The sequence below is a fragment of the Neofelis nebulosa genome, chromosome 5 (assembly GCF_028018385.1).
Source record: "Neofelis nebulosa isolate mNeoNeb1 chromosome 5, mNeoNeb1.pri, whole genome shotgun sequence".
NCBI classification, from domain to species: domain Eukaryota; kingdom Metazoa; phylum Chordata; class Mammalia; order Carnivora; family Felidae; genus Neofelis; species Neofelis nebulosa.
In genome coordinates this window covers 45,537,362-45,601,803 of record NC_080786.1, presented here as the reverse complement: position 1 = coordinate 45,601,803, position 64,442 = coordinate 45,537,362, and the positions used below count along the sequence as shown (strand labels likewise).

At 43.3% G+C, this 64,442-nt stretch overlaps 1 protein-coding gene across 1 annotated transcript; it reads left to right on the top strand.

Annotated features, from left to right (window-relative positions):
• Positions 1 to 23,417: 23,417 nt before the first annotated feature.
• Positions 23,418 to 60,548, top strand: MINDY4B (MINDY family member 4B). Its single transcript, XM_058730217.1, has 12 exons — positions 23,418 to 23,524; positions 23,756 to 23,783; positions 25,435 to 25,602; positions 34,007 to 34,126; positions 34,864 to 34,955; positions 37,986 to 38,151; positions 38,692 to 38,757; positions 43,141 to 43,211; positions 45,299 to 45,371; positions 45,973 to 46,134; positions 57,163 to 57,343; positions 60,093 to 60,548. The coding sequence occupies exons 1-12, from the start codon at positions 23,418 to 23,420 to the stop codon at positions 60,233 to 60,235; spliced, it is 1,377 nt and encodes a 458-aa protein (XP_058586200.1). The 3' UTR covers positions 60,236 to 60,548.
• Positions 60,549 to 64,442: the final 3,894 nt, after the last annotated feature.

Here is a 64,442-nt window from a genome sequence, read left to right as displayed (position 1 = left end):
ATAAAACAAGATACAACCTGGGCCCTCAGAAGAGTGCACTTACATTGTCCCTTTCTTCTCTCCGATGAAATGTGTGGTTCCAGTGGCCTGTGACCCTTAGAAGAGGGATCTGGCCAGGACTCCTTTTGTGGCTCCCTCTATGGGGATCAAAGGCGCCGAAGAGTGACACTCATTATGCTGTGTCCGACCTCCCTCCCCAGGTGGCAGCCAGCATCCTCACATTCTCTCAGGGATGCGGGGGCCCCCTGCTGGCTCTGGGGCTGCAAACACAGTTCCACGGTCTGTTGGTCGGTTTCCTTTCCACTTGTCTGCAGCCGCCCTCATCAGCTCGGAGAATACCCACGCTCATCAAGCCGGGGTGGGGGTGGGGGGAGGAATGGGGAGGAGCTATGACAGCCATCCCAAGTCGTTCGGGGTACCCCCTGCAGTGAACGTGCAAGACACGTTCACGGCCATAGGAGGAAGCTTCAGGACTAAACAAGTGCAGACAGGGCGGGCTACAGGAGGAGGAGGGCGCCTCACCTCTGTGCGCTTTCCACCAAGGTCTTTTGCTCTCATGGCCCCATCTGCTCCCTCAGAACAGCTGCTCTCAAGTCACTTCACAAGCATTCAGGGCGGATCAATCTGGCTGGTGGCTCACACATTACACAATCTTAGGGCGATTCTTCTCCTCTCCCTCTGCCCGTGTTTTTAGGGAGAGCCTGGTGGGGGGCTGCCCCCTCCCAACTCTGGTGGAGGGAGGATGGGTTCACCGGGGCAGTATCAGGGTGCACCAGCTTCGAGGGAAGCACGACTTGCCATTAGAACGGATATGGTCCGGACCATTTACTGATGGAGACCTGAGCAAGAGGCAAGGGAGAGACTCTGGGGGCCGGAAATCAGGGCGCTTTAACCTCTCTCTCAATTGTCCCCAACTTCTCCCCTTCCAGCAAGATCCAGTACAGGTAAAAGTGCGGTTGTTACAGAAATGCTTCGTCAAGGCCAGTCCCAAGACATCGGCCTGGTTTTTCTAACTCCCATGCTGTCCCCCATCCTTCTATTTAGATGTTTGGAGCCTGCACTGTGTGGGTGCTCAGTGTTTGATCTGGTGGCATACCGGTTCTCAACCCCTTTCAACATGGCAGTCGTTTCTGGATCAGGGGTGATTGCTGGTTCAGCAGATAAGCCGCCTCCTCCAAGTGGCAAGGGACAAAGCAATGCTGGTCAGTTTAGAGGAACCGGTACCTGCTCCTTGAAACTAGAGAGAGAAAGACTGGGCAGGCGTGGGGCCCTGGCTTCTGGGATGAAGTTCCCCCTCAGGAAACACCTTCTTGCCCCTAAAAGTGCTACTGTAAATTTAATAAATGTATGCTCTGATTTACAGACTTTGTGATCATCCCTCCCCACCCCCCCACCCCCACCCCCGCCGCCACTCTCCCTTAGATAACATCTAAGTGTACATCTACAGATAGTCTATCGTGTCCCGCCCAGAGCTGGGACTCACCAGCCTATTCGGAAAGGCTGAATGAGTCCGAGGCTGAGCAGACAACCTAATTTAGAAATCTCCAGAGAGCGTTGCCTACAGAGCCTATCCGACAGTATTTGGCAGTGGTTGTAGAGACCCCGTGGGAATAGCCGTGCTGTGGTGAAAACCACCCAACAATGAAAAGGCAAGTGTCTCAAAGGATTATGTCTCTTTGCTAGAATCTTGGTGTAAGGGGTCTCGATCTGCTCTGAAAGTGACCAGAACGGTAGATGTGTCCTTCCGCTGCGGGCCATGAGTCTAATGCTGGAGGAGAGTGAGACCCGGGGGGCTCCCACTAGCCTCTGTCCCCTCTGTCCTCCAGTTGGCGCAGTAAGCAGGTGCACCAAGCGGTGGCCTGGGCGTCTCAAGTAATTCGGGCACCAGCCCTATGGGAACATGCAGTCTCGGTGCCCACAGGCGGCTCACCCCACACTTGCCACGTCCCCGGGTTCCGATGTGTCACTAACTGTACCTATGCAAAAAAAGGTCTCCTATCTAATTCGCAGGTATGGATTCCAGGATGCCACAGCTCACTAATTTGCACTTAAGTCGCTATCCTTCCATTTAGCCGAGTAGAATGAAGGATGGTGTCTGTTGCACATCCCAGGCCAGAAGCCCCTAGAGAAGCGGGCATGTACACTTAGTTCCCATCCCACAGGTGCTCTTTTCGTCCCACTCCTTTACTGTCACTCTTTCCCCCTGATTCTCTGTGGCAGACAAATGCTACGTGTCCTCCCCACATTCTTCGTAGGCACACAGCCGAACCACATTTCCCAGCCCACTTTGCGGTTGCGGTCAAGTAAGTGAGTCTGGACGGATAGGGTATAGGCCGAAGTGACTCATGCCACTTTCAATCCTGGCACTGAAGAACATCCTACACCATCCTCCAGCTGTGTCCTTGCCTGGTGCTGTAGCCTCAGGGGTCATGGGATCCAGGCGGCGAGCCTACGAAACAGAGGCAGGCTTCAGGACCTGTACCGGAGTGTGACAAGACTGGTAAAGAAACTTCCTATAAAGCCACTGAGTTCGGATGGTTATTCGTTGCTGCAGCCTAGCTCACCTTGGCCAGGCCACCAAGGCTCTCTTTTCTAGCAAAGCTCTTCTGCTTCAAGCCAATGAAACATTCTCCAGGCCTCTTCATTGGTAGCCTGGGGTCAGGAGCACCCTCCACCACCACCACTAGGTCCTGTCTGGCCACTGTCCTTTGTGAAGCTATGACCCTGTGGCCATATTACCCACCACCAGCTGAAATGAAGACTTGAGAGTGAATTTTCTGCATAAATATCTAAAGAGGAAATGAACACTTTGCTTATGCCGATATCCTTCAGGATTCTTTCCAAACAATGATTAATAAACCCTTTTTCGATCATTCAAAACCATTTTTATCTCGCATCTACAATGGATCTAGCTGTCTATGAGGCACTGAGGATTGTGGGGAGGAAATGTAAAAAGAATGAGAAAAAAAGATTAAAAAAATCCTTTGTTGAGAGAAGAATATCCCTGAACACTCTCTATCCTTATTTTCTTTTTAAAGCTTCAATTTATTATTAAAGACAGAGTTTTAAGTTTGCCAGTAAAAAAAAAAAAAAAAAACCCAAGTAGTCCAATGATATCCCTTAACTACATTAATTACCAAAATTCAACAATTATCCTAGAGTTTCAATCTTCACAAAATGGTAAACAACTGCATACCTAATCAAAGAATGCCAGGGACCCTTGGGTGGCTCGGTCGGTTAAGCGTCCAACTTCAGCTCGGGTCATGATCTCACAGTTTGTGAGTTCGAGCCGCACATCGGGCTCTTCTCTGTCAGTGCAGAGCCTGCTTCAGATCCAATCTCTCCCTCTCTCTCTCTGCCTCCCCCCGCCCCCCACTAGTGTTCTCTTTCTCGTTCTCTCTTTCTCTCTCTCTCTCAAAAATAAACATTAAAAAAAACGAATGCCAAGCGAAGTTCTTTAATGTATCTGAAAGAGCTGAGAGGGCAGTTCTGTCACTGTGCGCATTTGGAGCTGTTATGTGGGTGATGGTTAGTCCGGCAGCCATTTTCCCTTCCACACCACTATTTCCCCTCGCTCTCCCCCTCCTGAGGGGTCAGGGTATTTGGAGGAAGGATAGTCCACAGTTCTGGGTCAGACAAAGCCTTAGTGAAGTCTTGGAGCCCAGAATAGTGTCCGTCCTGCAGGTCGGTTGGCAGGAGACCTCCTCCTGGCTGTCATCTTGGGCTTCACCTGAGCAGCAACGAGGATGACAAGTAGGCACCAACTCAGTTTCCCCAATGTTCTCTGGTGCTGGAAGAAGACGGTATGTGCTCCAGCACAGATTCTAGATTTAATCTAGGAGGATCTCCTCTCTCCCTCCCACCCATTCCCAACCCTAGGAACTTTCTAGCTAGTTTGGAGACAAAAGCAGACATATTCCACAAGAATGTCTCAGACTCTATTTCCCATCTGAACTAGTGACTCTTGAACTTAGCATCACCCTTGAAGTTCACCATAGTCACCCCCTTTCCCCAAAGCTTATGTGCTTAGATTGGGCAGAGGTCTCTGGAGTACAGATGAAGAAATGAAGTGAGCACAGGGGAGCAGAAAAACACAGCAGACAGAAACAAGTGAAATATCCCTCCACACATTATCAGCACTAAACCGGAAGCTCTTTGCTTCAGATTTTTTTTTTTTTTTACTTTGTATCAAACTTCATGGCTGCCCCCCCAATATTTCCTTGGGGCATGGCTGCCCCTCCAATATTGCTATTTCCTTTTTCAAATACATATATAAAATATAAAATATATTTATGCTATATCCCCTAATCCTCTATCCTGTACATCAAAGGAAAGAAAATCTTCCTAGTTTACTTAGTATCTTGATCAGGGAGCATTTAATATGAGAAACAAAAATCACCTAAAACATCTTTTTTTTCCTAATGTTTTATTTATTTTTGAAAGAGAGAGAAAGAGAGAGAGACAGAGTGTGAATGGGGGAGGAGCAGAGAGAGAGGAAGACACAGAATCTGAAGCAGCTCCAGGCTCTGAGCTGTCAACAGAGCCCGATGCAGGACTCGAACTCATGAACTGTGAGATCATGACCTGAGCCGAAGTTGGATGCTTAACTGTCTGAGTACCACCCCCCCCCCCAGGTGCCCTGCCACTTAAAACATCTTAAGCAAAAAGCAAGAGAGTGAGAGCAAGAGTGCATGGGGTGGGGTGGGGGGGAAAGAGAGAGAGAGACAGAGTCAGAATGGTGCAGTCCAGCCTCTCGATCCCCTTTCTCGGTCAGATGCCCACCCATGCTCTGCACAGCTGAAATGAGGGAGGGATGAGTCACAGCCGCCATGGACACGTATGTGTGCACACGTGCGTGTATCAGGGGAGTTCTAACAGAAGAACGTGTGAGTTTGGCTGGTACCCGAAAACTACCCGCCATGATTGGTTATGTGATTCTGTATCCTATATATTAATCTTTACTCCTACGAGTCCTTTACTCTAGTTTCTTGCTTTATGAGTGACCATCATTTCTAACCCATTTTACCGTTTTCTAAAATCAGACACTGAGATACATTGAAAGAAACACACGGAGGCCCAGCTTAACTTTTTCTGTGTATTTCATGCACAGACATCCAGTTGACTGAACAATACTTCCTTAAAAACAAACAAACAAAAAAAACACTTGATGATTTTTACTGACGAGGTAAAGTAGTTTCATTTCTAGATTTAGTCATCCTATTCAAACACAACAGAATGTTTCCATCCTTCCTCCCTTCACGGATGCCTAAGGCCAAGCCCATACACATATAAGGAGCCGTATAAGCAAAATGGCTTGAGCTGAGATATTCTGATTATGTTTACAAACACACATGTCTCTGCAAGGAGCTAAAGTCAAACATTCTTATCTCCATCCCACCTTGCTTCCAGCTATTGTGGGAATCACATTAAAGTTCTTTATCTCATGAAACACGTGCAAGATCGATAGCCACACCTTTCCCGCGTGTCTAATATCTGCTGAACAAAACTGCGGGGACTGACTTACCGCGGGCATCCTTGCCCCTAGCTATTGCCTGGAGATGGAATATGAACTCACAAAGACTCAGCCATTCAATCCAAGGTGGCAGCTCTCCCAGTCTCCTCTGAGTGGTGTTTTGCTTGTTACCTTAGTCCCATAGCTCAGCCACAGAGTACCCTGTTTGGGAAAGATTCTTAGAGAGAAGTTTCTTTCTGGTCTTTATTAGGATTCATGATGCTTCCTCCAAAGAACTGAGGATGTTTACTTGTTTCAGTGGTATCATCACCCACTGCAGGTTAGTCACTGGAAAGCCTAAAGCTACATCTGTGGCTCATTTGGTGCTGTTTCTGGGATTTCAAGGGTGCATGCCTCATAACTAGCCTTGTTCCTGCTGGGTTTGGGGTTCCAATGCTTTTTAAATTTTCTAAAGTTATTTACCGATCTCTTCCACTTCCATTTGAATCTTGATGAGTTTCATACTACTTTATAAGTTGCTTTAAGTTTTTAGAACAAGGCACATACATTTTACAAATTCAAGACTTTTTATCATCCTAGGACTACAAGGCTATGAAGGAGAGATGTAAATAAATATAATCCCATCCTCAACATGCTTTCACCTTAAATCAATTCTGTGTTGTCCACTGCTAAATCCTTGGTCCCTAGAATAACCACCGTTGACATGCACTAAGCAATTGATAAATATTTGTTGAATGACTGTGGCCAATTTTCAATCCCTCTTTCTGCTCCAGAAAGCTGACTGCTTCTAATCTTTGCTGATGTCCCTAAACTGAGTCCCCCTTCCTACCATCATGCATATACGCTTCTTGGTTTCGGTCTAATCATAAATCTAACAGGGTCTTCACTCCTTCATGTTGAAGGGGGTGATGCTTTTGAGACATAAGGTCTATTGTACTGCCATACCTTCCCCATCTCTTGCCAGCAACTGCCCACAACACGCAAGAGAAGAAGCTGATGTCCGTTCTAACGAGTGAATCAAATGATTCATAAGCTAATGATTACGTTTTGGCCCTGTGCCCCATAGGAAAGAGAAGCACAGGGCATGGTCCCTGTGCTTAGAACTTAAACCCGTTTTCAATAATCGCAGAAGGTATGCTGCTGCTAAAATACAGATCATTTTCTGAGTAAGTGAATGCAAGTTGAACCAGTTACTGAAGGTGAAGAGAGACTTGGTTCAAGCCCAAACTTCTGTTCTCACCAGTTCTGCCACAGCAGAGCATGCCTAATTTTCCTGACCTTTGTGGGCTTATCTGAAACTAATCTAAACGTCCTTGGACTTCCCCCAGTAGATTAACATAAATATAATCATACTAGATTTAATTTCCAAATCTTGATGGCTTTTTTTAAATGTTTATTTATTTTCGAGAGAGTGCAAGTGGGGGAGGGGCAGAGAGCAGGGGACAGAAGAGCTGAAGTGGACTCTGTGCTGACAGCAGTGAGCCCGATAAGGGGCTCGAACTCACAAACCACCCCCCCCCCCCGCCCCCCGAGCCGAAGTTGAACGCTCAACTAACTGAGCCATGCAGGTGTTCCTTTGATGGCTGTTAATAGTCAGCCCCCTGCCAAATAAAGAACCAAGGCCCTCTCTCTCACATCCCGTTTCATTCTAGGGGTGTCTAAGTCCTACTGTTTCCTCAGAAACAAGTCTGTCTACACCAAGACAGCTCACAGCCTAGCTGCCTCCAAGGCCTCCAAGCAAAGGGATTGTTCCATGAAGGGTACTCTGCAACCCTAAGGATCCAGAGTGCACTCAGGTTTGTAACAGACTGGGGGTGGGGGGGGAGAAGAGCCCCTCGTCAACTCTGTGACACACTTCGTCATCTGTTCCCCCGACCAGCCTTTTTTTGTGTCTGGGAGCTCACATATCTTCCAAAAAATCTTAAAGCCAGACCCACAGGCTGAGTATGACACAAAAATGCCACACACATGGCTGCATCCTTTCCTGTCGCAACCCCTTTTTCTCTCCTCTCCAGACACCTCGCTATAAAGTTTTCTTCTCCAACCCAAAAGGAGAAGCCTCGTGCGCATCAGCTCTCGTTCAAGTCATACCCATGCATCCAGAACACGCCTGCACCCCTCCCCCCCATGTGCTATAGAGTCAGGATTCAATCCACAGCTGGAGTATTTGCTACATGAAAGATGATCCCCCTGAAACATCTCTAGGATCCCTCACAACTAAATCAGCTGAAGACTCAAGGGAATCTGGCTGTTCTTGAGGGCACAGTACTGCCAGGCCGGGCAGCGCACATCATTGCAAGCACCACTTGGGGGGCACAAGGGTGAGCGGAGGGTACCAGGGCCTGCCATAACCCGGTGGCCCCACCTCGTGGTCATTTGAGAGTCTGTTCTGTGCGGGGTTCCTCCACACAGACCACAGAGACAAGCAGGTGGACAGTCAGTGATTTAAGCCGTTGGTATTCCTTGCTCATCCAGTCTTTGAGGTTTCTTCTTCCCTTGTGTTTCTTCTTCCTTTCTGTTAGTACTTCCTGCCATTTTTCTTTAAAAGGCTCACTTTGGAGACCGGAAGTTTCTGTGTAGGGCACCTTGGGGGCTTTCCAAATCTGTTCCCTGTTCAGAAAGTTTAAAGGTGTCTCTTCAGCACCTTGTGAACTGTAAACACCCCAGATTCCCAGTCAAATTAATCACTGCCTTGAGCCGAGGTTTCATTCACCCGCTGAAGGGAGGGAGGATCGTGTCGGTTTAGCAAGCTGAGGTAAGAGCGCGAGAAGGCAACCACAATACTGATTAGATGCACCCTGTGGCTGTGGTTTGGGGGTACGCGGTGTCCCTCGGAGGCCAGCTGCACAGGGGCGGCGTGGAGGAAGCAAGCCCTGACCCTGGTGAAGGGCCACGCGTGCTGGCAGTTTCACCGGCCGGTCACCGAAGGGAAAGGACAAGGTTGGATTTCTACGACAGAAGAACCACCTGCAGGGGCCGTTGAGGAGGGATAGACACAGAGATCGGTCGACTTGCAACAAGACCATTTTGCAGAAACTCACCCAGGAGGAGAGAGGCTGACACAGATAGTGGAGGATGCAGAACTGTTTATGAGGCAAAGTAGTTGGGATTCAGCATTTGGCCAAATGTGAGGAGTGGGGAACTTGCCGTGTTCAGAGTTGAGTTCAGTCTCTTTCCCTTTGTGCAATAGCTTGAAGAAACTCTCCTGTCATTGGGTGAAAGTCTGTTCTATTGTACCTCAGACAAGCCACCTGAATGTCAGGAGGTGGGTGAGGGGTGAGAGGCCAGAATGCAGGACTAGAGCCTCAGAGGTGGGGCCCACAGGTCAGTGGGGGCAGTGGGAGAAGCCACAAGGAGGTCTAGATGCCTGAGGGGTGCCTCAAAGGGAAGCCGAAATCACCCAGTAAATACATGAGGAGTCAGGTCACCTGTCTTCAAACGCGGGATAGCTGATCTTGCTTGTGGTCACACGGTGTGGCACGGATGTGTGCAAGTGTGGGGGTGCACACATGTGCACATGCACTCACAGTCTGATCTTAAGGAGAAGTGGAGAGGGTTCAAAGATCTTCCCTTTCTCCAGAAAGTTCCACCCTCTTCTCTTTTCTGAGACATAAAATCCCTTTATTGGGGTGTGTGTATGTGTGTGTGTGTGTGTGTGTGTGTGCATGTATATGTGCGTGTGTGTGTATAATATACTTAATAAATAAATAAATGAACTTAAATATATATATATATATATATATATGTTTATTTATCTATTATTTGGAGAGAGAGAAAGAGTATGCACAGCAGGGGAAGGACAGAGATAAGGAGACAGAGAATCCCAAGCAGGGTCCTGACCATCAGCATAGAGCCAGATGTGGGGCTCGAACTCATGAATGGTGAGGTCCTGACCTGAGCCGAAATCAAGAGTCGGACGCTTCACCTACTGAGCCACCCGGGAGCCTCAGGGAAAAATATATTTTACTATGTAATTAGAATTAAGGATGACATGGTCCCTCTAGGGGAGGTGTATATCCAAAACCTCTTCATGTTTGTACAGCATCAGTGATTGCTGTTGGAGCCTTTTCTAAATGGCTGATTTTGACTGGGGGAAAAGCATGACCCCAGGAAGAACCACAACTGACCTTTGACTTTGTGAGAGGGTGAAAGGGCACAGATTTTTAAGATGAGCGTGCCAAATGTTAAATTTTGCCAGATTTCCCAATAATCAAAATGCTTAGTTAAGAAGAGACACCACTGTAACAAATTTAAGCAAAGAAGTGAAATGTATTGAAGAAATGAGGTATCTCCCAGAGTACAAAGGCTTGCTGACTTCCAGGGCTCAGAGAAGACTCCAGGACCTGAGGGACTGTGGAAAGTTCCTACACACCTCGACCACTAACTATCACCATCACCTGACCCTTGAGTCCAAATGCATGTTTCCAAAGGAAACAATCAAGCCTCTTCAGGACAAGATTCTGCGTCAGGATCACCCAGCTGTGACTGGGATGTGTCATGTGCGACATATGGCCCCTAGAGGCTCCCTCTGTGAGAAGGTCAGTGAGATCAGATTCAGGGAAAGTACAGTGCACAAGGGTTCCCTCCATCCATTACTTTCCAGTAATGTGGCTTTTTCTTTATTAAAGCCCAGGCACTTCTTGGGGCGCCTGGGTGGCTCAGTCAGTTGAGCATCCGACTTCAGCTCAGGTCACAATCTCACGGTTTGTGAGTTCGAGCCCCGCGTCAGGCTCTGGGCTGATGGGTCAGAGCCTGGAGCCTGCTTCCGATTCTGTGTCTCCCTCTCTCTCTGCCCCTCCCCCATTCATGCTCTGTCTCTCTCTGTCTCAAAAATAAATAAACATTAAAAAAAAATTTTTTTTAAAAATTTAAAGCCCAGGCACTTCCTCATGACGCTTCACACCCTCAGTCATCACAGAAGGGAGGCTAGGCAAGGGTTCTTTCTTGTGACGCAATGATGCTTTCTTCCATGTGAGGAAGATGAGGCTCACAAAGCTGAGGAGACCTACCCAAGGTTACATACAGACTAAATAACGGAGGCAGGACTAAAAACCCATGCCTCCTGAACTACAACACCAAATATGTGCCTGTGGGCGTGGGTGTGGGTGTTGGGGGGTGGCGGCAGGGGAGATGAGTGACTGCACGGATAGGAATGCATGAACAACGGGAGGGTGGGTGTCTGGATCAGAACCACCAGACCTGAAGGAATGTGGTCACATGGATTCCCACACCAAGCTGTTTCCAAGAAGATAGGGAGGAAAAGGGAAGAGAAGCCAGAATGCAGATGGAGGTGAGGGAAAGGCAAAACATTAAACTCAGATCCGGAGGGAGACTCCTGGAGTCTGCATACAAACATAAATGTAAAACATAAACAGCCATGGCAGAAGCTAGTCACTGTGCCCCAACATCTAATCTGCCCTAACCGTGTAGTAAAAACATTCCTAGGAGAATGAATGGCTGCCCAGCTAAGGACTGTATTTCCAAACTCCCTTCCAATTAATGGCCACATGATTCTGGCCTGTGGAAGAGAAGCAGAAGTGACACAGGGCAAAATCTGTGTCATCCCCTTAAAGGGCATGTCCTTTGCCTTTCTCCCTCTCCTACACCCTGGAATGCAGAGTCGACGGCAGGAGGCGAAGCAGCCATCTTGAACTATGAGGCGCAAGCCAAGCATGAGAATGGCAGAGCCACACAACAGAAGTAACGGTGGCCTGAGGCCCAGGTGCCTGATGACTGAGAAGCCACTAGACTAATCACGGAGAACCCAGATTTATTTTCAGGTCCAAGAAATAATTTTACAACAATTATACTGAAGAAATAATAAAATGCCATGTATCATGCATAGTATCATAGTCGGCACCTGGTACATGGTAAATGTTTCCATGATGGATGCATAGGCTTAAAAAAAAAAAAAGTTGATTTGACTAGGGAATTAGTGGTAATTTCTCTGTCTTCTTTATTTATCTAGTTTAAATTTTCAAATGATCATATATCAATAAAACGTTTATTAATAAAATGTATTCCATTAATTGAAATTTTTAAATGCTTGGAACCTTTAACACAACCATTTCTCCCCAAGGAGTGTTTTTCTCATAGGAAAGTTTGCTTCCAAGTATTTCTATTACAAATTACAGCTACAATGGCTGTAATTATATACTTTTGGCACTTGTATGAGATTTTTCATAAACGAAATTCCTTTTAGGTACAAATTTTTGATCACTGGTTACAAACATTAAATATTTTAAACTTTTATTATAGAAAATTTCAAATAGATCCATGATTAGAGAATGTAATATAATGAATCCCTATGAACCTATTATACATTTTCAGCTACTGACTCCTGACAATTTTTTTTTTAAATCTATCTGTCCTCACCCACTTTTAACCCTCCCCAACTGGATTAATTTGAGGCAAATTTCAGACATCACATCATTTCATTCATAAACATTTTGGTACAGATCTCAGGATAAGGACTCTTCAAAAAAAATGATCATAATACCATTATCACACCTAAAAAAATCAATAATTCTTTATTATTTTTAAACATGCAGTGTTTAATTTCCCCAATATCTCATAAGTGTTTTTTGCAGGGTCCAGATAAAATCCATAGATTGCAATCAGTTGATGTCTTTAACGTATCGGTTACCTGGAGTTTTATGGAAAAGACCCTTGAGCTTCCGGTTCGTTTAAGCCACAATTATTTGGGTTCTCTGTCATATCAGGGACATCCTAGAAGCCCATCTCTTCACTAGGCCTGTAGGAGTCTTTGAATCCAGAACCACTATAGGTCTCAACTCCCAGGACAAACCTGTGACTCCTTACCCTGGTCCCAGACCTGGACCAATGCCGAGTGAGGGCAGGGCCAGAGGCCAGCGTCCCATCCTGTCTTGGGCCAAGACGTTTCTAGTTTTTTCAGGGCACCCATTATCTAGGGCAGTAATCAGGATTCATTGAAAGTGCCAGATTTCCTGTAAGAGCAGCCCAGGCGTGGTTCACCTGAAGCCTGGAGTTCCCTTCCCAGGATAAGAGGGAGCTGTGCTAAGAATTAGTCAATTTGTAAAATGGAGTTACAGGGACCTAGGAGACAACCTAGCTCAGGGGTCAGCAAACTTCTTCTGTAAAAAAACAGATAGTAATTACTTTAGGCTTTGCAGTCTTCATGGCCTCTGCCGAAACCATTCAATTCTGCTACTGAGTGTGAAAGCAATCACAGAGGGCAGGTAAACAAGTAAGTGTGTTTGTGTTCTGATAAAACTTTATTTGTGGCTACAAATTTGAAAATCATTGTTTTCATGAAATAGTTTTGTATATCATTACATATTACATCTTACAACTATATATTGTTATATTATACTATGATACCATATGTTTTGTGTCATGAAATATTATTCTGTTCATTTGTTTTCACCCATTTAAAAATGTAAAACCACACTCTTGGCTTACAAGCCACACATAAACAGACAGCAGACCAGATTTGTTGGCCAGTGGGCCATAATTTGCCAATCCCTGACCCAGCCGACCTTCTCATCTCTTTTACTGGGACTTCAACTGAAGACCAGAGAGATGAATGGATTCACCCAAGTCACACAGCATGCTAATGACAAAGGCCAAATTAGAACCCAAGCTTTCGTCTCTTAAAAGGCACAAAAGAGTTGAATAATACGCACGAAGAGTATCCTCAAGAACCATTTGAAAGGCCAAAGACAGGGAACCAGAGCTTACATTCAATGCCATATGGATACGTAATGACAACAGCTAGCCTGACAGCAGTGCCCGTCTCCTAGTAACCACAGCCTCTCTGATGAAAGATTGCTCTGACTTGTTATTTATAACTTATTTCCCAATAGGGAGGGTGAGTGATTTGTTTATATTTAGTTACAAGAGCCAAGGAAATCCTGATCTGCCATCTTCGGAGAGACACAAACCTTATAGCCACAGCTGCCAGGAGATGGGTGAAAGCAAAGAAAACTGCAATGCACAGTGTTGTCCCTGTTACCAACAACAAGGGTCACATATAGCAATTACTGACTGCCTGACACAAATAACAGATGGTGTGAGGGGAGACGGGGAGGGAAGGGATGCGTTCCTATTTATACTCTACGGAGGCAGTCATTATGAAAAACCTTTCTGCACCTTGCTCATTACTCGGAGCATCTGTTAATTTTGCCTGGCTTTTGATTTCGCTAGCATTGCTTTGCTTCTGGTTCCTGGAATCACATTCCTGAGAATCAATTCTGCTGTCTCTGACGGGGTTTTCTTGGTTCCATAGAAAACTGAATCATCCCAAGTCCAGGGAAAGAGTACAAAGTATCACCAAACCCCAAATAGCCTATAAATAAAGAGGGCTCAAGGACCTGAGTCAAGAGATTCTGGGTGGCATTGTGTAGAATTGACAAATCAGAGATGGTAAGCACTGAAGGGGTTATCAGGCGATTATCTAGTGTTGTCCAACATCTTATTTTGCCTCCTCAGGCCCAGGGAGGGGTAGTGACTTCCATAAGATCACACAGCAGATTCAGCAAAGCCATATATATCATTATTTGCTGTTCCATGACCTTTCTGACCCTGAGCAGCCTCTAAAACAAGACAGAAAATATCTCAAAGCAGGCAAGTGTGAAACACCAACAAGATCAATTGATGTGGAACCTCTACTTCCACAAATATAAACAGACGATTATGTGTCATTGCACAATCGTAGGAAAGTAGGTGAAAAGTTATGTTTGTTAAAGAATGAGGAAAACAAGGGGCACCCGAGTGGCTTAGTCGGTTAGTCATTCAACTTGGGCTCAGGTCATGATACCATGGTTCATGAGTTTGAGCCCTGCATTGGGCTCTGTGCTGATAACTTGGAGCCTGCTTCAGATTCTGTGTCTCCCTCTCTCTCTGCCATTCGCCTGCTCGCACTCTGTTCTCTCTTTCTCTCGAAACTAAATAAACATTAAAAAATAAATTAAAAAAAAAAGAATGAGGAAAACAATAATCCATCTCATTTGTATGGTGTTTTTCAGTTTAAAGAGATCTCTCCTCCCCCTGAGTTTTGTAACAACCCTAGCCAGGTGGCCAGAGGTACTAGAAATTGGCAGCAGTCGTCCCCATGGGAAGAGAAATGGCCCAAAGTATTAAGTACTTGCTATGTGGTGCTATTCGAAATGCTTCTTAGGTATTAATTAATGAATCCTCATCATGAATCAGTGAGATAGTTAATATTGTACCTATTTCACAAGAGTAGAAACTGAGCACAAAGGTGAAATGATTGACCCAAGATCACTGCCAGCATGTACATGTAGTGGACATACCCTAGCATGACCCTCTCCCCCCTTACAGGTGTATTGTCCCTCCCTTGGGTGTTGGTGGGAACTATGACTTATTTATCAATGGGACATGGGATAAAAAAGGCCATAACATAATGATATAGGGATCAGTTCTCCAAGACAACAAAAATAGTTCTTATGCACCTAACAACAGAACATCAAACTATGCAAAGCAAAAACTAATAGAACTGTAAGGAGAAATAGATGAATCCACTATCATAGTTGGGAATTTCAATACCTCTTTCTCAGAAATGAAAAGATCTAGTAAGCATAAAATCAGTGAGGACATAGTTGAACTCAACAGCACCATCAATGAACTGGGTATAATTAATATCTATAGACTGCTTCATCCAACAATAGCAGAACGCACATTCTTCTCGAGTTCATATGGAACATTCACCAAGATAGGCCACATTCTGGGCAATAAAACACTCCTGCCCAGTTAACTGGCTGACCTGTCAGAGTTGTTACAAAACTTACCAAATTTAAAAGAATAAAAATCAGGGGCACCTGGTTAGTTCAGTCAGTTAAGCATCCGATTTTCTCTCAGGTCATGATCTCATGGCTCATGAGCTCGAGCCCCACATCAGGCTCTCAGCTCTCAGCGCAGAGCCTGCTTTGGGTCCTCTGTCTCCCTTTCTCTCTGCCCCTCCCCGCCCCCCCCCAATACATAAACATTTGAAAAAGAAAGATTATACAATGTCTGCTCACAGACCACAATGAAATTAAACTAGAAATCAGTAACAGAAAGATAGCTGGAAAATCCCCAAATATGTGGAGATTAAACAATGCACTTCTAAATAACACATGAATCAAAGAAGAGTTTTCAGGGATGCCAGTGGGTTGAGTGTCCAACATCAGCTCAGGTCCTGATCTCACGTTCATGGGTTTGAGCCCCCATCAGGCTCTCTGCTGACAGCTCAGAGCGTTGAGCCTCTTCATATTCTGTGTTTCCCTCTCTCCCTCCCCCCCCCCGATCAGACTCTGTCTCTCTCTGTCTCTCAAAAAATAAAATAAAATGTTTTAAATTTTTTTTTAAAAAAGAAGAAATCTCAAGAGAAAGAAAAATATTTTGAGCTAAATGAAAATGAAATGTAACTTACATGTGGGATGCGGCAAAAGCAATGCTTAGAGGGAAATTTATAGCACTAAATATACATATATCAGAAAACAAGGAAGATCTAAAATCAATAATCCAAGTTTCCACCTTAGGGAATTAGAAGAAGAAGAGCAAGTTAAATTTAAAGTAAGGAGAAAAAACTAAATAATAAGAATTAGAGCAGTTGAAAACAGGAAATCAATAAGGGAAAAAAAATCAATGAAACCAAAAACTGGTCCTTTGAAAAGATCAATAAAAGCAATAAATCTCTAGCCAGGCTAACTAAGAAAAAGGGAGGACACAATGGCTGATACTAGAAATAAAAGAGGCGTCATTACTACAGATGTCATGGACATTAAGAGGATAACAAAGGAAGACTATGAACAACTCTATGCTCACAAATTTGATAATCTAGATGAAATGGACCAATTCCTTGAAAGATACAACCTGCCAAAACTCACAAGAAGAAAGACAATCTGAATAAGCCAACAGAATATGGCAAAGGTGATGGGCTATCATCTCCATGATTATGTTACCCCTTATACAGCAAAGGTGAAAGGATTTTGCAGATGTAATTAATGTCCCTAATCAGTTTGACTTTGAGTTAACCAAAAGGGAGATTATCCTGGGTGGGCTGAACCTAGTCAAGTGAGTTCTTTCTAAGGAAGCTGGGGCTTTCCCCAGAATCAGAGACTTGAAGCAGCAGAGACTCCCTTTTTCTGCTTGTCTGGAAGAAACTAGTTCTATAATCACAAGGAAATGGGTTCTGCCACAACTATATGAACTTAGAAGAGGAACCTGAACCTCATGGGAACTGGAGGTCACCTTGATTGCACCTTTGTGAGACCCTGAGTAGAGCACCCGTTTATGCCATGATGGGGCTCCTGATGCATAGAAGCTATGAAATAATAAATGAGTGTTGTTTTAAGCTGCTAAATCTATGCTCATCTGTTAGTCAGTAATAGAAAACTAATATAGTAAAGAAGGAAAAATTCCTACCCAAGCAGCCTGACTCCAGGATATGTGCTTTAAATGCTGGTTGCCAAGTTGTTTTTGACACCAAGTGAAAGGTTTTTTTCCCCGACACCAACCAGTTCTCCAATTCTCCAACTAGGTGAACTAGGTGTCCAATTATAATTAACTCAATTCTGATATTAACTAACTAGAGTTCAAATCTGTGGGTTGAAGGGCTCAGTTCCACAAAAATGTTTCCAGTTCAGGCTCCAGTCACAAGTATCAGATCATTCTGATTAACTGGCTATAACCAGGGCTTCTCATGACTCCCTCAACAGAATCAGTGATTTGCTAGAACATCTCAAAGGACTCAGAAAGCATTTTACTTACATTACTAGTTTATTATAAAGAATATAAATTAGGGGCGCCTGGGTGGCGCAGTCGGTTAAGCGTCTGACTTCAGCCAGGTCACGATCTCGCGGTACGTGAGTTCGAGCCCTGCATCAGGCTCTGGGCTGATGGCTCGGAGCCTGGAGCCTGTTTCCGATTCTGTGTCTCCCTCTCTCTCTGCCCCTCCCCCGTTCATGCTCTGTCTCTCTCTGTCCCAAAAATAAATTTAAAAAAACGTTGAGAAGAAGAAAAAAAAAAAATTAAAAAAAAAAGAATATAAATTAACATGTAGGTGAAGAGGTACACAAGGTGGGGTTCAGAAGGGTCTCAAGCACAGGAATCTCTGTCCCTAGTGGAATTGGGGTATGCCACCTTCATGGCAAATGGATGCTTAGGAGTTTTACAGAAGTTTCATTACACAGGCATGATTGATCATGTCCTCGGCCATTGGTGATCAATTTGATCTCTGGCCCATATCCCCTCCATGGAGGTTGGAGGCTAAGGTTGAAAGTCCTAGACTTCTCATTAAGGCTTGGTCTTTCTGGTGACAAGTCTCCATCCCAGAGCTATCTAGAAGCCCAGCCAAGCCTCATTAGAACAAAAGATGGTCCTATCACTCTTGTTACTCAGGAAATTCCAAGGACTTTAAAGAGCTCTGTGCCAGTAACTGGGGACAATGACCAAATGTGTATTTCCCATTACACTACACTGGTCTTTAAGGTCTTTCAGATGAGGAATGGGGCTCACACCAGTGACTAAATGACCAATCAAAGGCCACACGGACTGAGGGACTGTTTGCGACCAATATCTATATTTTCTCACTTTCGGACTTTGACTTCTGGCTCTATGATGCCCATGATGCCACTGTTAAAATATATAAAGCCATGAAAAAAGAAAATGTTTAAAGGAGAATTCGTTTTCAATTTTTTATTTAAATTCTAGTTAGTTAATATATAGTATAATATTGGTTTCAGGAGTAGAATTTAGTGATTCATCACTTGCATATAATACCCAGTGCTCATCCCAACAAGTGCCTTCCTTAATACCCATCATGCATCTAGTTCATCCCCCTACCCACCTCCCTTGATCAACCCTCGGTTTGTTCTCTTATTGTTAAGAGTCTCTTATGGTTTGTTTTCCTCTCTCTCTCTTTTCCCTTCCCATGTGTTCATCTGTTTTGCTTCTTAAACTACACATATGAGTGAAGTCATACAGTATTTGTCTTTCTCTGACTTGTTTCGCTTAGCATAATCAATGCTGTTAGCCTCATCCATGTTGTTGCAAATGGCGAGATTTCATTCTTTTTGATGGCTGAGTAATATTACCTTGTGTGTGTGTGTGTGTGTGTGTGTGTGTGTGTGTATCACACCACATCTTCTTTATCCATTCATCAGTTGATGGACATTTGGGCTCTTTCCTTAGTTTGACTATTGTTGATAGTGCTGCTATAAACATCGGAGCTGTACGTACCCCTTCGAGCCTGTATTTTTATATCCTTTGGGTAAATACCTAGTAGTGCAATTGCTGAGTCATAGGGTAGTTCTATTTTTAATTTTTTTTTTAAAGAACGTAATTTTATTTATAACATATGATGGTTGTGGTGGTGGTTTTTTTGTTTTGTTTTGTTTTGTCTCCCTTTCTCTATTTTTAACTTTTTGAGGAACCTCCATACTGTTTCCCAGAGTGGCTGCACCAGTTTGCATTCCCACCAACAGCATAAGAGGGTTTCCCCCTTTCTTTGCATCCTTGCCAACATCTGTTGTTTCCTGTGTTGTTAATTTTAGCCATTCTGACAGGTGTGAGGTGGTACCTCAATGTGGTTTTGATTTGTATTTCCCTGATGGTGAGTGATGTTGAGCATCTTTTCATGTGTCTATTAGCCATCTGGATGTTTTCTTTGGAAAAAATGTCTATTCATGTCTTCTGCTCATTTCTTAACTGGATTATTTGTTTTGGGGGTGTTGAGTTTGGTAAGTTTTTTTATAGATTTTGGAGACTAATTCTTTATCAGGTATGTCATTTGCAAATATCTTCTCCCATTCTGTAGGCTGTAAGGAGAATTTTTAACATATAGGAAGTAAGAAAACATTGGTTAAAGATTAGGAGTTTTCACATAAGTCATATTCATTATGATTCCATGAAGTGAGTCAAAGGAGCCACAGCACATGAAGCTCAGAGAGACTGACTAACTTTTCCAAAGTTATGAAGTCATGGGGGAGGCCTTAGAACTTGACCCTGAGCCTGACACCCTCTTCTCCTCACTACACTACCAAAGAACAAAAAGAGAATATATCAGCCATCTTCTAGTTTCTATGGAGTGGCAGAGTTCTTTTAGGAAGGAATGCAATCAGGAAATTTCCATCTTCACAGAAAGTAGAACTAAAGAGAATGAATGATAATTAAAGCATAAAGGATTTAACTTAATCCTAAGGAAGAGCTTTTCAGGGGTAAGGTTAATTAAACACTAAAGAGATTTTGCTTTAAAAAAAAATCAAAAGGTTCTAAATGTTTATTTCTAGATTTCTGTCTATGAATCATCATAAGAAAACAGCAAGAAGAAAGTCTGGGAATAATTTTGCCAGCTAGTCAAAACCTTTGCAAGCCCAGCATTTTCAAATTTGACTATAAGGCTGATTGATCAGTCATAGCTTTCTGGGAAACTACAGCAAATGTTAATAACACTAAATTTTTACATACTGATGTCTATGTTTGGAAGAGATACTAGCCTCTCTCATGAAATCATTGGTATTATTTTTTTAAATTATCCACAAAGAATACAAATGGATTCAGACCACAGGTTTCTGCATTTATGTAGTATACTTCCTTCACAGATGAGTGATTTTGGACCCTCCACCATCACCCATTGCCCCCACCACATGGCTGCAAAACCCTCCTTCTCCCCAACTATCCTTGCTTTGCTCTTACTCCTTCCTTTTGCTGCTGCAGACCTCTTGCTGCCTGAGACTCTGTATTCAGCCCCAATCCTTTGCTGCAGTGGGGAAAGTCTTGGAACAGGAGTTTTGGGTGATTTCACATGCCATGAGGTAGGGAAAAAGGCATAAGACTGTAGAAAAGGACAATCCCAGATCCCTCATATTTCTGTAACCCTCCCCTGCCCTGTCCCTCCAGCCTGGCCCAGGATCCCCCAGTCCCATTTTTTCTTTGTACTTCATTTCTTACACCCAGGCCTCCTGCTCTAAGTCTTGATACAATGCCCAAGAGAGTGGTGGCTTCCTCTGGATGTGGTTGAATCACATTCTTGACTCTTGGTATATTCCAGAGGCCAGCCCTTTCTATCCATAGAGCCCTAATCAGTATCCAACTGAAAATGGAGAGAATGGTAAGGAAGTAAAGGCAGCACTTTCTTTATTAAAAAGAGTAGAACCATGAATTCCAACTTGAGAATTAAAGGAATAAGAGAGGTTGAGCAAGGGACGCTTACAAACAACGATGAAAGTTGGAATATGTATCTAAAGTCTTTAAAATGACCATGCCATTTGGGGTGCCCGAGTGGCTCAGTGGGTTAAGTGTCTGACCCTTGATTTCAGCTCATGTCATGATCTCATGTTTCATGGGATCAAGCCTCATGTCAAGCCTCTGTAGCACAGAGCCTGCTTGGGATTCTCTCTCTCTCTCTCTCTCTCTCCCTCCCTCCCTCCCTCCCTCTCTCTCTCTCTCTCTCTCTCTGCCACTCCCCTGTTCATGCACGCATGCTTTCTCTCTCTCTCAAAAAAAATAAACTTATAAATCAATCAATCAATCAATCAATCAATCAAATGATCATAGCATTGGATTCAGGCATTCCACTTTTGGGAATTAAACAATGGGAAGAGAAATAAGGTCTAAATGAGTGGAGTAGTATACTATTTTCATAGATTAGAAGTCTTAATATGGTAAAGATATGAAAGTATCCCGACTTCACAGATGAATAAACTGAGGTACAGCAAAGTTAAATAACTTGTCTAAAGTCATACAGATAGCAAGAGGTGAAACCATGACTCAAAACTAAGCAGTTGGGGCCCAGAGGCCATGCTCGTAACCACTCCACTGTCTTGTCCATCTCCTGTGAATGTACTGCCCGCTGAACCTCTGTTCTCATAGCATTTTCCTCTCTCAATATGTCTGTTTCCACCACTGGAGAGAGCAGGAACCTCATGTTATTTACCTTGGCCTTTCCAAGTGCCTGGCACATAGGAAATACCCAATATATGTTTATGAAACCCAACAGAACAGTTTATTGGTAAGCTGTCTATTCACCGACAGAATTTTCTGTAAAGTAGGACATAGCCACAGACAAAAATACACAGATTTAATAATGATTCTTAAGAAAAAGGCAGCTACTCTCCTTTCTTGGTTTGGGGTTATTAAACAATTTAAATGGCAGATCCAGAATTTACTTTTTAATGTGACTTTCTAAATAAAAAATTCCAAGACATTTTTCATCATTATTTGAGAGCAAGGATCACATAATTTCTTTTTTTTTTTCTATACTGGGAGTGCCTAATAAATATTAAATACTGATGCTACCACTAAAACTATAAAATTATAAAGAAGGGAACAGTAAGGCTTAAAAAAAAAGCATTTATGGCTAGAGAAGGGAAATAAGAAAGGAATTATTTATGCCTCTTATGTTTACAATAAAAATACGAAATCCAATGGAAGCTTATGGGACTTGGGAATATGAAATGGTTAAGCAACCACCAAAAGTTGAAACCAGAGGCAGAGACTTCCAAAGCAAAGCAAAACAGTGGACACCTAAATCCACCTCTGGTTTCGTTAGTGACTTGCTATGTTTCGAGGTCTTTGCAATATTTTATATATATATATTATTATATATATATATAATAATATATATATATTATTATATATATTTATAAATATATATATATATATCCCCTCAGCCCTGACTACTCAAATCATAATAAATCCAAATAGCCTCTTTGCCTTGACCCCTTCACATTCTCGGGATTTTACAAAACTCGTGGTCAGAAATGTTCAGAGAGAAAAATGACCTCCTGAGATTCAATTTTGATATTCAACCAAATCAGAGGAGCCAAAAACACTTTTACTGGTAACCAGTGTTTGTTTTTGATAAACACTATTACTCAGGGTTCTCCAGAGAGAGAGAGAGAGAGAGAGAGAGAGAGAGAGGAGAGACCATCCTTTTAGGGAACTGGCTCACAAAAGACTGGCAAGTCTAAAACGTGCAAGGCAGGCCAGCGGGATGGAGACCCAGAGAAGAGTTGATGCTTCAGTCTTGAGTCTGAAGGCTTTTTAGAGGCAGAATTCCTTCTTCCTCCGGAGACCTCACAGTCTTTTCTCTTCAGGCCTTGCAGCTGATTGGTTGAGGTTCAACCACATTTTGGAGGATAATCCACTTGACTCAAAATCTACCATGTAAATGTTAATCACATCGAAAAAAACAAAAAAAATAACTTCACAGCAACACCTAGATTGGTGTTGGACCAGATTGATGTTAGGCTGGGTTCCATAGCCCAACAAGATGACACAAAAGATTCACCATCACAACAATGGACATTCTCTATTATTTATTGCAGCTACATTTCATACAGCCAATAGCACGTGACATAATTTTAGACTTGTCCCTGCAACGAAGCAGACCGGCCCTTTTTCAAACTGTGTGCAAGACTTCTGCGTACTAAGCCCTATGCCAAACATCTGTTGGACAGTTTCTTCCTTGGCCTGCATATTATCCAACAGTAGTTAATATGGTTTTTAGATAATCAGCAGAACGGCTCTTACCCAGCCCTTGGCTAAGTATTTCTGTACCACAAACACTTCCACAGAAGCACGACAGCACAAAGTACTATCACATTTCACCAGGATGGTATCCTTCGTCAACTAAATTATCCCAATTGCTTTGATACAGAAAAAGTAATTGCAATCCTTTTGTTTATAAGCGTGTGTCTCAGATTAAACGTTCATAGCATCTGTACAGAGAGCAATACACAAAGTATTCCACCTCTAATGAAAGTTTAATCGGGATCTGATGGCAGGGGCTTACAGAGAGCCCAGAGCAGCATCCGTGTGGTGTGACCTCGATGGTCTGAAGAGGCAGAGCTTTTCAGCTCGCCGTCCGCAGAACCAGCGTCTTTCATCCCCTCTGCCAGACCTCTGTCTCCCAAGGAAACAACTCCCTTCTTCAGTTCCCCGCATTACCCAAGGGACTATGCAAGTCTCGGACCAGGAACAAAGCTCCCGGGAGCTGGATTTAGAGGAGATAACTAGGAAAATTTCATTTCTTGACAAATGGCGGGAGATCTTTAGTTATCGCGGGTAAGATGTTCTTGTTTTCTCGTTTCTCTAGAACCAGAGGGATTTCTGGTGTGTAAGCAAGCAATCAGCTTTTATGTTGTGCTACATGAGAAGTCTCCATTATGGGTTTACATTTAAGATGCTTCGGGTATAACCATTTGTAGAGAGACGCTGCCCTAGCAAGGTTGGGTTTAAGGAGGTTTGTGGGTTGAGTAAGAGTAATTTCCTTGATGTTTTCTCTTTCATTTACAGGTTGGGAACCAATAATGCAACTCCTCAGGTAATTACTTTTCTCAAAGCCAGTGTGTTTTCCTCTCGTTGCTTCTTCAAACAATCACATTAACAGCATAATCTGCATTTATTTTACTCACAGAATGTCACTCAGGCACCCAGCATTTAATGTGTGAACACATAAAACTAGAAAGCCCTTTGAAATCTTTTCTCATGCTTTCTTTTTTCATGAAAATCCCTTCCTACTTTTAAGAGTACTTTTCATCACTAAGAGCACCATATGGTTATTATTTTAGAAAAAAGTAATATTAGAATCTAGAGTTCTTAAACTTGTGAAATAACACTAGGTTCTGATAGCCAGATGCTTCAGTGTTCGCAAAGAAAAGTGATTTTGAAAGTAGCCATCATCTTTATTCCGCTTCTGAAAAACTGTTTTCCTTCATCATTTTCAAATAAGGGAAAGGTGACCGAATTCAGGTGTTACAAGGTATTTTAAAATCTGTTATACATTATAAGATGAAAGATATCTCATGTAACCTGAAAAGGTTAGAAGGTAATGAACTTGGTATTTCAGATATTAATTCAGTCTCTGAACAAACACGGCACAAAATATTAGGGTGATTTTCGCATCACTAATATATGATATGATCAAACAACTGAATTATTAATATTTTAACGGTAACGCTAAAGCATCTTCCTACAAGTGACCTGTAATCAAAAGCCTTATTTGTGCTAAAACTTTCTTAACCATAGTCTAAATTAGAATCAGGGAGATAATGCTTCCATTTTAGTCCTGGAAGCATTAAAGGGAAATAGCTACCATTTGGGAGAATAGAATATTCAAAAGATAAAACAATCTTTGAAGGGAAAAAAAATTATAAATGTCAAGTTACGCTTTATACAGGGTGAGGGAAACCCATTGCCACAAATGTAAAGATTTTCTGTTTGATTTACAAAATGCATCATATCCCAATAGTAGTCTGCCATTGGGATGCTGTGTTTCTGAGATAAGAGAGCATCTTTGCCTCTAGGAATCCAGAAAACTAAGAAGGCAGTTTCCTTCATGTTTTAGCTACCAACAGGGCAGATTTGTTTCATGACATCAGTATAGAAGTTAAGTAAACTGGAAGAAGGGTTGATTCTAACATATTTAAATGCCATAAGAATCAGTCAAGAAAAGAAAAAGTAGATTTTTTTTTTTCCTTAAAGGGAGGGGATGGATTTTTTTAAAGAAAAAAAAAAAAGATTATACTCACTTCTTAGGGAGCAGGAATCTGAGAGAATTATCAGGAGGTAGCCTGACTTCCTTTATCCGCCAGTTAAAAACACAATGAGAAACATCGCGTATAGACTGGAAAGACTCAATGTTTATAAAATGTTGTCTTCTCGAAATAAGAGACAGTGACATTTACATTTTTCTCTAAACATAATTTCAAGTCAAGGTCTTGATAGCATTAATTATGTTTCCATAGTTACATTTAACCTCTCCCAGCCACATAAAACTTGTGAGAAACCCCTTTGACACAGACACTGGATTTTCCTTCCTCTTTTATTGCTATTTATCACCATTTTCAGATGTCTTTCAAAGGGACACAATATTTTCTGAACACTGATTTTTCAGAGAGAAAGAGAGAAGAGAGGGAAAACAGGTCGTCACCAGCTCTGTTTGCTTTGTTTTTTGGTGGTGGCATTTTACACAGAATCATGACGGCAACCATGTATCAGGTGATGAAACTGAAAATGCAACAGGGATACCTCAGCCCAGGGGACAAGGACATTTGCCATCCAGTAGCCTTTGTTCTATCCCCAAACCCTCTATCATCTCTTCAAAATCAGGCGGCTCTCCTATCTCCCTGGCAATGGCCACGGTAAGTATAGCTTGTCAATTAAACATGAAAGGAAACGTAATCTTCCCCCAACAACAAGGCTGGGGAATCTTATCTCCTGTCATGTGACAGTATTATTGAAGATAAGACTACACACGGTTGTTATTGGTAAAGGGAGAATATAATTAAAATGACTTATTTATGGTGTTTTTCAAGGACACTGGTGATGTTACAGTCTTTTCCTCCCCAACTCTGAGAGTCTCTCTATTCACTTCCTTTGTGTGACAATTAAATTTGAGGTAGTGAGGGAGTTAATTTCAAATAAGTCACTCTATAGTGTGGGGTAGGGCAGGTGACAAGTGGTATAAACAACCATGCATAAAGCCATGCAGCTGTGTAAGGCAGGACCCTGTCTGTGCATGGGCAGGAGGGAGGGAGGTGAAGCCCTGTGCTGGGCCTGGGCCTGGGCAAGGAGCTGATCTCAGGAAAGAAATGTTTTCTGGGGCTGCCGAATAACATCCAGGTTTGAAAAGAACCTAAGGATCTGGAAGCTACCGATCCCAGGGACCATTTGCTTAGTTCCAAACCTGATGAGTCGGAGCAAAGACCCCCACCAGCCGAGGCACAGACCCAGCTAGGAGGCAAACTAGCAGCATCTCATTGGGTCAAACAGGACAAGGCTGGAGGCAATGCCTTGGCAAATGTCCGAAGGCCCAGCTGTCAAGGTCAAAGAGGCGTGATTTGGCACTGGGAAAGCTAAGGCATGTATCAAGCCAGGGGAAAAGTACCAGCTAGGGTGAGAGATTCCTTCAGTTAGATTGCACCCAAGATAATTCTTTCAGTCGTAGTGAAACTCACAGCTTCTCAGGACCGTTTTCCCACATTTACCCTGTCCCTTCAAACTCCACACTACATTCTGGAGCCTCACGCAGAGACTTTTCCTGGGGACCCTAAGAACAAGAATTGGAAGAAGCACTTCCTTCCTGAGGACATGCCACCCTACACCGGGGCAACCTTGCAGAAACCACCGAAGACTAGCTTGGTCACATGGGCGAGGACCAACAACACTTGTCCTACAGTTAGGCCCGTCCTGTACATCCGGTTCCACAGTCTGTGCACTGCACACAGGGTCCCTGAGAGGGATGAGTGGGGACTGGAACCCCTTCTGGGAAAACCACATGGTCTCCATCTGCTTTCTTTCTTTTTTTTTTTTAATGTTTATTTATTTTTGACAGAGAGACAGAGCATGAGTGGGGGAGGGGCAGAAAGAAAGAGGGAGACACAGAATCTGAAGCAGCCTCCAGACTCAGCTGTCAGCACAGAACCCGACGCAGGGCTCGAACTCACAGACCGCGAGATCATGACCTGAGCTGAAGTCGGATGCTCAACCAACTGAGCCACCCAGGCGCCCCTCCGTCTGCTTTTTAAGTTGGCTCTGGCTGTAGTATTTCCAACGCTGAATATAGCCTTCCCTTAAGGTCCTCAGATGGGACATCATCCAATACAGGGTCCCGCGTTCTTTTTTATCATGCATTTCCTCACAGGCTTCATAGAGCGACTCTCTTTCCTGTCATATTTGCAGTATAAATGTACTTAGGGGCCCACTGTTCTTTCTCATCACAAATCTCTCTGCCTCAATCCACCTTCCCTCTTTTGCTCAAATGCCAGATGTCACAGGAAGATAGGTCAGCAGGGCTCTCATGAGATGCTGCACCAGGTCATTGGCCTCACAGCCCCTGGACAGTGCCTTAACTTGTGTCTCATGTATCTAGTGAATGGCTCACATTTCAGGGAATGAAGACAGGTAATGAATACGTAATCCTGTTAGAGTCTCCAGCCTCCGTGGTGATTCTGCCTAGAGTGGACTATAGCACCAGACGTTAGAGTGACTACCTGTATTTTAATGGATGAGATAATGTTTTTAACAAACAATCTTTAATAAAAATGTATTACTGGCTCTGTAATGAATTTCTACAGTCATTTTAGAATTTATACACAGTGGGACAGTAGGCCAACCTTGTCTATGAATACAAGACAAAACTATGATGGCATATTGGCATTTGCCCATATAGGCTTACAGAAATTCTAGAAGGCTTCAGATAATGTAACAGAGCCAGGAAAGAGTAGGGCAGGAGACACGGTGGGAGGGAGTTTTCCCTCAGCATACCTTTTTGTACTCTCTGGATTTTGAACCATGTGAATGTGCAATCTATTTTTAAAAACTCACATAGAAATTTTAAAAACAGGGAAAAAAAAAAAAGCATTCGCAGATGTTTCCAAAATCTTCTGGTTTCTCTTTATACTGTGGAAGCAAGAGAGTCTCGGTCTGAGACTTCTCTACCAACACAAACGTGGTGTGATTGCAGACCTCCCCCGTAACTTTTCCAAGGTAATTCTCTCCCTCTGGAAGAGCCTGGGGGACAAAAGAATCAGACCACTGTAGCCTGAACCCGAGTCGATGGAGTGTTAAGGAAGTCCCAGAAGTGGAGATAATCGATTTTCTTCTTAAAAAAAAAATTTTTTTTGAATTTATTCCCATTATGTGGGCCAGATGATAGTGTGTCCTTTAAATAGCAGTAGCATTAATTAAACACACCCTGGGATTTCGAGATGCTGAGCCTTGGGATTCTGAACACGTGGATTCCAGGGGGGCGATTTGGAAGCCTGACCAATTCTAATGGAGGACGTTTCAGCCGTGCAGCTGCTGGCAAATTATCAGAGCTACTGAATCCTAATACGCACTTGAGAATGCCTTTTGTTGTCATTCTGCCATTCTCCTTTCCCTCCCTGTTGAGGGTAGGGATGCATGGGATTTCCTGACTTGAGCACACTCACTCCTTGCTGGGATTCTGCTGAGAAAGGAGGGGGTGGGTGGAGCACCCTACGAACCTTCTCCCTCCCCAGCTCTTTTGTTTCTCACCCTTTGTTGCCCCATTTCTGACACTGCAGCCTTATGCCTTCTTCCCCCAACCTAACATCTTACCGTGAGCGAATGCCGGCCAAGGCTCCCGGCCCAGGTAAGGTTGTGGAGAAGGTAAGCATCCTCCTCCCCTCTGCTCTTCCCCCAGCACCTCCCCGCCCTTACCCCAAACTACCTGCCTTCCCTCCAGGGCAGTTTCCCACCCTCCTGCCCAACCAGGCCCTTCTCCAGAACCCAGCCTGGAACACAATCCCATTGCCTCTTTTATCCGCAGTCAATAAACAAACCCCTGGTGTCTTTGCAATACCAGCCAGCAGGATGGTATTAAACAATGCAATGCCGGGAGATCAAAATATTCTGGCGGAGCCCCAGAGGAATGAAGCTCCAATGGAGGATGATAGGTAGTGGGGTGGCTTTTTGGAAGCCGGAAGCACAGCCTGGTGCCCCAGCCTAAGGCCTGGCCAACAGTCAGACCTCAGGAGATGTTTGCTTAATTAATTCACTGCTCTGGACAATCCCCTAGAGCCACATCTCAGTGCAGGGCAATGGGTATCATCCAGGTGCTCCTTCAGAGGCACTCCACCCTTCCCCAACCTGCTTTCTGCCAAGACTGACCTGTAGGGACTCCATCACCAGGGCTCCCTCCTCCTCCGGCTTCCTATTGAGTTTGAACAATGGGAGCCTTAGAGGGGGCCTGGAGGGAGGAAAGGGAAAGAAGACAGGCTGTGCACAGCTGGCGGAATCCCTCTCCTCTTCTGGAAGCTCTTTCCCCAGGACTCTGTCCTTTCTGCTTCAGGTCACCCCTCCTCCCTCCTAGCCCCTCCAGGTCTACGGGAGATACTGTTGCTAGCTGTGGGACCCTGCGCTGGCCACTGTGGTTTCCCCACATGCCGTCCATATCTTTGTAAATAGTCCGTTTTAAACTTTCCTCAAGTTAATTATCCTGACTTGAGCGTGCCATCTGTTTCCTGCTGGGACTCTTACCATACAAGTCGAAAGGCTTGCATTTGGGTGCTGGAGCTGCCATTTACATACACGTAACGGCTCTGTGTCCCAAAGCTTTTCATTGTAAAATGAAAGAGCTGAATTAGATTGTTTTAAAATTCAGCAACTACTTCTGGCCAGCCTGTTGTGCACCCGGCACTGTACCAGATGCTGAGGAATCCATGGTGAACATGATCAAGCCAAGAATCTACCACTCTATTTGACAGGCTAGGAGAGAAACGTTTCTTAGGTTTTGCTAACTCGAAAGTCTGATTCCATGATGAGCCAGTAATTTCTAAGGAAAGAAATGATGTAGAGAAGAAGCTTCAGAAAATTATTCTATCTCAGGTTGGGGGTGCGGACAGGTGCAGAGGTGGGAGAGGACAGGATGGGCAAGGTTGTCACAGGGAAAATAGAAGCCCAGGGACCAGAGAAAAGGCAGTCAAGGCAAGGAAATTAAACACATCAGGAAGAATGATCCAGGACCTCTGTCTTCGGGGGTGTATGTGTGTGTGAGTGTGCGTGTGTATGTGTGCGTGCGTGTGTGTGAGCATGTGCATGTGCATGTGTGTGTGTGAGTGCATGAGTGTGTGTGTGTGTATGTGTGGGCATGCGAGATAATGATCATCATTATCATCATCATAGCAATCAGGAAAGAGTTATTCATTATAAATCCTGGAAAACTAACAAAGTGAAAAGAGAAAAACTATAAACCGTGCTTGTGTTAAATAATAATGATCATTTCAGTCATTTATTAGGACCATTTACCATTTGTGTCCAGTTACCAGGCAGCACAATGACATATGCATATTACTGAATATAAGCCAGGCTAATCACATATATCATTTATACTTTACGATGAATCCTGCTGAGTGTGCCCGGGTCACAGTGGGCAGTTTAACTCACATAGTCATTTGTGACCCAGGGTCAGATATTCAGTCTCTATTGGGAACCTCAGGCAGTCCAGGACCGGCTTTTCAAGTGAAAATAGTTGTCAGCAGTTGACTTCACTTGGGTCTTAGTGGGTCTTGACAGGGGCTCCCTACAGCATCCCTGCTCGCCACAGATTCTTCCATGCTATTGGGTGTGCGGGTCAGACTGCTTGTAAGGAAGCCTGGACTTGTTGCAGAACCTCTTCATACCCTGTGCCCACTCACAACTGGTGGCGTTGTAAGCTACCCAATAATTAGGTCAGAGCAGCACATCAAACTCTGGTTTAAGTTGCCTCTAAAATCCAAAGAAAGCCAAGAAGCATTGTATCTCCTGTGTAGTATTTGGAACACGGTGCGACAATTGTGCCTCACTTGTGGAACAACGTGGTACCCCAGTGCTCCCCTACGAACCTCACTGATTCAGCAGCCCCTGGACTTCTGGGGGTTTATCTCCCAACTCCCTGGCATGCATGTGTTTTATCAATGTGCCTAAGGTGCTTATCGCCTCCCACTTCTTGGATCCAATTAGTATAATGCCGTCTCTCTGTTCTAAGTCGGACACAGGTGCATCTGGATGGTGACACTCCCTAAGTTGGAAGTGACATCCAGCAACCAAAACAGGAGCTTGGTTTGGCTGGCAGAGTTGTTTTCATTGAATTTGCATTCTAAGCCTTCTTAGTCTCAACAGTTTTAATCTCTCACATTTATACACGGCTTCCCCTCCCCTCCTCCTGCCAGGCTCTGGTCTTTTTTCATCTGTGGTGGGGCTCTGTTCCCTACAGCATTCCAGGGCAGACAGGTTGTGTGTTCATAAAGGGAGAACACCTTGCATTTAATCAGCACTTAACGGTTCCCAAAGCCCTTTTCCATATGTCTTCCCATTCAATAATAGCCGTGATGTGGGCCGAGCAAGGGTTGACCCCATTTCAGGATAAGCAAATAAAGTCTTACAGAGGATGGGCAATCAGTCCAAGTTCATGCGGTCAGTGAGGAGCAGAACTGGGCTTCTCAACACAGGAGTGGGGAGTGCTCGGTCTTTCTTCTGTGCTGTGCAGCCTTGATGTCATTTTCAGTCCTCTGCTGGGGATGGCCTGGGTTGGTGGCTCGTTGGCCATGATACACATCGAGTCTGTGTCTTCCGGGAACCGACTCTATGCCCTTCTACTCCCTCTCCTTCTCTTGCTGTTGCCCTGAGCCACCAGACAAACCATTTGTCTTCAAGTGCACTTCTGGGCTCACACTGAAATGCACCTGCCTCTCTTTCTTTGTAGAGACAATCTTTTCTTTCAAGGAAGGAGCAGAGGTGGCCAGGAAATAAACTCCAGCCATGGAACCAGACCCTGGTCTGACAAGGGGAGAACTTTCCAGATGCTCACTCTCCTGCATCTGTCCTTATTAGAAACCATTAGGCTCTGGATAAATTGGGCTGATCGTTCCTTTTTGCCACAGAGTCTCCTCGTTCCTTTGAACCACTCCCTGTCCTTGGACACTCTGGGTGCTCTCTGTGTGTGCATGCATGAGTGTGTGTGTGTGTGTGTGTGTGTGTGTGTGTATGTGTGTGTGTTTGCAGGTCTTCTCTGTCCAGCCTCCCCTCCATTATAGGAAATAGGTCATTATGTGTTCTGTCCCAGAGTGTGGGATGTGTGCCTCTGCTAGAGCATGGCTGCTTTTAGGGATACGTTATTAAGTGACATTAAATAGACTGAGTCACCTTCTTCACTGAGCCCTTCTTCATGCTGGCAGGCCCTGAAGAACAACTCTGTAAGTGGTGCACATGTTCACACCTCTTTAACACTTCCTACTTCCTTTCTTAATTAAATAGAATGTGAGCTCAGGCAAAGCTTTCATAGGTGATAGTTTCTAGCATAAGTCAATAACATTGTTTTATTTCCATTATTTTTTTAAATATGGTGATTTATTTTTTTTAAATAAGTGATTTTGATTCCCACTTAAAGATGTGACAAGAAGTGTCCCTATTAAATAAGTATTTTTTAATTTATACAAGAGTAGCTCAAGCTAATGAAAAATATTAATTAAATAATGATTGGCCCACAAAAAGGACAGCAATTACAGGATGACACATACTTGTTTTTAAATGTTTATGTATTTTTGAGAGAGAGAGAGAGAGAGAGAGAGAGAGTGGGAGCAGGGGAGGGGGAGAGGGGAGAAAGAGGATCTGAGAGCCTGACGCGGGGCTTGAACTCACAAACTGTGAAATCATGATTAGAGCCTGTGAGATCATGACCTGAGCAGAATTCAGACACTTAACCAACTGAGCCACCCAGACACCCCAAGGATGCCGCATACTTAAAGCTGGGGAGGCAGAGAAGTAGTGTTGGAATTTGGATGCAAATTCCAGCAGTTTCTACCACTGGGTACTTCCCTGTGGAAGGAGGATAATAAGAGTACCTACCTCAAATAATTAAATTAACATAATGAATGTAAAGCACTTAGACCAGTGTGTGGTACACAGAAAACACTCAATAAATGCTAGATGCCATTGGCCAGCCTAGTTCAAGTGTATCTCTTCCATGAAGCATTCCTGAGCTCTTTAGTCAGAAATTCTCCTCCCTCTGTTCTCTCAAGGTACTTTTTACTTTGGAACTTCACACATTCTATCTCGTACAGTTGCGGGGTATTAGACTTTTTACATATCTATACCCCACATAGGTAGGACCAAGCACATGCTAAGCAATTACTATGCCCCTGATTGTGGATGGATTCCCCTTTCTTCACGTATTTGATTTATAAAGGCTTGTTTCTTCTGGGAAGCCTTAGAAGACCCTCTCCAATCTCAATGTGTTATAGGATATCCAGCAAAACCTTAAAAATTTGGGGGCAAGAGGACAGAGAATGATTGTTTAGTATCATTTAAAAAAAATCTTTTTAACGTTTATTTTTTAAGGAGAGAGAGAGAGACACAGCGTGAGCAGGGGAGGGGCAGAGAGAGAGGGAGACACACAATCTGAAGCAGGCTGCAGGCTCTGAGCCATCAGCACAGAGCCCGATGCGGGGCTTGAACCCATGAACTGTGAGATCATGACATGGGCTGAAGTCGGACAGCTAACTGACTGAGCCACCCAGGCGCCCCTGTTTAGTATCATTTAAATCAATATTATACTCAAGCTAGAAACAGAGTCCTGTCTGTTTCTCTTTCCTAGAGCAAGAGAGAAGGACTCAAAGCTGGGGGAGGCGAGCACTGCAGAGTCATGGCTGCTGATGGGTATCCCGGATATCCGTGACATGGATCGTCAGTGACAGGAGGCAGAGGGGCAGAGCAGTGGCCCAGGCCGGACTGCAAAGCATAAAGGAGAGATGGCTGGCAATGGAAGGGGAGACAGACACAAGGGACAAAAATCAGATGGGGACAACAGGGCACAAGGTTAACACACTGAGCCTTCGGGATACAATAGTCTAAGGGAACCTGGTGTGAACCTTTCACACAAGACTTTACAATTACAAATAGAGGAGTAAGGTAAATGTAAACCAGGATGTAGGGAGGGGACAGGCCCACCTCCACAATCCCACCACCTTACTTAAGGCTGTTAGATGAAGAATGTGTCTAAGAAGAATCATCTTTGTTTGAATCATTTCTTTCCCCTCTTCTCAGAAGTTACGGCAGAGCCTCTTCGGAAATACTATCCATGTCTTCAGCTATGACTGGAAAAAGGCCTATTTCAGGTTCCATGATCCTTTTTCTGACCTGGCTTTCACTTTGGAAGTGGGAAAGGTAATAGTAAGTAAAAATTTTTTTTAAAAATCCTAATCCCATATTCCCTAGCCATGTTTCCTTCCATCTTTATCCATATGAATGTATGTTTTCATTACAATCATTTGTCAAAGCATATTTAATATAATTTAACATTTAGCCTTAAATGATACGAGACTATTTAAAATTACAATTTACTGTCAGGGTTATAGCAAAGTCTCACACTCCTTCCCTGCTGTCGCACACCCTGCCCTCCCAAATTCGAGGTTTCCTGGCTCTTCTCTCCAAGTTCTAAGTATCCCTGAGGATTTAGAAGGCAGGAGGAGATCCAGGAGCTTCTTTCTGGCTTGTTTAAAATCTCAGTAATTCAGGTCATCAATTACTAGTCACACAGAGATTTCAAAGACCAGCCAACAAGTTCCGTACATCCTACAAATCCAAAAGTTTGCTATGAAGCAGGAGCATAGCGAAGGTAGGGTGGAAGAGGACAGATGTCCCCAGGTGCTGGTCTACTGAAGCTGGTCAGTGAAGATTCCGGCCCAGCCATGGCATCTGACCACAACCCACGTATGGAGTACAGTGTCCCTTCACTAAGCTAAGGGGATGCTGTATATACCAGGAGGGACAGGTCAGTAAAGGATAGGCCACATCCATTTCCCAGAGTTCTTCTTTGTCATATTGGCCCCAAGAGGTTCCATTACGGTTGTACAGTCTGCCCCCAGCCTCACACACCTCACTATTTATCTTCCCCGTTTCAGGGAGGTGCCCGAAGCATTCAGATGGCAGTTCAAGGATTCATCATCAAAGACTTGTTGTTTACCAGGAAGGGAAAGGACTGTAACTTTCACAGGTAAGAGGCCTAGAAGCACTTCTCAGACACATTCCTCATGTCACAAGAACTGTTATGTGCCAAACGGTCATTATGGAAAATCCCCTGGGTGACCTCAGGAAGTAGACTTGCCTCACGAGACGAAAACGGCTCTGGTTCTCCCAGACAGACGGGATTTTGTGATTGGGGAGGACTTTCCTGGAGTCACTTTCAATGTTTGGTTGCAGGAATAACGTTGACAGTTTTAGTGCTCCACTGCAGACCTTCCTGTCAGCTAAAATGATGCCCCTGGTCTCAGGTGGGCTCACTTGAAAATATTTGGTGGGAAGCCCCAAACTGACAATTTCAAGGAGGAACAAAAGGGGTGATTTTTAAAAGCCCTGATAAAGCCCCGATAATTCTCCTATTTAACTAGGCTAACAAAGTACTGTGTTTGGTAGTTGCCTATTCAAGAAAATCGGTTCAGATTACTTTACTTAGAAGTCAAGCCCCTATCATGGGCAAAGCTCTATGCTTGATATTAGAAAAAATATACATAAGTAAAGGTATATATCTGCCCTCAGCAGGGTAAGTTATCACTCAAAACAGGAACTAAATGTATAATTTATTCTAAGGTCATGAATTGCCAGTTTCCTGAAAAGCAGAGCAAGAGATGAGAATTCTTTATGCAAGTGATTTATGAAGGGAAGGCCTTGTTGGAGAGAAAAAAAAAAAATTTTTTTTTTTACCCCTCTAGCTTCTTTGGCTAGTCTAATAATTAACTTTACATAAGACAGATTAATAGGAGGAAAACAAACACGAGCTTAATAACATGTATACCTCGGGGCACCCAGGTGGCTCAGTCGGTTGAGCGTCCGACTTCGGCTCAGGTCATGATCTCGCAGTCTGTGAGTTCGAGCCCCGCGTTGGGCTCTGTGCTGACAGCTCAGAGCCTGGGCCCTCCTTTGGGTTCTGTGTCTCCCTCTCACTCTGCTCCTGCCCCACTCACGCTCTGTCTCTCTCTCTCTCTCTCTCTCTCTTTCTCTCTCTCAAAAATAAACATTAAAAAATTAAAAAAAAAAATAACATGTATACCTCTTGTATACATGGGAGAGACCTAGGAAATCTCTGTAATTCCCCCAAATAGCCAAAGGCATCACGTAAAATACCATCTTTAGCTAAAGACAAAAGAAGATATTGGGGGTGGAGAGTCAGTTATGGGAGGTTACAGGGGAAAGCGCAGTGAACAAGCATAGGGTTGTTTTGCACATTACGTCTGTGCCTTCTCCACTGATAGGAGTTTCTAGAGATTTAGAGCCATCCCCCTCTTCCCATGAGGACATCCCCTTACAAACGGAGATTTCTCCTATAATGTCTTTTACAAAAGGGCAACTTCTATTGAGTTTTCGGACTTTCTCTTGAGTCTGTAATTTTTTAAAAATAACCAGTTTAAAATAGTCCACATGCCAAAGTGGCATCTTGGGCTGGCAAGATTTGCTCCCCTTCGGGCCTCAGGAGAAACCTGGAAGAGTGAAGGAAAAGGAGAGGGAAGGAGAAGCTGAGGAAGAATGTGGTCTCCAGTGACGCCGAGCCTCAGTCTGATCCCACGAGAGCTCTAAAGCCCCATTTTCAAAGAACAGTGGCCCCATTTTCAAAGAACAAAGTGGGGGCCTTTGTACTTCCCACTTCAGCTGGGCACTGGCTTTGACCTGCTCCATGAAACCTTCCAGAACCTTCTCGGTCCCAAGTTCTGTCTCCTCCTTCACTCTCAGAGCATTTTGTTTTATTCCCATCCACCTCCTCAAATTAGGCTTTTAGACTATGGAGCACTCCTTGTTTCTCATTTCTGTGTTGCCACGGAGGTAGTGGGATTATAGAAATCATCGCTGAGTCCGTTAATAAACCCCATCACGTGTTTCTCCATCGGGACAACAGTTGTCAGTGTTAAATATTTAGAAAACAAGCAGAGCAAAGGTGTACCGCATAAAGATGGGCTCCCATTCCCTGGGGAATCCTGACAGCCCAGGATCGTTCCAGAGAGTATAATGCTTGAGAGCAGGGAGTCAGGAACCAGCCTGGCTGGTGTAAAATCACCACTCTACCACTTTCAAGGTGAACGACTGGGGACCAATTCCTCAACCCCTCTTTCTTTCTTCACCTCTGAATCAGCAGTAATAGTAGTATCTACTTCGCAGGGTTGTTGTGAGGATTAGATGAGGGGAAGGGTGTGAAGTGCTTAGAGCAATGCTGGGGACAGTGAGTGTGCCTGCTATACAAGTCAGGATGGGCAACATGAAGCGGGCCTCCAGTGCCGCGTGGGACAGACATGATGGGGGAGCACAGACACGGTGAGCACATTAAAGGCAAACAAGGGCATGAGAAAAGGCATGGAGGGGTGATACAGAAAATACGTTCAGGGGACTGGTCCATGCAGGGCAGCAGGTTTGCAGAATGGAAACCTGGGAGATAGGGGCGCCTGGGTGGCGCAGTCGGTTAAGCGTCCGACTTCAGCCAGGTCACGATCTCACGGTCCGTGAGTTCGAGCCCCGCGTCGGGCTCTGGGCCGACGGCTCGGAGCCTGGAGCCTGTTTCCAATTCTGTGTCTCCCTCTCTCTCTGCCCCTCCCCCGTTCATGCTCTGTCTCTCTCTGTCCCAAAAATAAATAAAAAACGTTGAAAAAAAAAAATTTAAAAAAAAAAAAAGAAACCTGGGAGATAACACTGGACGGGGCTGCACTTGCAAAGGGCCTGTGTTCCTGGGTTAAAACGTTTGGATCATTCTCTGCTGGCGTTTGGCGAGAGGACAGCGGTGGGGACTCCAGGGGGGAGGGGGTAACTCACAGGGTGGGACTGGCTAAGATCACCAAGAGAAATAGTACGCTGCTGTGAGGATGCCACTGCCAGTGACAGAGTGTAGACAAGGCCCTCTGCGACCGTCTCACGGGGTGGGTTGATGAAGGAAGCGAAGAGACCCATCTGGTATGCAGCAGGGGACTTAAAAGTGGAGGCACCTCACATTCAGCCAGGTGACTGTCCATGCCAGTGTTTTCATACCCAACCTCCCATATTGCAGTTTGTGTGCAGTCAGCAAACAGGAGCAAGAGCAGGCCCTGGCCGTGGCACTGGCTGGCATCCTGTGGGCAGCAGGAGCAGCTGAGAAGGCCACCGTCTGTCTTGTCACCGAGCACACTTATGTCACCTCCAATCCTGACTACTCGGGCGATGATTTCACCGAGCGGGTGAGTGCACCCCTGCCCGTCCTGCCAGATAAAGGGCCAATGAAACCTGAGAGTATTCTAGACTCAACATGGAAATGAAGGCGGAGTCCCATCGATGCTCCTAGAAGGGTCAGATGTGGCCAAAGGCATCTTCCAAAGAGGTAAGAACCAAGGGTTGGAAGTGCCTGCTGTGAATTTTTCCTTCCAGAATTCACCAGGATCAAGAATATCCCAGACCCGAAATCATCACAAAATGCATTTCCATATCCACTGTCTTCAACATTGCTGAATTTTACCTATTAAGAAAAAATATGTTTATGGCTTTACTGCTCAAGATATCACACTGGTTTAAAACTAAGGACTGTAAAAGGGAGGCCGGTAGCCATCCACTTTCACCATGTATGTTTCACATGGCCTTGTGTAAAATAATCTGTCAGGTTTCAGCAAAGTGATTTTGCAATGAAACAAAAAGCTCCCTTGAGGAAATAACAGTAAGTTGACATCTTATAGATGTAGCTTTCATCTTCCTTTTCATTTTTATCTTCTATTCTTGATTTATAGCTCCAGCTGTTTGAACTTTTAGAGAAAGAAGCCACTGAGAAATTCATCTATGATCATTTACAATGTGTAAGTGTTTAAGTGTTGAGATAATCCCTTTATGTTGAACCGATCTTACAGGAAATCTTCTTTCTTTTACAAAGTGTATTTCTAATGATGCTTATTAAGAAAACCAGGTCATTTTGAGAGCTAAGAAAGGGCCGAATGAGAGAAAGAAAAGCCCGCCTCTCCCTCCCCACAGCCTAAAAAGAGGCCAGATCACACACAGGCCATTCACAATTGCCTCTTTGTCCTTGGCTAATCAAACCCAGAGAATAATACTATAGAGGGCATATGCCAAGATTTCTTTTGTGGGAAGAGAATATGTCAAAGCAGTCTTGCCTCATCTAATGGGTAAAACACAAAAATGCTAGACAACTGAGGCCCTAGTCTAAATTGCCAAAATGACCACTCACATTGGCTCCAAGGAAATGACTTCTCGTCTGAAAAAGGTGGCCCTGTTTTACCTCTTCTATCAGCACCTTCCACACAATGTCGTCCTGGCAATAATTCTTCCCAACCTCCCATGTGGGGACAGTGTCGGTGGAATATCTAAGGTGCTTTTTTAAGATGCCTTTGCAGAGAAAGGAATGAAAGCTGATTTCTAAAGAATTAGAACCCTACAGGGTAAAAGAAGAAGACAGTTAGCAGGGTAACCATGAAGCCATACAATGGTGGATTATATAGAAGGGGGAAATGGGGTCCATGAACCTCACCGCTCCATTCCTTCCAAAGGCTATAGAGGTAGAAAACTTGGGCATGAGTTCTCAGCCACACATTGGCCATACATTCTTGGTTAAACTAGTCACCCCAGGACTACCTCCCCCACCATCTCATATGTCTGTGTGGTAGGCAGAGGAAAGTCCCCCCCCCCAAATGCCCCACAAGGATGTCCATACCCTACCTTGTGGAACCTGTGAATTTTATGCTTTATAGCAAAGGGGAATTAAGTTTGCTAACTCAGTTGACTTTTTTTTTTTTTAATTTTCAAAATTTGTGAGATTTAAGTGTAGGTGACCTACAATGTTATATTAATTTCAGGTGCACAACAGAGTGATTCAACAACTCTGGGTGCGTTACAAAATGCTTTAAAATAGGGCGAGTATTACAGGTTACTCAGATGGGCCCAATGTAGTCACAAGGGTCCTTAAGAGGAAGACAGAAGAGGAAGTCAGAGTGTACGATGTGAGGACAATGTTGCCTGCCGCTGCTGGCTTTGAAGATGGAAACGGGGGACACGGCTACTAGAAGCTATAACAGGCAAGGAAACAGAGCCTCTAGCAGGCCTGCTGACTGCTCCATTTGGGCTCAGTAGGAGCCATTTTGGACTTGTGATCTCCAGAACTGTAAGATAATAAATTTGCATTCTTTTCTGTGCTTTTTTTTTTTAACTTTTATGAAGTTTTAATTCCAGTATAGTTAACATGCAGTGTTACATTCGTTTCAAAATTTCTATTATTTACGGTACTAAATTTATGGTTATTTTATAATATATATTTATATTTTTAATATAAATGTATAATTAATATAAATTATATATAATATAAATTTACAATAAGCCTGTATAATGTATTTTAAAGACCTAGCATGAAATATTAAGTTAGAAGCCTGCTTAGGGACTCTGTTGTGGGCAGATATTGAATGGAGTCCCACAGATAGAGAGGACCATGTAAGTAATGAGCCTTCCAGCACAAAGAGGCAAACCCTTTCCTTTCTGTCTTCCATCTCCTCAACTCAGACCTGGGGCAGTCTGATTCAAAAGGAAGGTCCCCACATCTGCAAGGGATTCCTTAGTGTCGCCGGAGTTGAGAATCAGAGGATCAGAGCTGAAACTCTACACAGGCTTGTTCTATCAAAGGCTAAGAGTCAAGCTGGAATAAGTAACAAAGGCCTTATGCAGAGACCGACTGTACGGTGTGGGTGAGCCTGACGTGAGAGCTGCCCGGGTCAAACAGACCCATACTGACTCTTGCCATAGCCACTCTGAGGAAGCGCTGGCACCATTTCCTCAGTGACGGGGGGCACTTGATGGCAGGTTCCATCAAGGGCACTTGATACTCCTCTCAAGGGCACCCCTGACCAGGGACCGCACATTATGATGTGCTTCACCGAACCTTTACCAAGGCCCACTCACTCTCAAAATGCACCCATTTTGAGGTCCCATTCCTGTGTCCCATCTTAAGACAGAAAAATCAAGACAGAGGTCTGAGGGCTACATGTGGACAGTAGACCTAAGTTTATGGGTTGAATTTCATCCCCCCAAAAGATATGTCCCCATGCCTGTGCATATGATGTTATTTGGAAAAGAGGTCTTTGCAAAGGTAATCAAGTCAAGGAAAAGTCACACTGGATTAGGGTCGGCCCAATCCAGTGACTGGTACCTTTACAAGAAGAAGGACATTTGGACGCAGACACAGTCATGTGGGGAAAACACCATGTGATCATGGAGGCAGAGCTTCCATGATGGGATGTGTCCTACAAGCCAAAGCACTCCAAGGATTGCCAGCAGCCACTAGAAGCTAGAAGATGCAAGAAAGACTCCTTCCCTTCCACCTTCAGGGAAAGCACGGCCATGCTCCCACACCTTGATTTCAGACATCTGGCCTCCAGAACCGTGACAGAATACATTTCTATTGTTTCAAGCAATTCAAGTCTCTGGTAACTTGTTACAGCAGCCCTGATACACCGATCATATGTGATCTGCAGCATTAGTCCACCCAGTGTTGTATTTTTAAACATTTGACCCAGCCACTCTTCAAAAACAACCAGAAGATTCCACGTAAAAACCTGGATTTTTAGCTTTTTCCCAAAAGAATCAGAAAACCTGGCCACACTGGGCCTATATGCTGGCACTGGGCCTATATGCTGGCCTATATGCTGGTTCTCAGTTAGCTGACATGGGGGCAGAGATTTCTATTGGACAAGTTGTGATAGGCTGAATGATGCTTCCTACCTGGTAAAAGGACTTTGAAGATGTGATTAAGTCAAAGACCTTGAAATAGGGAGATTATTTTGAATTTTCCTGCGGTTGGGGGGGGGGGCAATTAATAATAAGAGTCTTGTCAGGAAAAGTGGATGATGGGAGAGAGAAAGTGGTGTGACGAGGGAAGCAGAGAGAGAAGAGGGATCACATGTAGGGTCACAATTTGGGGTCATGAGCCAAGGATAAGGATGGCTTCTAAAAGCTGGAAAAGGAAGTGAAAAGTCTTCCCCACAAAGCCTGCAGAAGAAACATAAGCCTGCCAGCAGTTTGAATCAGACTCATGAAGTGGCATCCGTGTTGGGACCTCAAACCTCCAAAAGTGTAAGACAAAGAATTCATGTTGTCTTATGCCACCAAGTTTGTGGTAATTTGTTATGGCAGCAACAGGAAACGAATACACCAGGGTCCCCAACGTGCCTCTGGCCCCACCTCTCCTCATTTCTCTGACACTCTGTAGCACACCCATTTGGGTTCCTGTCTGATGCCTGTGGCACTGGAATTTGTTCCTGCCTGAAGGTCCTGCCCCTGCCAGGTCACAGGGAGTGATGGGGACAGATTAATCCATAAAAGGGAAAGCACCTGCATTTTAGCAGAAGCCTTCCCAATACAAGGCCTTTAAAGGAGATGCTTTAACCCTGGGAACCTTGAAAGCCAGCCAAGGAGCTTCTTTTCAGCAGGCAGAATATTCACACAAAGCTAAGACCTGCTACCTGAATGTTAGTTGGGCAATTTGGATTTGATCCTGGAAATCACAGGGCACCTTTGGAAACTCTTGAGCAGAAAAATAGCCTTCCCAAGAAAAGAGAGAGGGGAGAAGTACCTTAAAGAGGGACAGATAATAATTTTGTTGTGGTTCTAGCATGTTCCAAGAACTAAGGTAGGTACTGTGCATTATTTTCATTTAACTTTTGCAACAAAGCTGCAATTTATCCGCAATTGCAGATGAGGTGATTGAAACTCAAACAAGTTAGTAAACTAGGAGTAATGGTAGAACTGGTTTTGAACCTATATCTGTGTAAGTCCAAAGGTATTTCTAGAAATCAATGAGGAGGGAGAGATGTCCCAACCAAGGAGAGGCTGGGAAGGGGGCCAGCCAAGAGCACACCAAGGGTCTGGGCTGGGATGGATGCTGGAAAAATGGAGAGGAAAGATACACTACATCTTAGCCATGATTTGAAGACAATCATGTGATAGAAGTGGAGGAAAGAAAAATAGGTCGAAAAGCAAGAGAATGACAGCACCAAGGGCAGACCTTGAACAAGGAAGACAAATGCATTCAAGAGTGAAGATGGCCTAGGGAAGCTGTCCTATCAGCTGGAAAAAAAAAAAAAATCTTGGGCTATAAATCCTTGAATTCATGCCTGGAGATATACATAGCTGCATTGCTTTTAGGCAAACATGCTTTTGTTTTGTCCGCCCCCCCCCAACAGTTCAAAGAGGAAGGAGGCCATGGTGTCATCTTGTTTCTTTACAGCCTGATCTTCTCCAGAACATTTGAAAGGTAAATTCAACAAACATTTGCACACGTATTTCCTATAGCTCTGTGATCACATACGCAGCGTACTCTTACCTCGCAAAATATTTTCATGCCCTGTTGGAAACCTGAGTAGTTTTTCCCAGTGGCTGCTCTTCTGTTGATTCATCCTTTTCTGTAGTCGGTTTGGCCATATTAATGGGTGGGTGGATGTCGTCAGAAAGGTTTGAATCTGCTTTTCTCATACAGTGGTGGCTTCCTTCTACTTGTGGTTATAAATATTGACAGATAATACCAAAATTTATTTGTATCACTTTCATAATAAAAGTATTTTATTATTTATATGCACAATAAAATATACCCACAGGTATTTATTTTGTCTCTATGATATGCAAAGCCCCTTTCTTGGCACAATGGGAAATACAAATAAAAAAAGAGATGGCCTGACCTCCTTCAGGGTCCAATCTGGGAAAGATAGGAGTTATACGTAGAGATACTGGGTATGTCACAGGGGTACTTAATGTACCAAATGAGGTGTAAAGATGAGGAGTCTAGAAGATTCCAGAGGAGGAAGGGTCACCAGTTGATAGACTAATCAAGGAAGGCTTCTTAGAAGAAGTAGACTTTCTTTTGGGCTCTGAAAGGAAAATAACCTTTCAGAGAATCACAGAGAGATACAGAGTCTCTAGAAAGGAAGAGTTACAAGCCCTGAAGCAAAAATCTCCTAACACTTGTCTTTTGCATAACATCATCACATTTTTGTGGTCTGTATTATTAGCTGCTTAACAGTTTTCTTTAAATCAACACAAATTTAAATATTAACTTCTTCCTAAACATTAATATCTTTCAAATCGTGTATTTGTTGTGCTAAAGAAGAATGTATTAAGCACATCCACCACACGGTTTTAAAAAAAAAATTTTTTTTTATAACATTTATTTATTTTTGAGAGACAGAGAGAGACAAAGATGAGCAGGGGAGGGGCAGAGAGAGAGGGAGACACAGAATCCGGAAGCAGGCTCCAGGCTCTGAGCTGTCAGCACCAATCCCCACGCGGGGCTCGAACTCACGAGTTGCGAGATCATACCTAGGCCCAAGCCAACACTTAACCAACCGAGCCACCCAGGTGCCCCCACCATATGGTTTTTTAAATGCTCATATCTACACCACCTAAAATCATGCCACACTTAAGACAACACTGCCCTGAATTACATCTGATGCCACCAAGGCACTCACCATGCTGGACCCAAGCTTTTAGTTCTTACTCAGGAAGGGCATGACTCCAGAGGCGCCTGGGTGGCTCGCGTCTGACTCCTGGTTTCAGCTCAGGTCATAATCTGACGGCGGTTCATGAGCCTGAGCCCTGCATCAGGCCCTGCGCTGACAGTGTGGATTCTGCTTGGGATTCTCTCTTTCTCCCTCTCTCTCTGCCCCTCCTGCATGCTCTCTTTCTCTTTTTCTCTCAAAATAAACAAACTTAAAATTAAAAAAAAAATTTTTTTTTTAAATAAAAGAAAGGCATGACTTCAGTCCTGTGAACAGGTTCCTTCAAAAACACTTTACAACTCATATACCAGAACTCAGCACCTCTCCCTGAGCGAGAGCAGGAGCCACATCCTGCCTGGACTTTCTATCGCCTGGGGTGGGACCCCAAGCCCCGGTCCCTGGTGAAATAGTAGAGGCAGCCCTTCTGCAGTCAACAAATGGGCTTAACCCCCAAACTAGTATTTTCCACTTGAACAGTCTGTTCAACTCTGTCTTGAGCCAGGACTCTCTGTGCCACTACCCTAAGCCAAGGGTGCCTTGTCACTCAGAGCAAACAGTTTCTCCACTGAGCCCAGCACCCACACAGGGATCCTAACGTGTGAGATCTGTCACTTCACCCTTCTGCCTCACCACCTGTCAGCACCCCCCAACTTCACCCATAGCTTTTCCCATCACCTCTGCAGCCTGGGTATTAGAAGCTTTTCCGGTGAGAGACGCAAAGGTGCAAGGCACATGGGAGGGACAGTGACTAGGCAAACCTAATGTTGGGAGGTGGAAGAAGGAGAGGCCGTGGGTTCCTGGTGCAGTCACTGTCTCTGACTGAAGGCGGATGGCATCTTGCATCCTGCAGGCTTCAGAAGGACCTAGATGCTTCCAGCACTCATCTGTTACAACCACATGCTGGGGGCTTCCTGTGCAGGCAGGTAGGTTGAGAGACTTTGTCTTTCTATTATAGAATCTGAATTAGGCTTTTTTTTTTTTTTCTTCAATTAAGCATATTCGCTCCCAAAGTGAAGAGTGATTGGATTATCTTTGAAAGACTAAGAAGATGCTAATGTGAGTTCGCTCTCAGAGTCTATGTTCCAATTTCTATTTTACCTCTGAGAGCCCCACATTCCTGACGTTTTACAGACCTGTTAGGAAATATCTTGACAGGACCTACCAGGAATCCCTAATCATGGAAAGAAAAGTACTATAAAAACATCTTCGCTTATTGCTTCTTAAATCACAAGTATGGAAACCAGAGTTTATAAGAAATGTAAAGGGAGGAAGGGCAGTCAGATCTAAGTGGGGCCTGTGGGGAGTTATTGTGTATGGCTCCAGAAACAAAGTCAACAAACTTCTGTTTTAATCCTACCAAATGTTTACGACATGTTTTTCCTGAATTATATATTAGGTGATTTCCATTCTTTTAAGTAAAACTGGTGACCTTGCAGTGGTTATTAAAAAAAAAAAAAAGAAAGAAATTAAGGCCTTTTGTCATTGCTACTTAAAATATAAATATTTGTAAAATGTGTCAACTAGGCAGTTTTGAACATGATTTTAACTGGAAGAGCAAGTCCGAATGTCTTCAATGGCTGTCAGAAAGGAAAGTCTCAAGAAATATTGCATGGGGTCCTGACCCGCAGTGACGTTGGATATTTGTGGTGGGGTAAGGACACCTCAGAGGATGACAGGCTTTCACAGGTGAGTGTGTTTTGATTCTCAACCACACAGCCAGAGTGTCAATATGTTGACTGTTTTTTAGGGTCATTATTAAGGCAATGAAAATCTGAGCTAACTTTTTCCTTTACTATATTTCTGCACATCTCCCACCCCCCACATATATGTACACCGAGAGACTTTCAGAGTCTAAATGTAAATATCTAAGTCTACTGTACTTGTGTCATATTTTATTTTATACTTTTTTACGCATATAGAGGACAGGTCATACAAGTAATATGCAAATAATTTTTTGAAAAACAATACTTGAAATATAACGGGGTAAAGGGAGGGTCCCCTTTATCCCCACCCAGCTTCCGGCTTCCTTCTCAGAAATCAATACTGTCAGCCACTGATGGGTATCTTCCCAATCCTTCATTTATGCAAATGAATGCATATTTTCTACCTATTGCTTAAAGATTTAAAAAAAAAAATCACTGGGGAAAAAAGGGGGCCCCCTCCTCAGGAAACTCTTCTCAAGAAGATTTCCAACTCAAAGGATTGACAACCTCTGACAACCAGAAAGTAGAATGTGCTGTTGGAAAACATAACCAGAGAATTAAGTAAGATGTGATTCTGCAAAAATAAACAGGAGAGAGGGTGAGAAAGCAAATATACCCACCCCAAACCACAAATCAAAGATACTCCTGTGATATTTTCACAGAGATCTTCATCCTAAAACCCAGGGAAGGCGAGGCAGTTTCTGTGAAAAGCGACACTTCTCTGGAGTGGTCATGAAATTAGCTAGGATGTAATCCAATATGATGGTGAAAACGTCCCCAACCTCTCCCAATCACCAGCACTGAATGAGGGCCCTGCTGCTCAGTACCTGCCTGTCCTTCACTCTCCCAGTTCAGCTCAAAATCCCTTTCGTGTGCACAGGACTCCACGCTTTATAAGATCCTTTTATATCCAGAGCTTTGCTAGTCTTTCCCACTACTGTTGGTTCCAGCCACAATGCCTTATTCATGAAATCCATATGTCGTTACACCTACAAAGTCATGAGTCTGATGTCATCAGAAAAGCAGAGTTTGACCACAGCAGAATTAAGTGCATTTTGCATACAGGCATGTTTAAAAGTTTGCTTATTATTCCTTGAGTTTGAAATCTAGGCCTATCATAGAAAAACGAGAAGTGACAGATAAACTAAAAGTAAAAGAAATGAACCCAGTCCCATCACCCAGGGGTCATTCCTTTCAGAAATGCTCCCTTCTCTTTTTCTTTCTTATATAAATATGTTCTATTCTACTCTTCTGAAATCTGCTTTTCTCATTTAACACAAATATCTGTACATACAGTCAGTGAATGTATGTCCTTCATTATATTTAATGGATGCAAAGAGTTCCACCGTATGAGTGTGAAAGGCCGTACTTTGAATATACCCTGGACAGAGACGGGATTTGTAATTGTTACAAAATTCCTAATCACTTGGTCCCAGATAATCTAGAAAGTCCCCTTAGAATTTGATAGGTATACTAAATAGGAAAACTAAGCCACAAATAAGGGACTTACAGATTTCGTTTTACATATTTTTCTTCTTTTTCAACCACGCATGGTCACTTAATGTCCGTGATCGAGCACTTTGTACCCATCCTAGCCCGATAATATGCCAAGACTTAGTTTGGAGAAAAATGGAGGGGTACACGGAGGACAAGTTTCAAGGAATGGGGGCACAAACGCCACAATAGTAATTTTACTGCTTTGTCTATTATTACAAAGCTTTTTTCTGCTATGTCACTATATTCTTATGATCAACTGCAAGAGTTAAAACAGTGTTTCTCACATTTCAGTCATTTGAGTAGGTAATTCACAGCTTTGCCATATCTCCACACCTGCTCCACACTCTATTACTTGATTAATATTTTTCTTTAAATCAACTCACTTTAAAATTTTAAATGTAACCTTTTCTGCAGCGGTAATACAAGCCACAGACTTGACGTATGATTTTGTTTCTAATACATATTTAAATAAATATTTTAAAAATATTTTTAATGTTTATTTATTTTTTTTTTTAATTTTTTTTTTCAACGTTTTTTATTTTTATTTTTGGGACAGAGAGAGACAGAGCATGAACAGGGGAGGGGCAGAGAGAGAGGGAGACACAGAATCGGAAACAGGCCCCAGGCTCCGAGCCATCAGCCCAGAGCCTGACGCGGGGCTCGAACTCACGGACCGCGAGATCGTGACCTGGCTGAAGTCGGACGCTTAACCGACTACGCCACCCAGGCGCCCCTAATGTTTATTTATTTTTGAGAGAGAGAGTGAGCGAGCATGAGGGGGGAGAGGCAGAGAGAGAGGAGGATAGAGGATCCCAAGCAGGCTCTGCGCTGACAGCAGGGAGCTGATGCGGGGCTTGAACCCATGAACTGTGAGATCATGACCTAAGCCAGTTGGACGCTTAACCGACTGAGCCACCCAGGCCCCTATATGTTTTGTTTTAACGCTCATCCCTGTGTCACTAACTTTCCTGCCACAGGCCACCAATTGGCACTTTGCCACACTTTGCAAACCTAGCATAAGAGTGAAGGAGTTTCTATAACACGCTGGAAACAGCTCTGACCAGAAACCCAGGAGACAGGGTTGGAGGCTTTGCCCCGCCATCACACGGGTGTCACTTGGACCAGTCACTCAACCCCTCTCTAAGCCTGTTTCCTTATCTTACAGTAGTGTCCCAACACCTGCTCTGCCACCACAGGACTGAGGTGAAGAGCAAACAAAATCATGAATGCCTGTTGGAAAGGCAAAATGACCTATACATGTATAAATCTACAATAGGTGATAACGAATGACACTATAGTGCTTTATTTGGCCACATTCACTCACCATCTCCTAACTGTGAAGCTCTGTGTCCAGATATGGTGATGAGTCCTACGTGAGCCAGTACCTGTATATACACTGATTACTTTGGGAAGGATATAGGCAATAAATGCTAGAGAACAGCGAGCTCAACACTGTTTGCACATTGAAATCACCTGGGGAGTTTGGGTTTTTTAACTGACTTCATTTTTTTGAGCAATTTTTTTTCTCAACAAAACTAAGCAGAAGGTACAGAAACTTCCCATATACTCCCTGCCCTCACACATGCATAGCCTTCCCCATTATCAACATCCCCCACCAGAATGGCATACTTGTTACAACTGATGAGTCTACACGGACACATCATAATTATCCAAAGTCCATAGCTTACATTACGTTACAATACTGATGTTGTATAATATATGGATTAGGACAAACTTATAATGACATGTGTCCACCATTATAGCATGATACAGAGCAGTTTCATTGCCCTAAAAATCCTCTGTGCTCCAGCCAGTCATCCCTCCCTCCCCCAGCCCCTAACAATAACTGATCTTTTTACTGTGTCTATAGTTCTACCTTTTTTCCAGAATGTCATATGGTTGGAATCACACAGTATGTAGTCTTTTCAGATTGGCTTCTTTCACTTAATAATATATAAATTTGAAGTTCTTCCATGTCTTTTCATAGGTCAATTGCTCATTTCTTTATGGTGCTGGACAGTATTCCATTGGAATATTATAAATAATATTTAATTGACTAAATAATATTCCATTGATGTGTCACAGTTTATTTATCCATTCACCTACAAAAGACATGTTGATTGCTTCCAACTTTTGGCAATTATGGGTAAAGCTGCTATAAACATCCATGTGCAGGTTTTTATGTGGACTTAAGTTTTCAACATCTTTAGATAGATATTACAGAGCATAATTGCTGGATACATGATAAGAGTGTTTAGTTAGGGTAGCTCAGTCAGTTAAGTGTCCCAACTCTTGATTTTGGCTCAGGTCCCATGGTTCATGGGTTCGGGCCCCGTATCAAGCTCTGAGCTGACAGCATGGAGCCTGCTTGGAATTCTCTTTCTCTCTCCCTCACTCTCTCTCTCTCTCTCTCTCTCTGCCCCTCCCCTGCTCACACTTGTGTGTGCATGCACACACATGCTCTCTCTCGCAAAGTAAATAAACTTAAAAAACAACAACAGTGTTTAGCTTTTTTAAGAAACTGCCAAACTGTCTTCCAAAGTAACTAGGCATTCTCATGTTCCCACTAGCAATGAATGGGTTCCTGCTACCCCACATCCTCGCTTGGGGAGCTTTTAACACTACCAATGCCCAGGTCACCCCCCGGAACAGTGTCAGCTTACTGTGTATTGGAGCTGTGGAGACACACAGGGCCCCGCACTCAGAAGGCCTTGCCCTTGGTTTAATGCTTTGCTGTCACCACCCTAAAATTCTTAATAATTTTTTAAATAAGGGTCCCTGTGTTTCCATTTTGCACTGGACCACAATTGCCTAGCCAGTCCTAGCCAATGACCTTGTTCTGTTTGGTCTACAGAGCATCTGAGCTTTGGAATTTTTAAAGCCCACAAGTGATTCTGACGTGCAGCCGGGTTTAGAGGCCTCTGTTCTAGAGCAGGGCTGTGAAGCCTCAGCGTGGACATTTTAGACGGATCATTTCTTTGTGGTGGCGGCTGGCCTGTGCATTATGGGCCGTTTAGATGTGTCCCTGGCCTCTACCCACTAGATGCGAGTAGCTCTGCCCTTCAATGTGACAACCAAAAAGGTCTCCAGACATTGCCCAATATTCTCTGGGGGCAAAAATTGCCCTGGTTGAGCTGATATTTAAAGGAAGGGGGAAAAAAAATAATCTCGATAGACTTAACTGATTAAATCCATGTGTGTAGAATTGGAAAACTAGTTATTGCAACTAAAATTACAAGAAAGAGTCTTTTCTTTCAATCGGTATCAGAAAGGTTGACAGGTTTCACCTTCTCTGCAAGGCTTTGGGGACAAGTCTCAGACCTCATCTTAAATTAAAATTAAATAGATGTTTGCTAAATAGCTGCTCAGTTGCTCTGAGAAAAGGGACTATGTCAAAGAGTATGCCACAAAAAGACAGGGGGAGACCAAGAGAAAGAGAGTGTGTGCCTCAAAGGGTCAAGAATTTACAGGGGCGCCTGGGTGGCGCAGTCGGTTAAGCGTCCGACTTCAGCCAGGTCACGATCTCGCGGTCCGTGAGTTCGAGCCCCGCATCGGGCTCTGGGCCGATGGCTCGGAGCCTGGAGCCTGTTTCCGATTCTGTGTCTCCCTCTCTCTCTGCCCCTCCCCCGTTCATGCTCTGTCTCTCTCTGTCCCAAAAATAAATAAAAAACGTTGAAAAAAAAAAAAGAATTTACAGAGATCCCGTGCTACCATTTTCTCTGGATCCTATTTCTCTCTATACAAGTCGGCTCAGCTGCTAAATCATGCTCTAAAGAAAATTACCTGCAGAGCCTAAAATATCCTCCAATAATAAAGTGGATGTTCTCAGGGACCTTAAAGTAAGTCAAAAGGCCAAGGCATAAGTTAAAAAATAAGAGTTTTCCTGCTGAGAAGAGGGCAAAATGTGTCAGACAACATGGGACCACCATCCAAATGCTTGCTCACAAATTGGAAGCAGGACAAAGCATGGGAACTGCGCAGGTTAGCTTTAAAATCTACATAGAAATCAAATCTGCAATGCTTCTATCTTTTCGAAAAGTGACTCATGTGACTTTTCATCCTTCCTTCTTGGACTCAGTGTTCTCTCTCCGGGGAGACTCCTATGATCCTGCCCTCAGTGAAAATTGCCTGCAATTGTACCCTAATGGCTTGAAACCCTGAGGATGTTTATTATGTTGTCTCTGTCATGCACTTGGAGTTTGGTTTCAGAACAAATGTATTAAAGAGCGAATCCTGGCTGGCGGTTAGTTTTCTTACTTGAACCACTGAGATATATGACTATGTTAGACATATACACATATACATGTAAACTTTTTTTTAATCAGAAGGTGCCTTTTTTTATTGTGTATACCAGCTCATTATTTGGGGATAAAAGCAATCCATAACTCATCATATTATTAAAATAATTATATATACATACATATGTATATATATAATCCTACATATATTTTCACATCCCTGAAGATGGTAACTAAAGTATACATATGAAGCTCATTTACTCATTGGAATGCTAACAGCCTCTTGTACAGAGCACACACTATGTGCTAGGCTCTTTCTGAGCCACTGCAATGATGCCTTATTTCATTTAATCCTCACTCCTACTCAAAGGTGTAAGTGTTAGGTTTAGTCCAGTGTCTGTTGTTTGGCCATTCATTTTAAATACGAGAAAATCTGGGCTGAGAAAGGTGTGGGAACTTGCCCATGGCCACCCGCTAGGCATCAGAGCTGGTGTCTGCACTCTGCCCACTGTGCCATGCTGCCTGTCGTTATCTTTTCTCGTCTTCTGATAGAGTGATAAATACAAAGTGCCAGTTGTTAGAATCATATTCCATCCTAAGTGCTTTTATAATCTATCGTATCTATGTACTTACATATAGATGTAGACTTATTTGTATGACATCACCTGTAATATCTATTATAGGTACACAGATGTTAGACTCTAACATTTAGATGGTGGCAAAAGCACAGCTAGGGTTTAGAAGGCAGGACTCAACAAGCTAGAGCTTCTTACATAGACTTCTGTGGTAAAGCACTTGTTTAGGTTGATCGTGGACTACCTGTACTTGGGGCACAGTCTGAAAAGTAGCTGCTCCCCTTCACCTGCCGGTTTGGCAGGCCAGGTCCGTCAAATGTGTGTCCGGAAGGACAAGCTCGGTGGGACTCAGAGTCGTGTTAACCAGAGGACCCACGTGACTGTGGTGTAGCCAGAAGTCTGATAGTTCAGAGTCCTCTGCCCTAGAACTGAACAAAAGTCTGCTCAAGAAAGAACCAGATATGTGCTCGCTTCGGCAGCACGTATACTAAAAAAAGAAAGAACTAGATGTGGTTCTAGAACAGTGCTCTCCGGCTCACTGCATTGAAGACCCCCACAGCCACTCGCCTTCCTTTCTTCTCTGAGTAGGGTAACCCCTCCACAGAGGATTCATGAATGTGCCCACTGGGTACATAAACACTTTATGGGTATTTAGGGGCTCCTGCCTAGGCTGCGTGCTTCATATCAGCGGATTATATGTATCCACTGATAATAACAATCTGTAAGAAAGGTTTCCGAGTTCAAAAGAAAACCAGCATGCCAACAGATTCTGCTGTCCTGGTGAAACCCATCCTGTAAATGCTGTGTCTGTCTTCCTAAAGTAAATCTCTCCTTACTCTGGGATAAAATTGCAGAGGCTGCAAAAACACATGTCTTTCAGTCCCAATGTCACAACCCAGTGGGTGAGATTTAAAAAAAAAAAAAAAAATGGAGTTCTCATTAGATGACAAGGCAAGCCCCCCCAGAGCCCACCAGACTGACAGTTCTTACGGAACGCAGCGAGCTACCTACAAGATGAGGCACTATTTCGAAGCCTCCCGTCACTTTTCTATTTGAAGGTACAGGTTGGAGTGTGAGGTTCCAATACCTAAGTGAGAACATAAAGCAGTTTGAGTCTAACACCATCTGGAAAGCCTTAGGAGGTTCGCATTATCTTCGCACCTGCCACGGAGAAGAAAAAACCAACTCTGATTTTTAGAAGGGACTGAAGCCATTTAGGTCTTGCTGGAATTACTCCCCTGGTAGCCGTGGCACAGGGTACCACCATCCCCGCCGTAGCCTCTGTCCTCTCGAAATTCCCTTTAAAGGGACCGGTAGGAAGAAATCCAACCACAGAAGTACCACGTGAAGCTCCACCCACCACGTGAAGCTCCACCCACGGCGCTCTATCGCTAAGGTGCTGACCATGCGAACACGACGACCTACCTGCAAACTCGCTGAAGGAAGTTACATCAACTTTGTGTTCCAGGTGCAGAGACGAGAGCCAGACCACTCGTGCATGCGAATCTCCACTAGGAATCAGGGCAGAAAGCACAAATTTCCAACACCTTCCTCCCGTTCCAATTACCAGACTGGACCCTTGGGACTCTCAATATCAAGCTCATTATGCAAAAGCACATTGTAAGCACCATTGTTTTAGAAGGCATTAAAAAAAAAAAAAAAAAAAGAATTACACGGACTCAATCCTTGCCCTGTAGTGTTTAGAATTTGTCCATCCCTCGTCCTGTCTTTGTAATTTTACACTGGCTTAAATGATACATGTTAGGAAAGGCTTCATTGCTGGATGTAATGCTAAACCTCTTGGGCTTATTATACAATGAGTGAACTTAAGGAGAAAGGTATTTTATTTATAGCACTACTGTATCACAAGTTAATTTCCTTTTTACCATAGCAACATGAGGCAACATGCACAAATTCTGCATTTGGGGAATCTCACCAATAAAACATATTTAGAATGCTGCTTTTGGGGCTGGGGGTAGCTGATAAACTGTCTACCCAAAAGCAATACAAATTCTTAACTGAACGTTCCAGTCAAACACATAATGTGGTATGCTAAGAAAAGAAGGGGATGGGGCATCTGGGTGGCCCAATGGGTTGAGCCTCTGACTTCGGCTCAGGTAATGATCTCACGGTTGGTGGGTTCAAGCCTCGCATGGGGCTCTGTGCTGAGAGCTCGGAGCCTGGAGCCTGCTGCGGATTCTGTGTCTCCCTCTCTCTCTCTTCCCCTCTTCAGCTCATGTTCTGTCTCTCTTTCTCTCAAAAATAAATAAACTTTAAAAAAAGAAAAGAAGGGGATATATACTTGGCTGGATTCAAACAGGAGGTGCTTGGCTTTGTTTTTGCAGGAATCACTTTTTTTTTTTTAGTTTATTTATTCATTTTGAGGGGGGTGGCAGAGAGAGAGGGAGGGAGAGAATCCCAAGAAGGCTCTGCACTGTCAGCCCAGAGCCCAGTGCAGGGCTCAAACTCACAAACTGTGAGATCGTGACCTGAGCTGAGATCAAGAGTTGGACCCTTCTGACTGAGCCACCTAACGCGCCCCTACAGAATTCACTTTAAACCAGGGGTGTTCTCAGCCGTAATCTTAAGGCTTGCCTCTTAGAGTTAATACCTACACTGCCTTGACAGTCGTGCATGACATTTTCCTTTTCACCGGCATCTCTCAAGGCAAGTAAGGAAGGCTCTGCTTGCTCAGTGTGGAGTCTCTGTATGGTTACTTTGGGAGCTGGAGACTGTTGTATTTATAACTACTTCATTTTCCTCCTCCTCTAATAAAATCTTGAGGAGCTGTGAGTTCAGAAAACTGTTACATTGTTGCATAAAGTAACAATAGTGTGCTGTCAGCACATTGCTGAGTGTCACCTGAGTGCCAGTTGATTTTTGCCTACGTTACAAAAACTCCAATGTCATACATGTCTATATTCTATTGCCTCCACCTAGACACAATTTACAGGAACTTTCATTGGGGTAAAATCACCCAAAATACCATTCTTTTGACTTTCAAAATAAGTGACATTTTATTCCAAATAGCCCTCAATTTCCCAATTAGTTTATCCAAGTTTTCCAACCTTCATACTTCCATGTCCTGTAGATCATATTTTGATTCCATATAAACTGAGTACCTAAGGTACCATGGCAAAAAGGTCTAAGAAAGAAAGTGCTTATTTTATAACTAATGAATGGTTGCAATGTTATTTGCAACTTGTGGGTGGAATCTTGGAACGTAAACGCATTCGGCTGCTTCAAGGGCATATCCTCTGTGTTTTATTTCCAATGTAGCCAGTGGGCGACTTGCCCGTTAGATATGTGAGATGCTCATATTACACTCAGCCCAGAGGGGCTAATTCTAATGAGACTAGATAAGCAACTCCTGCACCTACAATGATCATGTCCAAATTGGGATGCTAGGCTTGCAACCCTTTTTTAAATTATTAACTAAAACTGAACTCTTGTCTTTCAAACACAGTAATATAATTTTTCTATGGTAGCTAAAAGTGAAAACCTTAAAGACAAAAGCATCTCTGATTCACCCACTCACCCACAACTGAAGAATTTAAAGCAAAACGAAGAGATTTGAATAGAACTATTGAGAAATCAAAATGTCAAGTTATTAGCCTTTAATACTTGGGTTTATGAAACGTGATAATTTTTCAAAGCTGGATTTTCCATAAAACAGAATCTGTTCCTGAACACACAGTACAACTCTAAGGACTGAGAAGAAAAGAAACAGAATCAGATCCTTCCATTATGGGAAGTCACACCAAGGCTGAAGGTCCATAGCTTTCCCTGGCATCACATGAAAATGATGGTTTTTTTCTATGTAGCTCAGGCTTATTTCTCTAAGTAGAAAAAAAAATAGTTTTTAACGTTAATGAATTTTAATGGCAATCTTTAAAAAATGTGTGCTTTCCTGCCTCTTTAAACAAACTGGCAGATACCATAATAGAAATGCACTATAATATCACTCAGGGGCTATGCCTGTCAGAGTAGTACTTTTGTCCATCTAATTCACGAGTTGCTAAATTGACAGTTGCCTGGAAAAACTAGATAAACTAGTTAAAAGAGTAAATTTAATATTATTGTGACTCTAAACTAGTATATTCAGCTCTAAGTATATCTTCACATTTGATCTCCATGTTAACATGTAGATATGTGTATATATGCACAAGTGTGTGTGTGTGTGTGTGTGTGTGTGTGTGTGTGTATTCCCTTCATTTCCCTGGAGCTATTTCCTATATTCAAAATAGTCTATATTTTTGTATTCTAAATATTTTCTTTTTCCTATATTCTAAATGGTTTCCAAAAGTCTGAACACCTGCTGAATGAAATACTGTCCTATCTGGGGGATAGGAGTAAATACACCAGTCAATGACAAAGACAGATTGAAGTCCTCTTATTCCACCCGTACACTTATAATTCAGTTTATTTATTCTCTACTTGATTTCAAAACCAAACTGAGGCGGTTCTATGTTCTCCATGAGGCCACCCAATAACAGCGTGACCACCCCACCACACCATTCATACAGTCACATTCGTTCGTAAGGAAGCCTTCACTTCAAACCTTATTGCACGCAGAGTGCCCTGCGCAGGCCAGCTCAACAAGACGCCTCGGAGCTGTGTTTTGATCATGATGATGCATCAGTATCTGCCGCGATGTGACTAAATCTCTGTCTTCATCTGCATTCCCCTCTTCCCTTCCAGGTGGGCAGCAGGCTGAAGACTCCCAAATTACCTATTTGGCTATGCAACATTAATGGAAATTCCAGTGTCCTTTTTAGCACAAACAGGCAGCTCTTATCAGACTGGAAAGTGGAGCGTCGCTTTGATCTGTACTTTTACGGAGGCCAGCCCCCACAGAAGAAGCCTGTGCAGCTTACAGTAGGTGAGCATTTCAGACTCCAAGTGCCGAGTGCTTTAATGCGCTCAAAAAGATGCAGCAGCCGGTGTTTCCCAGCTGTGCAGATATTCACACTGGCTTTGCAGGAAAAGGTTTAGGCTTGATTTCTGACATGAAACCTATGCATGAGTCCCACAGTCCTAAACCCAAGCTTTGCAACCTGGGAATTCTGAAGCTGCTTTAAATAGGAGCAGGGGGGTTTACACATAGCACAGAGGAACAAATGAGTTTTAGGTAAGAGAAAAAACAAAAGGGGAAGAACCGAATTTCCAAAAGGCCCTCTCTAGGAACTTTTATCTGTGAGCAAAAGGCATTTAATGCCTGAGGAAAGAAATGGAAAACCAGAGGGATTGGGGCAGAAGGTGTGTTCCATTTGGTCGATTCTATCCTATAACTGATCGGATGATCATCCAGTGACAGAAGTAAGCAAACTGAGAGTGCATTTCTGTTGCGGTTAGTTCAGAAAGCATTTCTGAGGCTCTATTAAGTGCCAGGCAGTGTGGACAGACACTAGGAGAGCAACAGTCACTAAGGCGCAGTCCCGGCAAAACTCGGGAAGAAGAAGACAACCACACAGGTCATTTCATTTCATTTACAACCATATTCTTTTAAACTCAAAAAGAGGGGGCGCCTGGGTGGCTCAGTCAGTTAAGCATCCGACTTCGGCTCAGGTCATGATCTCACGGTTCGTGAGTTTGAGCCTCGAGTTGGGCTCTGTGCTGACAGCTCAGAGCCTGGAGCCTGTTTCAGATTCTGTTTCTCTCTCTCTCTCTCTCTCTCTCTCTCTCTCTCTCTGCACCTCCCCCACTCGCACTCTTTCTCTCTCTCTCAAAAATAAGCATTAAAAAATTTTTTTAACTCCTAAGAAAAAAGACTAAACCTAAGATGTCTTTAAGCATTGGCCCTTTGGACAAGGGAATAAACATGATGAGACTTGGAGTCTGTACTGGGCACCTTGGTTTTACTGGTGGAGGCTTGTTGGTTTGATGTTGGACTCGGCATTTAGCATCCCAGATTTGGCGTTAAGCAACTTTTCAGTAAAATGAAATCTGGAAAATATCTTAGTGACTGTTTTATCTGTGCAGCTCCTAATTCTTTAATTATGAGAAATATATACTAGCCCACTTAATTTGGGGAGATATTGACAATTGAGGTGATCTCAGCTCAGGTCTTGATCTCAGGGATGTAAATTCAAGCCCCACATTGGGCTCCACACTGGTATGGAGCCTACTAAAAAAAAAAAAAAGTTTATTAAAAAAAATATATATGTTTATTTATTTTTGAGAGACAGAGAGAGGGGAGGGGCAGGCAGAGAGGGAGAGAGAGAATCCCAAGCAGGCTACACACTGTTAGTGCAAAGCCTGACATGGACTTAAACTCATGAACTATGAGATCATGACCTGAGCCAAAATCAAGAGTCAGACGTTTAAATGACTGAGCCACCCAGGTACACCACCGCAAAAAATATTTTTTAAATTTTAAATATATATATTTACATTTAAAAATATGTTTTTAAATATATATTTACATTCAAAAGCATTTTTTAAATATATATTTACATTCAAAAGCATGTTTTTAAATATATATTTACATTCAAAAGCATGTTTTTAAATATATATTTACATTTAAAAACATATTTTTAAATATATACTTACATTTAAAAATATATTTTTTAAATATATATTTACATATAAAAATATATGTTTTTAAATATATTTTTACATTTAAAAATATGTTTTTAAATAATATTTACATTTAAAAACATTTTTAATATATATTTACATTTAAAAAAATATATATTTAAAAATATATACAGTAAAACCTTGGTTTGTGGGCATAATTCATTCTGGAAACATGCTTATAATCCAAAGCACTTGTATATTAAACAGAATTTCAGAAACCATTGGCTCAGTGGTGACCATATATGACATTCGCCATCACATACTACTCATCTTGCAAGACATCACTCATTTATCAAGTTAAAACTTATTAGAAATGTTTGCTCATCTTGTGCAACACAAGCAGAACAAGTTACTCCCAATCCAAGGTTTTGCTGTATATGATTGGGTCTACTTTACTCTCTTCCTTGAGGAAAGCATCATTTTTGTATCAACTCACATGCATTGCAAGCATTCTCTTCTGGGCACTGTATTAGAAGCTTTACAGGTAATCCCATTATGTTCTCCCAAATATCATATGAGGTAGATACTAGAATATCTATTTTCACATAGAAGAAACTGAGGTAGCCAAGAAATACTCAGTGAATAAATGAAGCTGAGAGATGTTAAGTACCTTCTCAAATGTCATATGCGACAAAGCTTGCCCTTGAGCCCAGTTCTTGACTACCCCACTAGACTACCTCACCCTTCGCCCAAAAATGTAAACGTATTCTTAGAAGCACTGGTAAGTGAGGAGCTCTCCTCTTCCTGGTTTTCCGGACAACATGCTGTGATCTACACCTGGCTCTATGTGTCGCATCATGGTGCTGGAATGTACATTTCATGAGTTGCCAATATTCATGCTCCAAAATACACAACCACCCATGTTACCACACATGTTTTGTATGGGGCATTTTTACTGACCATCTACTGGAATCCCCTGGGTTTAACCGGGTCTAGGAACACAGCTTGCTGAGCCCAACTCCTGTCCACCCATCCTGTTTCCCTCCCTTCCTGGCTTCCTCTGGAATGCTGTATAGAGGCTAGGGCTTAAATGCTGGCTGTTCCTCACCCAGATACTCATTCCCATCACTGGGAAAGAAACCACCCTGGAGATGGACGTGTAACAGGAAGACGGTTTTCTCCAGTGGAGATGCTAATCAGAACCAAGTGGAGAGAAGCCACCATCAACTGGAATGGAACCATTCCCTTTTTCTAAAAAGAAAGCCAGTATGCACAATGATGTCTGAGGTGTCAGAACTGCTGTCATAAAAGCCTAATATGGGGGAAGACCGTTTCACTTCTATGGTCCTCATTCATGGGAACCCCACTGAAAAACCCCATCGGCAACTTTTTCTCTCTTTTTTTCTTTCTTTGTGCCTCTGTTAAGCCCTCTGCAGTTGCTTTCAGTGCTATAGAACAAGATCTGCAAGGTGTCTTCTCTATACTTGCATAGACGGGCTCCTTCATTTTATTCAATAGAGCAAATGAAGTGTCTTTCCTCTATGTTATTTTCAAATTAGCCTTTTGTTGGTGCGATTCTCCCCAAGGATTATGGAAGCAGGCAGCTAGCTTTCATTTGGGGATGAAGTCATCAGTAATGCATCATCAGGTTTATAGTTATGGCAAGAACTCAAGCCTTCTCAAAGACTTCCTGGTATGGAGAGCATTCCTTCCCAAGGTTACATTTCACATGCCCACATTAGCAAGTTCTGGTCATTAAAATAGTAAATGGGATTTTTTGGGCTTGAAGCAGGGACTATTCCTGGTAGTCTGGCAGCTATAACAGTTGACTTATGGGTTCAAGCAGGCAAGCCGAACACACAGAGGAAGACATTATTTCTACCAGTGCTATGCTTCTTTTCTTTAAAAGCTAAACATAAATATATAGACAGACAAATAGATAAACTTAGAAAGAAGACTTATTCCTAGATAAAATGTAATTATATATAAAAATAGAATCTTTTCTTATGTCACTGTTAAAAGGGGAAAACAATCCTTTTTAGGATATGATCTTTCCCTGTCCTGTTGAATGCGTGCACTTTTTCTGAAGAATTACACAGAGTAAGATACAACGTATTCTTTCTAAAGAAAAAAAAAAAATACATGGGAACCATCTAGACCTTTTTCCTACCCACCCCACTTGCCTGCCAACTCATAGACTTAGGGCTCTGTATTCACAAGCCAAAGGTTAGATTGCTAAGAACAACTTTTCTGCACCCATTGTCCAAATTAATTTGTGAAATGCACTTTCATTTGGCTCAAAGAATAATATTTTAACTCAAGGAGCATGGAGAAAATGAAACTTCAAGGTGAATAATAAATTATGTCAAAAGAGAAAGCCAATTTGGCTTGGATTGCTGATTACAGTATCTTTATTACATTGTTGTTTTCATGTGGGATTTTAAACACACTGGGTGGATATGTGGATCCTATTAGACCCTTATTTTATTTTGTCTTAGTCTTAGCAATATTGCGCCTTTCCTTAGGTACAGGCCTGGGTTTCTTTTTGTTTGTTTTATGGATACTGAGTTATTTCTAACCAAATGTCCCTCTTAGAGTGGACTGCTAGAAAGCTTAGAGACAAATGAAACACAATAGCAAGTGCCTCAGTGAGAAAGCTCCTAGCCACAAGCAAGAGATTTCACTAAAGGCGTCTCAGACAAGAAGGACATTCTTTTCTAACGGTCCAGCAAGGGATCCATGACTCTCTTGGGTCAATCATAATTCATCTTCTAGGACTGAGAACAGGACCCTTGTTACCACAACAGAGTCAGGGCTCTGTAGAAGGAAGAAGGGCAGGAGGACTGTTGTATAGACAACAGCAGCACTGCCCGGAAGTGTATCAGTCCTTACACAAGGCATTTTTTAATTGGCCTCATTTCTGAGTCTATTTTTGGTCCCTATCCTCTTTTTCCTTTGCATTTTTAATTTATTTATAAATTTGTGTTATTTTGCTGTATTTTATGTGTTGTCATCTGTCTTAAATTATTCCTGGAACAAATCTATAAATACATAAGATAAGAAAGGAAAGATTAAGAACCTGTGTTTTGTATATAAAGGTATAATAATTTTGATATGTAAAGGTATTAATCACTTTGCATGTCAATGTTGGAAAATGAGTTTTTATTTTGTCCTATAAACAGGGCACCCACTAATTTTTTTTTTTTTTTAAGGTGGAAAAAATGTTATTTAGAAGTAGCTAGAAATGTTCTGGGATAATCGGTTCACCTTTTTTTTTTTTTTTTTTTTTTTTTAACGTTTATTTATTTTTGAGACAGAGAGAGACAGAGCATGAACGGGGGAGGGTCACAGAGAGAGGGAGACACAGGATCTGAAGCAGGCTCCAGGCTCTGAGCTGTCAGCACAGAGCCCGACGCGGGGCTCGAACCCACGGACCGTGAGATCATGACCTGAGCCGAAGTCAGACGCTTAACCGACCGAACCTTTGAACTTTCTGTGTCTTGAGATAAACGACTTTAATTGTCCTGTCAGCTTCTTAGACAGACAGGAAAAGGCTATTTGCTTGAAGACAGAGAGAATAATAGTTACCTAAACTGACTGTATCTATAGTGGAACCATGACCCTGAGAAGACGACAAATAATTTTTTTTCCCCTCAATATTGTCTTGGCCTGGTATGTCCCTCAAAATTAGCGTTTGTTCTTAGAGAAGATGTATGTACGATTTTTTTCAAGTACATGTTCACCAGTAGCACGGGACCAGGTGGGAAATGGCCGGGGGGCAGGCAGCCTGAGATTCCCTTCACTCACGCTGGCTGGGTTTGGCATTACGCTCGCCAGGTGCAGCCTTCAGTCACACCTGGACCTGATTTTATTTACAAGTAAGTAACACAAACTACAGATATATACCGTTGACTGTTGTAATTGCCTTTTCGGGGCCTCAGAGACACAACCGTTTGTTCATTCATCCAGGGAACTTCATCTCCTATGTGCCAGGCACTCTGCTGGGTGCTAGAGAAATATGGTGGGCACAATCAGCCTTGGGCCCTCTTCTCTCATGGCGTTTACGCTCTTCTGAGGAGATGGCATTAATCAGAACCCCCCTTTAATGAATGTCATCTTGAAAAGTGAGGTAACTGTTCAGTGGGAAGAGATTTCTGATGTGTAATATCTTAGAATAAAGAAGTTCCTGGAAGTTCAGGAAAAGGCTTCTCTGAGAACAGATGGTTAAGCTGAAGTAGGAAGCTAAGGAGAAATAACGAGGAGAGGTGTAGAGGGATGAGCAGGGGCAGATCCCTGTGGTGAAGGCACTTGAGGAACAGAGAAGCTAATGGGGCTGCGGTGTAGGGAGCAAGGTGTTGAGTGAGTGTGAAGAAGCTTGTGTGGGGGTGGGAAGGACCCTCCACAGGGCATCGAAGACTATGAGGCAGGGGCAACCTTGGCAGGTTTTAAATGGCCTGGTAATATTTGCATTTTGAAAAAAATGCCACAGTGTGGAGAATGGGCTGGAGAGAGCCCGGAGTGGATGCAGAGACCAGTTAGGAAGCTATAGCTGTGGTATCAGCAAGAGATGACCAGGAAGAGTAGTGGCGATAAAAGTAGACCAAAGAGGGGGCACCTGGGTGGCTCAGTCAGTTAAGTGTCCGACTTCGGCTCAGGTCATGATCTCGCGCTTTGTGAGTTCGAGCCCCACATCGGGCTCTGAGCCTGGAGCCTGCTTCGGATTCTCTGTCTCGCTCTCTCTCTGCCCCTCCCCTGCTCACGCTCTGTCTCTCTCTGTCTCAAAAATAAATAAAACATTAAAAACAAAAAAAATTTTTTTTTAAAGTAGACCAAAGTGGGCCACTCAGGAGATAACTACCAGTAAAACGGACAAGGCTAAGAGATTAATTGTAAGGGTAGGCAGAGGAGGGACAGGGAGGACTCAAGAATGACTTCCAAGTGTCTGATTTGAAAACTGCTGGAAGACTGTGCCGCCACGGAACAGGGAAACACTAAAAGAATGGCAGATTTGGAGACGAAGAAATCCCAAGTTCAGTCTTGGACGGAACATTCACCTGGACAGGTAGGACAGTGGATTAGAAATAAGGACCTGGAGGGGTGCCTGGGTGGCGCAGTCGGTTAAGCGTCCGACTTCAGCCAGGTCACGATCTCACGGTCCGTGAGTTCGAGCCCCGCGTCAGGCTCTGGGCTGATGGCTCGGAGCCTGGAGCCTGTTTCCGATTCTGTGTCTCCCTCTCTCTCTGCCCCTCCCCCGTTCATGCTCTGTCTCTCTCTGTCCCAAAAATAAATAAAAAACGTTGAAAAAAAATTTAAAAAAAAAAAAAAAAAAAAGAAATAAGGACCTGGAACTTAGGAGCAGCAGCTTGAACAAGAGAAACACATCTGGGAGTCACTGATGGGAAGTAGCATGAGGGTTTGGAATAAACGTGCCTAAAGGAGAATATGAATCAAGAAGATGGCTG

What these genes read in the sequence shown, in the direction of transcription:
- MINDY4B (XM_058730217.1), top strand. Translation starts at nt 23,418, where the DNA reads ATGCAAGTCTCGGACCAGGAACAAAGCTCCCGGGAGCTGGATTTAGAG. An exon ending in GAGATCTTTAGTTATCGCGG is followed by an intron (nt 23,525 to 23,755) that starts GTAAGATGTTCT and finishes TTTCATTTACAG; the next exon opens with GTTGGGAACCAATAATGCAA. An exon ending in TTCTCCAGAACATTTGAAAG is followed by an intron (nt 43,212 to 45,298) that starts GTAAATTCAACA and finishes TGCATCCTGCAG; the next exon opens with GCTTCAGAAGGACCTAGATG.